The sequence below is a fragment of the Pinus tabuliformis genome, chromosome 3_1, assembly GCF_031772625.1.
Source record: "Pinus tabuliformis cultivar Carrire ecotype Pingquan chromosome 3_1, CPIR1, whole genome shotgun sequence".
NCBI lineage: Eukaryota > Viridiplantae > Streptophyta > Pinopsida > Pinales > Pinaceae > Pinus > Pinus tabuliformis.
Window position 1 is genome coordinate 149,656,163 of NC_142301.1, and position 72,089 is coordinate 149,728,251.

Consider the following 72,089-nt stretch of genomic DNA (forward strand, 5'->3'; position numbering starts at 1 on the left):
GCGATGGTAGCTTATCTCTACGAAGAGATGTGGCAGCTACATGCCTCTAAACTATTCTGAGCAGTGTTACAATGATGCTCGAAGGCCTATTTATTGTTGAGAAACAATGGAAAACCCTTCACATCCCGAAACCTAACCCTAGAAGATGAAATGCCAAATTGTGGGCCCCGTTTGGGTAAATTGGTACATCAATTTCCCGGGGTCGTAACTTTGGCATACGATCTTCGTTTGACGCGTACGATAGCTCGTTAGAAATATCTACCCGAGTACTACCACTTTGGGAGGCAACACCGATCCGTGGACCCAAGTTGCCCCAGATTCCCAAAAAAACGTCGTTTAGGGCCTCAAAACGGCTCCGGAAGTTCAGGACCTGAAAAACTGCTAAAAATAGTAAACTATGCTGCAATTTAGGAAACTGAAAAGACTGAAACAGACAGTTGTGGGGGTCCAAATGGGATAGGTGGGTGGCCACCAACATCCACTTGGATCATTCCTCCCCCCTTAGGAAGCAATGGTCCCCATTACGTTGAGTTCCTCCCTGAGATGAGGAAGCTTCTACTGAGCTAGGTCTCTGGTGAGCTGTTCTGCAATCTCTGATGTGTCCATAAATGGTGGAAAGCATGGTCGAAAATGGTCCACATTGAACACTCAGTGCAAGCGAAGGAATGGAGGAATGCTGTGCTTCAAAGCATTGTTTCCCGTAGCCTTGGTACTGGTGTAAGGACCATGTCAGAGTGGTCTGCGTTTCTGATGGGTTCTGGTAAGGTGCTCCCTCTGCAGATGTAACCAAACTTTGTCACCCACCTGAAACTTGTGTGGTACCCCTGTGGGTGAGGAGAAGTTGTTCCTGTGTCTTGTCATGACTGTATCCCTTTGCTGCTGCTGCTGCATGGAGGAACCCTTCGCGGGGGTCATGGAGAGAAGCAGAAACTGAATTGCAAAATGAAATTATAGCTGATTAAATTCAAACTGTGGATTGGGAGGAACAGGCACCAAAAGAACCCAAGAAGGAATTAGAAGCTATCTTAGATCAAAGAATGTTCAAGAAAACTCGTGGACAAGCATATTTCAAATATCTGGTCAAATGGAAAGAGCAACCGATGGAAGACTCCAGTTGGTTGATAGTGGCTGAATTACAGAGATATGGAATAAAACCAGAAAATTTGAAGGACAAATCTTTTCCTCCCCATGAGTCTGATGCAGGAGCATCGGCATTAGCCAGCAATGTGGAGAATTGTCTACATGTTGTGGCTAATCACACTAAAATTCATTGACTGTTTGGTCACATTTGAGAATACTGAGAAGGGTGAATTTTCAAATTGTTAGATATTGTAATAAATAAGATATTGTTTTATTTAGATTTGGGATAAGATTTGTTAAATAGGTGTAACCAAGAGTGCGAAGATAGGGGATTTTATTGTTAGGATATTTAGGGAAATTAGGGGATTCTGTTATCTATTATTAGAAGAGTTAGTAGAGAAAATTGTATAGGTGAGAGGGATTCTTTTAGATTGGGGAGAGTTAGTGTGTGGCTGGGTGTGGAGTGAAAAGCTCAGAGTGGAGTGTGAATGTAGTTTTTTTACGGTGATCTATTCTTATGTAATCAAGCTAAAAGTTGAGGCTCTGTTTATGTATGTTTCATGCACAATTCATAAAGATTTCATGAGGATTGATGCATGTTTTTTGTGTAATTAATGGAATTGGTTGCGATCTATGTGTAATTTTATTGTAAACTGTAGAATTTCTGTGTTATTTTGTAAGTCTATCACTGTTGACTATTGTGAACTGAAATAATTTTTAATGACAATAAAGGGGAAGAAAAGATCTCGCGGAATCCACTTAGTGGAATCTTTTGAATGGATTTAAAATAATCTCAGTTGTTTGTGTGGCGTATTGGGTCTGGCGAAACCATTGCATCGGATTGAAATGAAGTTCAGTAATCTCATTTCATGAAAATTGGATGTATTTCATATCACATCGCGCGGGAGAACAATTCCATATCGTTGCATATTTCAATGGAACAGATGCGAAAAGTTTATGGAAATGATTTGAATTGAGATCGGGTCCGAACAATATCGCATCACTGACGGGAATGCGACTTTCAGCCACAACGATTTGCAATTTCTGATTAATTGGATCGGAGCGTGGGAAAAGTGGACAGGTTTGTGTTTTTTTTAATCAATGCGATTTCCGACTGCCGATCCATCGCATCGGAACGGATCAATGAACTATTATTGCCGGCATTCAATTGTTGAGATTAATTGTGGTGACCGGCGATTGCGATAAGTGCAGTTGTATCGTGTCGAAACATATGTCAATCGATATATACATATATTGTAACCTGTATTAATTTTCCGATTGTGATTGTATCGCATTAGATTTAAATAAAACTGTAAATGGTTGGTATCATATTTTAATTGCAGCCAAATACAATATAGGTATGCCTGCAAATGTTTTTAAAAATCGTTTTGACACTGTTATATGTTGTTAAAGTATTGTATTGGCTGCGCTCTCTTTGAAGAAGCAAGGAATCCGGTTCTGGGAAAAAAAAGAAAAATGAGGTTTCTATTTGTATTATGAGTCTGCAATTGCTTGTAGCCTAATTGGAATGCGCTCATCTATTTGGGTGCGTCACACTTGGAGACTGATTATAGCAACTCCACCACTACTTCATTTTTTGGACAATGACTCAACTTTGGACCTGGCCGTTTCTCATATTCATCATCATACTTGAAGACGAATTAAAATTGAGCAGAATCTCAGTTTCTCCCTGGTTACAAGTTTTGTTAACATATCTGTAGGATTTTGGCTAGTGTGTATCTTTTCCAGCTTCAACTGTCGATCTTCCAACACTGATCTTATGAAATGGTACTTGAGCTATATATGTTTAGTCTTGGAATGAAATGCAGAGTTCTTTGCAAGATGTATGGCTCTGGCTGTCACTATATAACTTGCCAAACTCCTGCTTCTCACCCAATTCATCTAGAAACCTTTGTAACCAAATCATTTCTTTACTAGCCTCTGTAGCAGAAACATACTATGTTTCTGTCATTAAGAGTGCAACAACACTTTACAGTGTTGAGACCCAACTGACCGTTGTTCCACGTATAGTAAACACATACCTATTGGTGCTCCTCCTATTATCTCTATCAACTGCCATATTTGCATCAACGGATCCCTATAGAGAAATTTTTAAACCACCAAAGCATAATTCTTGATTTATGGTACCTCTCAAATACCTGAGGATCCACTTCACCACCATCCAATGTTCTTTTCCTGGATTATTCATGTACCTACTTACTACTCCCACTGCATGTGCAATACCAGGCCTTGTGCAAACCATTGCATACATTAAGCTTCAAACTGCTGATGCATATGGAACTTTAGACATATAATCCATTTCTTCTTGATTCTTGGGACACACCTCCTTACTTAGTTTGAAATGGCTAGCCAATGGTATACTAACTAGTTTCACATTCTACATATTAAACCTTTTCAACACCTTTTCTATGAACTCACTCTGGGACAATGTTATTTTGTGATTTTTCCTGTCTCTAGTTATTTTCATACCAAGGATTTGTTTTGCAACACCCAAATCCTTCATTGCAAATTAGTTGGCCAATTTTCTTCTGAGCACATTTATTTCCTACATGTTAGAACCTACAACAAGCATGTCATCTAAATACAATAACAATATAATATAGCTGACATCATTTCTACTTTTGACATAAACACAATGATCAGAGTGACGTCTAGTATAACCTTGTTCAGACATAAACTTGCCAAATTTTAGATACCACTATATTGGATCCTGTTTTAAGCCATACAAGCTCTTCTTCAACCTGCACACTAGTTTCTCCTTCCCTTTGACCTCATATCCTTGTGGTTGTTGCATATATATCTCTTCCTCCAAATCCCCATGGAGAAAGGTTGTATTTACATCTAACTGATCAAGATGCAAATATTCAACTGCTACTAGACTTAAAATAGTTCTTATTGAAGTCATTTTAACAACAATAGAAAATATCTCATCAAAGTCTATACCCTTTTTCTATGAAAACCCCTTCACCACAAGCCTAGCTTTATACCTTTTTCCACCTCCATCTTCTTCCTTCAACCTATAAACCCATTTATTTTGCAATGTTGTTTTACCTACAGGAAACCTGACTAAGTCCTAAGTCAAGTTATGTGCTAAGGAGTGCATCTCTTCTTTCATGGATTTCTCCCACTTCTTCCTGGTTTCTACCTGCATTGCTTCATCATAACATTCTGGTTCAGCAGAATCAATCAACAATACATAATATAATGAAGGAGAGTATCGTTTAGGGGATTTACTTATCCTGGTAGATCTCCTAACACCACTTTCAGGTGCTTGTTGTTGTTGTGGTTGTTGTTGTTGTATTTGTTCTTGCTATTGATCATTATGATTTTCAGGCACCTTCACTCTTTCTGTGATCTCATCAAGCACTGTGTATTCTCTATTTTCTTTTTCCTATTTCTTTTCCTGTAGCTGATCCTTATACAAAACTTTTTCATTGAATATGACACCTCTGCTCCTAATGATTTTGTGTTTTTCATAATCATAAAAGCGATAACCAAAATCATTAACACCATATCCAATAAAGGTAAATTTCGTTGATTTTGCCTCAAGCTTTGTTTTATTTTCTTTATTAATGTGGACAAAGACTTCACAACCAAAAGTATTTAAAAATGAGTAGTTTACCATTTTACCTGTCCATGCCTCCTCTGAATATCACCATCCAAGGAACTTGAAGGCCCTTTGTTTATTAGATAAACAATAGTATCTACAACATCTACCCAAAATTATAAAGGCAATCATGCATGCAATCTCATGCACCTTTGATGCAACCATATGGCTGCTACAATCTCTATACCTTATCAGGACTCTTAACCCTCATAAAAATTTTATTACTTTGGTTATACCCAGATGTTTATGCCTCGAAAATCATTGCATCAACATCGGGGAAAACCAGACGGTCTGGACCTTAAAATCAGCTCCTTTTCCGTTTTGTGTGGTGGCTCCAACTGGATATAATGGGATCAGTTTCCCAATGATTTATAAATGGGATGGATGAGTGATCAATTTTCTAATATCTAATGGTAATGATGGATGATTTATTCTAAAATATAATAACATAAATAACTTATCTATCCCGGGAAGTCTTTCTCTTAGTGCGACTTTTGATAGTTCTTATTAACAAGTAAGCATATAGATGACTCCACTTATAAACAAGAATATTCATTCAAATGATAATTACTTTGTTCAAATAGTTGAACAAAGTAATGATTAAAACATTATTACACTATTATTTATATATCTGTGTGGTTGTGTCTTCCGGATTCATCGCATCTGTTGTTTAAGTGCATTGACGTTTCGAACCAGCCTCTGTGGTTCATCATCAGGATGAGATTTATTGAAGAAGTCAGAGAAGGGATTATGTGAATAAATAGGGATTATTTAACAATTCTTTAAACATTCAATAGTGATAAGTAAAAGAATTGCTGTAAAAGCATATACATACATCAATAATAGTAAAATGAATAAATGTTGATTCACATAAAAGCATGAAGCAGGAACATAGATAATAGTACCATATGTGTTTGAATCTCCTTCGATATGAATTGCATTCAAATCCAGCCTTTTAACTTGGAAACACTTTCATAAGAAGCAATAGTGCATATCACATAAAAGTATTCTTCATCAAAACTTAGAATTCAGGTCCAGTTTTCATAAAAAAATATATATATCGGAAGTACAATAGTGCAACTTATAATCCAAGTCTTAATACAAAAATTTGAGGACCCTTTGTAAAAACATGAAAGGGTCTACAAATACTATCTAAACTAACAAACTATGAAATAAAAAATTCTATGTGTTGGTATTAACCAAATCACAGAAATTGTGATAATCTTCTCAAAATAGGCATGTTGTAGTTGTTCAAAGAGATTCATTGTTTTGGCTGATTGTCTTGTGTACTGAGCTGGAAAATGGCAAGCATCGGTTACAATTCTGGCGGATGACTCATTCGCAAATGTAACTGGGCAGTTTATGTGGCATCTGTAATTTTGGGAATCATACAACTGATTGCATCGGTGAGGCATTTCATCGTTGTTTGCTGTCTATGTGGTTTAACGAGGAAGAACCAAAAGATATCCCATGTCAAAGTTTAAATGCCTGCGATTAATATTTCCCTCTTTTCCAGCTCCTGCTTCCATGTTTGTTCCAATGCTTGCACTGATGGAATCTTCCCTGGAGAACATTCTATAACTAAATTTGACAAATAAAGAGTGTTATTAATCAATTCAATCAGTTTACTTGTTGTCGATCTGCATCTTGACGTTGCCCTTTCTACTTTCATCAGTTGAGATTACCATTCAAGGAATAGGATTTCCTTATGCGATTCGAGAATTTGGGGTAGATTTGCAGCTTTTCCATCTTTTGTTTCTTGCCAAGACAGAAACTCTGTTAGTTTTTCATCTGCTTGCTCCAATTTCTGTCTTGAATCAACTGACTTATCAATCATAGATGACGAAATTTCACATAAGGGAAGAATGAGAGAGATTGTGACATAATAGACTCAATTGATTAGACAATGTTTTTGTAATTTGGAGAGCCTCCCATTTGAATTCTCCGACTTGGGGATATCCTAGGAATCTCTCTATTTGCAGTGACAGTTGAGTGATTTGCTCTTCTTTTGATTTGCTCAACTGTTCATTTAATGATTTTAGCTTGCTCAATGCCTAAGATAGCTCTTGCTGCTTTTGAATTGCATTTTTATCAATTCTTTGTTTTTCTTTGAGCAATTGCTCATTTAATTGATCATTTGACTACCTCTGAGCTGCTAACTGCTGTTTTAACTGCTCTATCCTTTGCTGCTTCTCTTGTACCTATGTCTCTAGAAAAATAATTACCTAATCCTTTTCTTTAAGAAAATTGCTTACTTCTGATTCTTTCTCCATAGTAGTTGTTGTGTATGCTCCAGCATATTGAGAGAGTTTAGTCAGATCTTCAGAAGGGTTGAATTCTTCTCTCCATACCACATTTGTTATCTCCATTTGTGAAGGTAAAAGAGAAGATTGATCAAGTTTTCTCTTTTTCCTTTGCCTCTTGATTACAGCCCTATGCTTAGGGCTGTAGAAGACATCCAAGGGTGGTATTTCTTCTACATGTAGAACAATTTCATCGGATGGATTCTTGGGAATTATCTCTACATCTTTTTGAGTCATGGGTGGGCCACTAGTTCCTTCAATCGGAACTGTATTAGTTGTTGTCTTTTGACCAGTTGTCACCTCAAGAGTTCTGAATCCTTGTTGACTTTCAGTATTGCTGATGATAGAATCAAATTGCTGCCATTCTTTGAGTAGTTTGGGATCAACATAATCACTAGTATCCATGAGTTCACTACTCTTTTCTTGCTCCTACTCCTATTCTGGTAATTTTTATTTTTCAGGAACCTTTTCCACTGCAGGAGTCTTGTTGGCAGCTTTCTGTTCAGTTTGACTTGGTGGCTGAATTGTAGAAGTTGTGGCTAATAGGTCTAAAGGCAAAGTTTGAAACCTCTGGTCTCTAAGCTTGTTAAATGTCTCTAACCCTTCTTCTTCATATTTGATCCTAGCTAATGCTTTAACATGAAAGAATGTTTCAGCTGAAGCAAATAAATCATCAAAAACATCTCCTTCATGATCGAACTTGGCAAGTTTGGCTTGTTCAAGAATAGTATAGGCAACCTTATTTGGATCATATTGCCTATTAGGAATAGTGGCAAGATTCAACATCTGCATCTTTTCTACTTCTTTTTCTGCATGCTTGTAGTCATGTAAAGTGAAAATGCTGCATCGTAAAGGGAACATAGGCCACACCTGTTTCTTATAATTTCTAAGGGTTTTTGATGTCCCTTCAACAGTTATTTGATATGCTAATTCCCGTGCTAACAATTTATCAAACACATATAGGGGGAGGACATGGGGTTTAGTAAGGTTGCCAAAAAGCCTTATATAGGTAAATGTTTCCTCCCTAAACCAGCTACCTACTATTGTTAGGTCAATTTGTGCTTCCTGGGATATTTTAGGGGTATGCTTATTGGAAATATAATATGTAGGTAGAACAAAGCCATTGCAAATTTTGTACAGGTGATTTTTGTAGTGAGCTTTCCATAATTGCTGATGATAAATATGAATTGGGTTCGGATCTTGGGCAGTCCATTTCGATCCAAGTATCGGGTATTCGAAATTAAAACAAATAGTATCCATAACATATGCATTGTAGTAAAAGGGGGGAATGGTCCAGGAAGTTGTATGTGCATTTGACCTGTATTATAAAATTGTTGTGGCTAGTCTATCAAACAAAATATTTGCCCAATCCATAACATAACCATTAATTATTGCTTCCATTAGCGGGACCATATCTATAGTGAATTTGGCTGAATCATGTTGTCCCCATAATCTACATATCATAGCTCTAGCAGAGCAGTAAGGAGAAACTAATGAGTCGATAGAGTACTTACTCGATGTCTCGTGTTTGTGCTTCTCCGGAAAATGTCTCCATTGCTTGATCGGGTCCAACTCTATGTCATTTTCTTTTGCAAATGCTTCTAGGAATGCTTTTTTGTAGCATTTTTCAGGCTCCTGTAGATGGTACATTTGCCTGAGATCTTTAGGATTTAATGAGCCAAATATCCTCCCTTTGGTTGTGCAAAATGTTCTATCTAAAGTAGGGATTTTTCCCACTACCCATCTTACCACATCAGTATATGGAAAAACTTTGACTCGTGCCGCTATCCTGTGAAGATAAGAACAAGCCAATTCCTTGAGAGTTCCTTCTAGCTTATTGGTTGAATCGGTAGTGGATTTCTCTGATAATTCCTCAGGCTCCTTTGCTTCTATTAGATTATAGATGCTCTCCTAGCTAGTATTTCCCAGACCAAGGCATGTTGTATCTGATATTAACCCTTTCTTGCTCTATTCTGGTTGTTTAGCCGCAGGAGTTGTTGTGGACTTCTTTGATTTCTTCCCCATTTTCTATAGATTTTTGAATTCAGAGAGACTCTGCACAAATAGTTACAAACGGTAACACATAAATACTGTTGTCACAAGCCAATATGATAATGAGTATAATTGTGGTGATTGACATACGATAAATGAAATACAGTTAAGAATTACCATGGATGAAATCTTTTAAAGGATCTATCCCTAACTGTATATTAAATAGTTGTTCGAACCACCAATCGTGGTGAATTAATATCATAAATAACCATCTCGTCAATCGTATACCAAATGATTATTTCAAGCCTACTTTAGATTTGATTGATCGACGATTGGCGATAAATCGTAAATTGCAATCGGGAGTTTTAAAGGGGAGGGCTTTAGCATTTTGCAATGAATATTTCCAATTGCCGAAAGATAATATTTAAAATATAATGGAGCAGGGTATTTATGCATGCAAACCATTTTTCAACGTGTATTTACCTTTTGAGATGCGCGCCCAATTAATTGATCGTAGTCGGGATTTGGCTTAAGCTTTTATTCATTTGTCATATGACTCCACTAATTGCATATTTTCGATTCACTTTATCACATCGGGAGATTTGATGAGGCTTTTACTTATGGCCCTTTATCAATGAATATCTCTGATTACCGATTGCGATATCGAATCGGAAGATATGATGAGCCTTGTATGTGTTCCTTTGGCATTTGATTTCCCCGATTGCCGATTGCGATTTCCTTTTTGGATCAGAGAATTGGATGGGGGTTGTTTTGTGTTTGTCCCTTTTGTCATTGCGATATGCGATCTCTGATCGCTTTATCGCAATGTAGAATTGTTTTATAATTTTTAAAGGAACACTTTGTTTTTTATCAAAAGGCTTTACAAAATGATTTATTTATATCGGGCCTTTTAATAAAGATTTTCCTTATTATGGGGTTAATACCATTTTTTATTTGTGGACACACAAATCTAACTAAGTTGATTTAAAAAGGGACCCATTTCTTATTAAAAATTTTAATAAAGATTTTTTAAGAAATGGGGGGTTGTTATACAGCACAACACCAGACTTAACCCACAATTCTATATTATCGTGCTTTTTCTATTATAAACTTGGACCACACAACTTTACCGAAATTACATGGAAACCATAGAAAACCCCGCTCCGAATGCTTTATCTAGATCTCAAATATTATACACTCGCATCTATAAACTTCACTGGGTCCCCCCTTATTACTTTTCCACAGTGCGGTACTCTGATCTCTGAAACCTTCGATCACCGATCAAATCTTGACCATCGATTTTGTTCCCGATCCGACGACTGTACTTCTTCCTGATCAACAGAATTGCTCGATAGTCCTCCACCATAGATCTGCACTTAACAGATCCGAGGTCTACAACGATTTCAGGTGGAAAAGTAGTGCGGAGAATACCCGCCCGATAAGGCAGCTTTCTCACTCCTTCCGAGTGCTATGTGTCACTCAGTTAGTGGAATCGGGTGCTCACCCCAAATTACCACTTACCACTTCTACCTCGCCTGAAATACCACTTGTGTGTATAAATCCACCTTTCTTCATCAACGTTCGTCGATGTAATGGTTATCTTCTACTCCACAAAAATTCCATTCGAGCCGTTGATCTTCCAGATCTAACGGTTATTGAGTATTACTCCATAGGTTCTCCCTTTGACTTGGTTTCATTTTCCTTTTAATGGATTCTACATTAAAACTCGTTCCCCTTCCATACTTAGTTAAACACACACACTCTTTATACATAACAATCATACATTTACTCAATGGATTTCCATCGATCCTACAGTGATCAATGGTCGATCAACATGCCTACAAATGGAATTTTAGTCATCTACGCAAATAAATATAACATAACTCGAAAATGCACAATACACAGTTCCACACTCAAAATCAACTCTCTGTATATAAACATACAAACACGTAATTACATCTTGAGGCTCTCCATCCCTCTTTTGCCTGATTCTTCTAGTTAGAGCCTCTGCTTCTAATCTTCCCATGGGATTACAATTCCATCGTGAATCCCCTTAATTCCTCTCTCTCCCCCTCCACAGAAAAGAGAGGGAAATTCATATATGTCCTATCTAACAATTTCCTTCACAATTGAAGGGATAGACTACATATTTAGAAATCAAATCTTATCCAAATCTGAACAATTCTAACTACTTGGCTTGATTTCCACACAGGGAAGATCAACTTGCCACCTATTCTCTCTTTTCCTTAGTATTTGGCAACAAGATAACTACTTACATACTTTTCAATTTATAGAAATTAAGTAACCAATTCTTCTTCTAAACTCTCGTTAGCCACAACATGTGACCACACCATCACATTGCTGGCTAGGCCTAGATGCTCCTGCATCAGACTCCCAAGGTTAAAAATAATCATGATCTCCTGATCATGTGCTTCTAATTTGTTTCCTCCTGGATCCCATATTTAGTTTGGTAGTCTGTCCTTGGTTACTACTGTTGTTGGTTGTCATTCTCCAGGTCTCCATACTTTATGTTGTATTTCCCCATTAGCTATGCTCTCACTGTCCGCTGCTGTCCTTTTTCATATAACTTACTGCTTTTTGCTCATCATCACAATTTAGTCCAGGCTTCCACACCTTAATTTGCAATTTACCATTATCTTCACCTGTACCATTCTTTCCAGCCAATCTTCCTTTCTCCTTTTGTCCTCTATTTATTCTATTTGAATGTTGTTTTATGACTCTCCACAGCTCATCAATTTCTTTGTCCACTTCGCTTGTCAGATGATGAATATTATTCTCCTACAACTGGATGTGTTCTTGCATAAGAACATCATAATCCCTATGCCAATGCCTTCTCCATTGATCCCCTGCAATAATTCCAGTTCCTTCTTCTGGTTTCTCATTCATGGCTTCACCACTTCCTACTTCAATTTCCAGTATACCTGCAATTCCACAAATTTCCTGAAAACTAAGAATTCTTCTTGCTTTCTTAGGTACTTGGAATACCTCTTCTTCCAGTAACTTAATTTCTACACCCTTAAGGATCATGGCATCATATTTGTCTGCTTCTAAAATGTCATTTTCAGCCTCTTCTTCATCAATAACTCCCTGTAGTACAATAGTAATCCTGTTACTATTATCTCTTGAACTCATCTCTAGTTCAATAGTTCCATACTGTAATTTCAACATCATTCCATCTTTCTGAGACATTCTAATCTCATCCTTCCTTAATTCGATTTTATCTTTAGAATAAATTCCTTGTTTCGAATTGACTTCGCATTGCCTTGTTTCCACATATAAATCTTCACCAGAATCAATCAATTCGTTAAACACAAATGCTTTACCCTGTTTCCTCATTATGCCAACATTTCTGACAACTTCTTTTCCATATTTTTCATCCATGACAATTTCTTCATTCTTATTCAGTTCTGGTTGTGCAATCTAATCACTTACTCCATGGTTTCCTTGCCTCTTCTCCAAAAGACTCGACTCATGCCACAAATCTGCCATCTCATTTGGAATTTATCCCAAGAGCTCTTCATGATCTTCACTAACTTTATTCTCTGCAACATCTGTCTTTAGTCCTTCTCTACTCTGGCTTTCTTCAAGGTCAATAATCTTCAATAACTATTTAGCATCTACCAAGTCTTCTATATCAATCTTCAATAGCTGCTTTCCTTTGGCTTCAGTCCTCAATAGTTATCCAATATCTGCATAATTCACTACAGCTATGTTTAACAACTGCTCTTTCCTCTGCATTACAAGGTTATGTGAATTTCCTTCCTCTAACTTCTAAAAAATCATATCTTTGCTTTTCCTTTCACTTATGACAACATTAAACAATTGCCTTTCTTCAGTGTATCCTGCATTTACACACAAAATATTAGTTTCAAAACTATGAGACACCAAGGTCTCCTCAAATAATTTCATCATCAATTCTTCCAGTTGACTCCCACTTCCTGAATACACCATAATATTCTCCATTTGGTTTGTATTAGCTTCATCAGTTTTCCTGAGAAAACTCTTTGTTCCATATTCATATGAATGGATCTCTTCCTTTCCAAACACTTCTTTGATCTCAATAATTCCTTTTCCATCCTCCTTTTGGCTTATCCTTTGGATGTCATCTAACTGGACATCTTCCTTCACTTGACTGTAACTTCTCTCCTTATTCTTCATATGACTGTGGGTAGTCATCTTTCCACCTGTTGATATGACAGTTTCCAATAACTGCTTGTTTTCCCTCAAGTTTACATGACCTGCAAGCAAACAACAATTATCAGTTTTAAAAATGCAATACCTTTCATCCTCTTTTGATGCTTCAAGCACTAATCTTCCATCATAGGTCTTCTTGATTTCAGCAGATCCTTCTTGTTGTGACTCCATTCCTTTCAGTCTCTCCTTCTCTAACAAATCAATATGAATTTGTTCAAGTTCCTTGAACTCATTTATCAGCTTGTCATTCCACCTCTATTGTAATAGCTTCCACTTGACCCATTTCTTCATTCTCCATCTGTATATTCGGTCTTCATCTGTCTTCCTTTGTACTACCAAACTAATCTCTTGTTCTTCATTCTGTTTCCAGTTGATATACTTCTGCAATCTGATGCCTTTCTCAAATTCATTCTCATGTTGCTGATCATCTATTTTAAATTGTTGGTTCCTTTCATCTTTATCCTGCTGGATTAATACTTCTGTCTCCTTCATGTCTCTAAGGACATAACTTCCTTGTTGTTCCTGATCTTTCATCTCACTTTCACATAGTATCTACTCAATTTCTCTGACTTCAGCATCATATTTATTAATGTTGTCATCCATACATACAGTCACTTCATTAACTGAAGAGTCTAAACATTTACTTTACTCTATAAATGTTTGAGACATTTCATCCTTATCATGCATGGTAACCATAATCTCTTCTTTATCAGGTTCTAAAAGCTTCGTTTCTCCTTCACATTCCTTGAGAAATCTTTCCAAGAATTCTAATTCCATGTGAAATATTTCCAGCATTTCATCACAACTTCCACTCTCAGTTTCATTCCTTTTCTGGAAATCCTTCTGAGTTATCCTGTTTTTTTCACTATCATATTGCAAAGTTATTTCATCAATCCCATCAAACAAATTCATTTGTTTACCTTCTTGGAATATCACTATGGCATTTTCATTAGACTTCTGGTCCATATCAACTTCATCTGACTGTCTTACACCAAATAGAAATTCATCCATGAACTCTTTTTGTTGCAATAAATCAGCACCCTTTTCCTCTAAAAGGCATTCTCCATCATACTTCACCTCAAGAGTTTCATTCCTGTTTGTGACAGTTTCACCAAACTGTCCATCATCCTCTGCATATCCTGCAAACATACACAAACTATGAGAATTAAAAATGCATGTCTTCATAGCCTCATATGCTTCCCTTGTCATCATATATTCTAATTGTTCTGAACTATGCCAATAGTCCATGAGATCTTCAGCTGACCTCTCATTATCCTCTTCACCCAGAATTTCACCCTGTTCTAGTCTACAAATGAAAACTTTCATTTCTGCCTCTGCTTCTCTAAGGTTTTCCATCAACCACTTTACCTGTCTTTGTTGCATCCTTCTTTGCAACTTAGGCCACTTCACTGGCTTCTTCTTCAAGACCCAACCTTGTCTTTGGTTCTCCTCTAGCAGCATTACTAATGCATCAAGTTCTTCCCTTATCTCAGCCATTTCCTTGTCAAGCTCTGCTTGACTCATCCATTTCCTACGGATTGTTTGAGCACCCTTCTCCTTCATCTTGTAGCCTTCTTCTGAACCTTCCATATGAATTTCCATAGCCATATTCTCTTCTGTGTGAGCTCCTACACCTACAACCAATCAACTTCCTTCTAAGTTGATCTTCTCACCAAGGTTATCCTCTGCCTAGTCTCCAAGTCCTCTTTCCTTTGAACTTGCACTGAGCACTCTTGCTCTCTCTCTGGTTGCTACACTCACTAATCTTAAGGACTCCTTTGTCCCTATCTATTCCAAGCCTTAGCTGGAATGAGGTTCTGCTACAATCTCTAAGAACTTCCCAAAATTTCTTCCTACAGTCTTACTGCTGTAGTCTAGTGCCAAACTTTGTCATTCACTCAACTGCTACAACTTTCTTACCTTTGTAAATATAATATTCATAAGCAAGACAAACTTGCTCTGATACCAAATAATGCAACCATATGGTTGCTACAATATCTATACCTTGTCAGGACTCTTAACCCTCATAAAACGTTTATTACTTGGGCTATACCCAGACTTACCACAATTCCTTATTATCGCACTTTTTCTATTATAAACTTGGACCACACAACTTTACTGAAATTACACAGAAACCATAGAAAACCCTGCTCCGAATGCTTTATCTGGATCTCAAATATTATACACTCACATCTATAAACTTCATCGGGTCCGCCCTTATTACTTTTCCACAATGCGGCACTCCAATCTCTAAAACCTCTGATCTCTAATCAAATCTTAACCATCGATCTGGTTCCTAATCTGACGGTTGTACTTATTCCCAATCAAAAGACTTGCTCAATAGTCCTCCATTGTAGATCTTCACTTAACGGATCAGACGGTCTACAATGATTTCTGGTGGACAAGTAGCATAGAGAATACCCGCCTGATAAGGCAGTTTTCTCACTCCTTCCAAGTGCTACATGTCGCTCGGTTAGTGGAATTGGGTGCTCACCCCGAATTACCACTTACCACTTCTACCTCGCCCGAAATACCACTTTTGTGTATAAATCCACCTTTCTTCATCAAAGTTCGCCGATGCGATGGATATGTTCTCCTCCATAGTGATTCCATCTAGGCTGTTGATCTTCCAGATCTAATGGTTACTTGCGTATTACTCCGTCGGTTCTGCCTTTGACTTGGTTTTATTTTCCTTTTAATGGATTCCGCGTTAAAACACGTTCCCCTGCCATACTCAGTTAAACATGCACACTCCATATACATAACAATCATACATTTACTCAATGGATCGCCATCGGTCCTATAGTAATCGGTGGTCAATCAACATGCCTACAGATGGAATTTTAGTAATCTATGCAAATAAATATAACAGAACTCGAAAATGCATAATACACAGTTCCACACTGAGAATCAACTCTCTGTATATAAACATACAAACACGTAATTACATTTTGAGGCTCTCCATCCCTCTTTTGCCTGATTCTTCTAGTTAGAGCCTCTGCTTCTAATCTTCCCATGGGCTTACAATTCCATCGTGAATCCCCTTAATTCCTCTCTCTCCCCCTCCACAGAAAAGAGAGGGAAATTCATATATGTCCTATCTAACAATTTCCTTTACAATTGAAGGGATAGACTACATATTTAGAAATCAAATCTTATCCTAATCTGAACAATTCTAACTACTTGGCTTGATTTCCACGCAAGGAATATCAACTTGCCACCTATTCTCTCTTTTCCTTAGTATTTGGCAACAATATAACTACTTACATACTTTGCAATTTATAGAAATTAAGTAAGCATTTCTTCTTCCAAACTCTCGTTAGCCACAAAATGTGACCACACCATCACATTGCTGGCTAGGCCTAGATGCTCCTGCATCAACCTTGTACACTCCATGATTTTCATGTTCATCCTATTTATTAGATAAATAATAGTATCTATAGCATCTACCCAAAATTGTAAAGGAAATCCTGCATGCAATCTCATGCACCTTGCACACTCCATGATTGTCATGTTCATCCTTTCTGACACACCATTTTCTTGTGGTGTTCCTGGAACTGTCTTCTCTCTATGAATTCCATTCTCTGAATAGTACCTATCAAACTCTTTACTACAATATTCACCTCCATTGTTTGATCTGAGACACTTCAACCTTCTTCCTGTCTCATTTTCAACGAAATATTTCCATTTCTTGAAAGTATCGAATACATCATATTTATTTCGAATACAATAAATCCATGTTTTTCTAGTTGCATGATTAATAAAAGTAACATAATAGCGAGAGCCACTAAGAGATGATACCTAAGTAGGTCCCCATACATTTGTATGCACAAGTTCTAATTTTTCGCCCTTCTTTTCTTTCCCAGCTATGAGGAATCTGACTCTCTTCTGTTTTCCATAAACACAATTCTCACAGAATTTTAAATCAACATTCTTCAAACGTGGCAACAAATTTCTTGAGTGAAGAATCCGTATCCCCTTCTCACTCATGTTCCCAAGCCTATGATTCCACAATGTCGTATCTTCTCCTATAGAGGTTAAATCATTAACATAATTAGAAATACCATTGCATAAATACAATGTACCAACCTTTTCTCCTTTTGTTATTACCAGGGCTCCTTTAGTGACCCTCCCAGTTTTATCTGTAAAAGTTGTTACACAACCTTCACCTCCCAACTGCCCTGTTGAAATGATATTTTTCTTCAGATCTGGAACATGCCTTACCTCCTTCAATAGCCATTGATTTCCATTCTATTGTTTTATGAAAATTGTACCCATTCCAATGATTTTATAGGTTTTATCATCACCCAATCGAACTTGTCCAAATTCTCCTTGAAGATAATCATGAAAATGTTTCCTATTAGGTGTGGCATGGAATGAGGCCCCTGAATCTACCACCGAGGCATCAATAATATTTTCTAATGAAAGAATCAAATAATCTTGCAACACATCACCTGTCACATTCGCTTCATGATTGTTTTCTTGCTGCACATCTCCTTCTTTTCCCTTCCAAGACTTGCAGTCTTTCTTTAGGTGTCCTTTCTTCACACATTTCTAGCACACTAACCCCGATTTGGACTTGGATCTACCTTTCCTTGACTTAATGTGATATCCTGGGCTCTTTCCTCTTTCCATTTTTCTTCCCCTAGTATCTGCAGTCAAAGCATTACCTGATGTCTCACCAGAGCTTTTCTATCACATTTCCTTGCTAAGGATTACACCAAAAACATCATCAAACTTTAAAGCACTAGATACAGAGACAGAGTTACTAATGGCCATAACTAAACCATTCCAACTTTCTGGTAATGAGCATAGAAATAATCGAGCCCTAACTTGATCGTCAAAATTTACCCCTACAAAACTTAACTGACTGGTAACTGTATTAAATTCATTTAAATGATCAGCAACAGATCCACCTTCTAACATCTTCATGTTAAATAAACTCTTCATAAGAAATATCTTATTTGAGGCCGAGGGTTTTTCATATAGTTTGGCCAATGCCGGCATTAAACTCTCTATCGTCTTTTCCTTTGAGATATTAAAGGCTACCGGCACCGTTAGACATAGCCGTATTGTTCCAAGTGCCTTTCTATTGAGAATATCCCATTTTGTGTTTGTCATACTCGTCGACCTCTTTTTCTTTTTGCTCAATGGTAAGTACAAATCTTTCTGATATAGATAATGTTCCATCTGCATCTTCCATAGTTGGTAGTTTTGGTAGTTAAATGTTTTGACCCTAGACCTACCATCTTCCACCATTGCTCCCACTCGAACCAGGAACCCTTCTCTCCTGCGAGTTTATCATCCAAATAGACCTTCAGCTCTGAAACCAGTTGTTAGAAAATTATATATTATAGAGCAATGGAACACATAAAATATTGTAGAAATATAAACACATAAAACACATAAAGCAAGAGAGACACAGGTATACATGGTTCACCTAGTTTGGGCTATATCCATGGAGAAACAACTAGTCCTTCCTTTTATATTATCCAACAAAATGAAGAGATACAACCTACAGCAAATCCATTGTATTTCCCTCTTCGCTCTCACACAATCTACTCTCTCTTTCTCGCTCATAATACTAATCTACATAGATGCAATACAATTCCCTCATATATAGTGAGGGGTTTCCTTCTAGGAAAAAGACCCCTAAATTAAACGTAAATTCTACCGCCACATCTCTACCTAATGAATGCCCCCCGCTAGACCCCCCTTACAGCGCAAATATTACGAGTGGCATTGCCGCCACATTATGAACTGGGGTCCAATGTGGTGATACCTCTGTATAAAGAAGATAATCAATCTCCACACCCAACAAATAATGGATTCAAAATGTTTTCACTCACCTCCTCATAAGTTAGCCATGACCTCATTAATATATAATGTCTTTGTAGTACTTTCATTATCCTTTACGAGCTTGTTGCATGGATCTAGCAAGGAACACAAAAGAGTCATATAATGATTTTCCTCATCCTTCTTTGCTCCAATTGATATCAATTGTGTCACAATAGCATTAAATGCATTAATATTCTTGGCTACAAAATCACCATTATCTACTTTCAAGAAAAATATCCTTTACCATAGAAAAGTTGTATTGACAAAAGATTTATATTCATAAAAATCCTCCAACCTTTTCTAGATAGTTTCTATAGTTTATGTTCAAAAAAATTTATCAATGCCAAATCGTCCAACAAGAGTATAACAAGGCTCACTTTCTTTCTCTCCAGAAACAACAATGTTCATCTTTCATACAAATGGATTTTATTCTATATGGTTCGGCCCATAGATCTGAATATATCAGAATATGTTCCATCTTGATCTTTCACAATTAGAAGCTAGTTTTCTCAAGATTATCCATTTCTAATCTAGATGCGCTTTCTGCTTCCTTCCAACATGACTTCCTTCTATGTATGCTCCCACTCAAGTAGAGATTACATTGAAAAACCTTTTCCCTAACACCTCAAATTCAAGGTGATTAGGCTCTAATACAAAATGAAGTTAGATAGGGATGTGGAATACACTTTGTACACTAATAGGTGAGAAAGGAATATGCAAAAGCTAAAATATAATAATTGTAATAAAGGAAGTGAACATCAAACCATTGATGACATGATATTATAGAAAGCACTTCTATCAGGAAAACCCCATTTTCTAAAGCACACTTAATCTATTTTTCAACAAATAAATAGTTACAACAGAAAGTTTGTGCTCTCAACAAGAGTGTTTAGTAGTACGATAAATCTCGAGAAAATTTGATGCAATGACATCTCAATTTCCAAGTCATTTTTGAAAAATGAAGCTCTTATAAGACAAATCTTCAAAGGGGGTTTTGACATGGAGAAGGAATTTTAATTCCTTACTGTAAATAATTTTAGTTTCTTCAATTATCATGAATGAGATATTTAGGGTGATTTATGGAGTTATTTTAGGGATATCTTGAGTGATTTTAGGATCTAGAAACTGTCGTTTCTAAATTCTATCTATTTTAAGCGTACTCAAAATAAAAGGAGAGTAAGTGTGAGGAAAAGAGATACTAACCCAATGAATGTTAAATTAGGCTATAGAGAGGAAGGAGAGGTTGTTAGTAGATGTGTGTACAGATTATGTGATTGAAATCAATTTTTAACTATATGATTGTCTCTTTATGATTGTGTAGTTCAAATTTAAGTGTATGAATTTAGAATGAATTGTAGTTAGTGGAAATATATCATATGAAGGAGATAATTCCTATTATGGGATTTGAGGCATCTCAGTAACAGAAGAATTTGGTACATGCATATATATTTTGTGATTTTGTTTCACTATAGGATCAAAGAAATATATCAAGTGCTTGAACGTGTATGGGCACCTTGATGTTAGTAGTGTGGCATTGACATCCCATAAGTAGAGAATTTGAAGACACAATAAAAGTACCATTTTCCTATATTAAGTGACATCAAAGCATGTGTGCTCATTGGGAAAGGAAATTAGAAAAACGATATGCTCTTTGGATGAGATTCATAGCTTGCAACATCTTAGGTTTGGAGAATTCAATGAAGTATATTTGTTTCACTTTGCAATTTATATTGTGCCATAAGATTGGTGACTGCATGGAATAAGCTTTGAAAAGAATATTAATAACAAGCAATGATGTTATTTAAGGATATGGAAGGATTTTTATACTTTGGGAGTAGAAGCATGTTTTCTTTGTAGTTGAAGGATAATGAAATATGCAATAATAGATTTGCAGACAGAGAAAATAGCTCCAAAATGAGAACTTGGGAAGAATTGTGGTGAAGTTAACTAGTGCATATTAGATGCATTCTAAAAGCAAAGATCTTTATGGTTGATTAACAATATTAAATGTTAATTTGTAGATAGAAACAATTGTGAGAATAATTGTGGTAGAAGAAGTGAAGAGATAGAGCTTGTAGAATGTGCATGAGTTTAGGTTTGGTAAAATTTGATTGGTGAAATGCTATAATATGATTAATTTTATTTGAACAAGAAATTCATATTTGTAGGTTAAGATTTGGGAGAAAGAACATATTTTGCTTGAGATGAAAATCTAAAGGAGAGTCACATTCTTTGAATGAGGAGGGACAATGGGAGAATGAAACAACATAATCAACAGATGGATTGGAGAAAATTGTAGTAGAAGTATGCATGTTTGAAAGAGATTGGATAAGAGGTAATTTGGTCACTTTTTTTTTAGCTAATTTGTGAAAGAGATTGGTTGATTACAAGTAGCAGTGGTAGAAATTATTACAACAAGGGGATTGTAACAAAGAATAAGTGATGTTCTTGAATATATTGGCAAATAACATGTTCTAGTTGAAGGGAGGAAAGAAGGAGCACAAGTGAAGTTCTCAAAGAGGTGAGCTAGGTGAACGTGGAAGCTAGAGCAAGGAGTTCTCTAAAAAAGGTTCCAGAGGAGGGAATCGATAGAATTACTAGGCCATAGAGAAGCTTAGTATGGTATTTGCAGGTAATAGGATGATGGAGTCAACTTGTTATAGAGGCTTGACTGCAACTCACAATGAGAAATATGAAATTCATAGAGGAAGGAAGACTATGAATATTAATTCTCATAGTAAAGATTCATAGGTAAGCCATAGGAAGTTAAATGATGAGGAATTTGATAGGAAGCTAGCTACAATGCAAGTGCATCTTGATGGGATGATGGAATTGCTATGGGAAAGTGAAGAAGATCAAAGGTATATATGGACTCTACAAAATATATTTAAGTGGGATTTTTCACAAGTGAATCTAAGGGAAAGGATGAATACCCAGTTAGGTAATGAGAATCTCATGGGATTTCAACTTAAGCAGAGGTTCATGACAGGATGAGTTAACTTTTGTGTATGAGATTAAGGATAATTATTTGGAGAGAATGATGAGGATACTAAGAGGATATTTGTAAAGGATATTTTGAACTATTTGGAAAGTTCAAATCAACACGATAATTTGATGTCTAAGCCATCAAACAAGGCTAAAAATCCTTATGTTTTCATAGCTAATGATATGTGTATGTTTGTAGGTTTAATAGACAATGAATAAGATCAATCACCTGAAGTTGTCACAGAGATAAAGGATAATGCGACCATATTGTCTCATAAGGGAAAAACAAAATGTAGACACATACACAGTTATGTAATGCAATTACTGGTGGACGATTGGAAGAACTTTTTTATGAAGAGAACATGACAAAGTTGGCTAATGGAGATAGCCAAAGGGAGAACATAAATGAGGAGAAGAATTATGATAAAATTGTTAAGAAACATAATGAGGAGCTAAAGTTGTTGGAAAATTTTCCAAAAGGATCTAAGTCTGAATAGGAAATTACAGCCAAAGAGGAGGAATGTTCATGAATTCCTATCCATGGGTATGTGTTCACAACATTTGAGGAAGCCAAGGTAAATTGTAATTTACAATTTAACTATGAGAATATATGCATAGGAAGTGATGATAAGCATGAGACTATAATTAGATAAATAGAAGATAAATTATTTCTTAGAGATGGGATAAGAACTCAAGTTAAGAATTCAAATTTAATGTTTAAGAATTTTGATGAAGAAATGAGGTTTTAAGAGATATGGCTAGCAGGAGGTACAAGTAAAGAAAACCGACTCAGATGAAGAGGAGTAGATTAAAGTGCCATACAATAGTGGCATATATGAAGAGGAAATGAAACAAAAAGTGGACAACATCAACAACAGTTTTCAACGAAGGAAATGAAAACTCATGCAAAAAAGTATTGTTGAGATGAAAGATGAAATCAGAATGGAGAATTTTGAAGAAGAAAACAATAAATATGTTGTAGAGCAGTAGTGGAGAAAGCATATAAATTTCTTAAGCATATTTTGGAAGATGTAAGTCATAGTATATTGGGATAAGATTTATGATACTCTGATGGAAGAGAAGATCCAAACACACATGTGAAACATTTGTAAATAGAAGGATGAGTAGGATATCAATACAAATGCATTGTGGGAACTTATGAAGAACAATCCCAAAAGAAGATAGAATGAAAGGTAGCAGACAGTCGGAAATAACATCCAGTTGACTATGAAATATTTTGAAGGCAGATTGTATGGAAAACTATAGAACAATATCTGGGATCTAGGATGATAGGTTTGTCAAAGGATTATGATTAGGAGGTCATAAATTTTCTATCTTGGGAGTTTGATGCAGGAACATCTCAATTTTCAATTCATTTTCAAAAGATCAATATTTTAGAAGACAAAGGTCCAAATGGGGTTTTGACATGGAGAAGGAAATCTAATTCATTATTGTAAATAATTATAGTTTCTTTAATTATCATAGAAAACATGAGATATTTAAGGGTGATTTATGGTGTGATTTTAGGGATAGCATGAGTCATTTTTGGATTTAGAAAATCTGATTTATGGAGTGATTTATGGGTGATTTATGGAGTGATTTTAGGATCTAGAAAATATATGATGTTTCTAAATTCTATCTATTGTAAACCTACAAGAAATAAAAAGAGAGTATGTGCAAGGAAAAGAGAGAATGGTGAAATGAATGTGAAATCATACCATAGCGAGGAATGCTAGGTTTTGAGTAGATGCATGTATAGATTATGTTAATGAAATGAAGTTTTCAATATATAATTCTCTCTTCATGGTTGTGTAATTCAAATTTAAATGTATGAATTCTGAATGAATGTTAGATAATGGAAATCTATCGTATGAAAGAAGAAATTACCATTATGGGATTTGGGGCAATTGAGTAAGGGGAGAATTTGGTACATGCATAGATATTTTTTGTGTTTGTTTTATTACAAGATTAGAGAACCAAATCAAGAAGTGGTTAAAGGTGTATGGGCACCTTGATGTTAACAGTGCATTGACATCCCAAAAGATGATAACTTGAAGATGCAGGAAAAGTAGGATTTTTATGCATTAAAAGTCATCGAATAATAGAGAGATATACTTACTATCACACATATCATCTAGCCTTAACTCCCAATAAAGGGGTCTAGTAAAACTATAAGTCATTTATAGTTTACCATTTTTGCTTCTTCGAAACCACCAATAAGTTATTCCCTACAACTACTTTGAATTATTCTCTACTACACTACAACATTACAAGGTTCCTTACACTCCTACAACAATGCGATGTTCTTTGCTTAACTACAACATTGCAATATTCTCTACTCCACTATAGCACTACAAGGTTCTCTGCTCTGCACCATAGCACTACAACATATTTTTCTTCACTATAGCTCTGCAATGTGTATAACACACCCAACAATGGGTGATAAGGAGACCAAATTAGTCATTTCCTTTTCACTCATAGTTTTTTTCAATACATCTATCAAGGGAGTGTTTGTATGAAAAATAATAATAAATAAATAAATAACGCGAACCTTATGACATTTACTTTATTAATAAAAATATTAATGTTATAAAATATCAAACTATACACTTCCAAAAAATTCCTTCTATTATCTATGGTACTAAATTGTTTTATTTTATTAAAATAATTATACTATTTTTAGTATAATAATTATTCTATCATTTGAGCCCCAAGGGTTATCTCAACGGGTCGAGTCCCTGTTGTTAAGTACCTCGCCAATCAAGAGGTCACAAGTTCAATTCTCCTCGACGCCCTTGGGGTTAGGCCATGCTAGTCGGCCAAAGAACTTTAAAAGATTCCCTTCGAAGTTAATCTGCCCCATTTAATAATGATATAAATAAACCTATTGCCAATAAAAATATAAATGAATGATTACAATTTAACAAAAATAGATTGTATATCCATATTCACGCTATCCACATTCATTTTCACCCTATAACATGGCATTGAAAGCAAAAATTAAGCATCTTCTAGGATCAAGATGAACTTTGTAACTATTACACGTTCTTCGGTAGCTAAATTTTCCTCCAAAAGAAAAGAAACTACATACGAACATGGCAATTTATATTTTCTGGAAAACAGCAAAACTACATACGAACATGGAAATTCATATTTTCTACAAAACAACAGGGTTATTATTATTTTTAATAATATGAATTTCTAACCTATTGAAACAATTATTAAAAGTACATTTAACCATCGTTAAGTTAAATATACTAATAATAAAAAATGTATTTAGTAATTTACAAGTTATTAAATATGAAAATTTATAGGATAAAGAAAATAACATGATTGCTGTTATGAATGTGTAACAAGTTGAAGTAATCACCAAAAAGATGTCCAATAACTTTAGATATAACAAGGGCAAGTTACATGTACCAATAATTTATGATGAGATATTTTGTGGGTCAAGTTTCTTAGAGTTTTATAACAAAAGGTCAAATATGTCCCAAGTGAATGAAAAACAAATTGTGCTCTTAGTCATTTTGATGCACCAACATTAAAGGGAAAAAAGTGACATAACATAATTATTATTATTATAATTTTACTAAAAAAATCATTTGAATATATTTAATATTTTATAAATAATAATTACAAGTTAAATCTAATTTTTAAAAATTATTTTTAATATTATATAAATCTATTAATAATAATAACTTTTTTAATATTATATTATGTCATTTATTTGAGCATTGAAATTCACATAACTGTATATGTTCTACCCTAAATTTAAAACTATAAGAGAGAATATATATTTTTAATTATTAAATATAATATATAATAAATTCATTTTAAGTTCTCAGATAGAGGTGTCTGAACACTTGCAAAATGAGAGGAGGTAGGGTGGCACCACCCCACACACTCTCAATGCAATTAAGAGTGGGTTGGCATGGCATGCCCCCATGCATGAAGTGGGTGGTGGAGTATTTCAGTTGTTATGGCTAGTCGCATTCTGGAGCATCCATGTGTTGTTTCTATATGAATAGGCGAGATTTTGTGCACTGTGCGTAATCCGACTCCTGTAGCTGGTATTTTCCTTCTGCCATCATAATTTTTTTGGAAATATGTTTTTGTAGATTTTCTTCCGGATCCATCGCATTCAATTTCTTTTTAGATCGACGTTTCGAACCAGTTCGAAACGTCGATCTAAAAAGAAATTGAATGCGATGAATCTGGAAGAAAATCTACACAAACATGAGACTCGCAGAAACCTCAAAGACCAAATATGATTTTATTGATGTCAGCATGTGGCAACAAGATGCTCAGGTTTCAAAGAAATGCCCCAAGGAGCAGGTTCTAGGCACACAAGAAGGGAAAATGATCATAATAAGTGCAGTGGTTTTGGAGCCAATTTTGGAGCACCAGGCCATCTCATATGAATATGGAAGCCACTCAGATGGATAGAGCTTTGAAAGCGATTTCCAATGGTATGAGAAAGTTTGAAAATGGCCTCTTGGATCGTAAGATAAAGCTAGTCAAATCTCAGTGGCCCAAGAAAATATAACAGAGTTAGCAGAGGTTGGAGAACACTTAGTGCACAACCAAAGTTGGAAGAACATTCAAGACTGGTGGAGCCTTTAAGTGAGAGCTCGAAGAAAATATGGCAATAGCGGGTTGCCAGGAAAGTGGAACCCACTCGGTGGTAATACCCTAACGTTATTGTTTTGGTGCCCAAGTCTAAGTGACCGACATGAGTTGCCAAGACACGAGAATTGACCATTGTCCATTTGCGAGCGAGCAGCGAAGCCCACAATACGGACTAGCCTGGTGGAGGCAACGTAGAGGGTGAAGCCAAAAAGTTTATGTAGGGTGGACATGACAAAGCATTAGGATGTAACAAAGTGGGTGGGGCCCACCCGACTGTGATTTCCTAGAGGCATAACAAGGGGGAAACATAGAGAAGAGCCAACCCAAAGGTTTTTGTAGAAAAATAAAGAAAAGGTCGTTAAGTACAAAAATGAAATAACAAAGGAAATGGTGGCAAAACAAGGCCTCGGAGGACCTTTTCTCTCTCCTCTAGGAAGATAGGTGGCAAAGACAACGGAGGATAGATAATGTCAACACAACCAATAGGAGGTGGACATTTCGCAATCATTTTTTGGAGTTTTGGGCACCCAAAGGGTGCATTTTCAAGTGACACGTGTCACCACTCAGAGGTCAACAAGTGGTTGGCGTGACATCATTGTGATGTCATTCCAGAGGAATGGGTCTAACGGTATGATTAGAGTGCACAAAGTAGTGCGTTGGGTTACAAGGTGTCAGGACATGGTGGCAGTTGATGGAGCAACAACTAATAAAAAGGGTGTCAGGCGGATCCCATTGACAACTTATCTCGCTAGATGGATGTAACATCACTGGTTAAAAATTCATGTAAAAAATATAAGACTAAGGTCATGGCACACATATTCCAAGCTAAATGGTGGGAAAAAATCCTAGTGGGTGTTCATTTAGATTATTATGGCTAAGTATAAATTGGCAAAGGCAATGACAAAGGCTTTGGAAAGGCAAAGTGGCATTAATTGGCATTTCGTTTATGAAAATTAGGAGTAAAGGAAGGTGAAAGGTCACAGGTTGCATGTGAGGAGGAAAACGAAGAAAATAGAGGCCTCATTAATAAAAAATATTTTGAAGATCAGTTTGTAGATTTTCATCAGTTCAGTTCTGGAGCTCTCATTTTCTACTCTCTCTGTCCCTCGTACCCTTGGACATTTAGAGTTGTATTCGAGCACTCTTAGAGCAGTGTGGCATACTGGGGATTAGGAGAAAGAGAGAAAAGGAAGAGTAGGAAAGCATAAGAGGACATCGAGATCAGCAGTTACAACGGGGTTTCTTGCAGGTACTGAGTTGCATGTATGATTTTCTTGCTAGTTTTGACATGCATGGCACAGGCATGTGGTTTCTTGGTCATGATCTCTCATTAGCATGGAGGGTTTCCTAGATTGACTGTGGATTTTCCTAGCCCTTCCCATTCCTATATAGTTATGGTGTTGTGGATGTTCGTCCTTTTATTTTCTAGTTGGTTGTCATGTTCGTTTGGATGTGGGTTTAGTTACTATCTCCTTGAAGCCTTGGTTGGACAAATTCTCTAGAAACACTATAATTGGGTTGAGTTACTAGTCCTGGAAAATTAGGTTGGAAAACTCGCTGGAAGTGCCTAGTAGTTTGAGTTACTAGTCCTGGAAACCCTAGTTGGACTAATGCTCTGGAAGCCTAACAACAGTCGTGGGTTCAGTTACTAGTCCTAGAAGCCTTGCTTGGAAAAAATGCTCTAGAGCTCAGACAACTTGGGTAGAGACCAATCCGGTGATGGTTAGTAATGTCTGATTGTGAGTTGGAATCACTAGTTGAGGTTTGAGGTGGCTTAGCCTCTGGAAGCCCTAGTTTGGTTTTGTTTGATTTGTTCCATGAGATCCCACATTCATGCTTGGAAAATGGAAAAGGGATGATTGGTTGAAATAAATATTTTGTTGAAACAATCTATGGTCAGGCGGTACATGGAAGTCCCAGACCTTGTTGAATTTTTCATATGTTAATAAGAGCTCCTTTCATCTTGTATTTGATGGGTAAATATACTTATTCATATGTGGTTTTTATTGCTCTTATATCTATGTTAAACAAATTTCTATATGTTGGTTAAGCGGGTGTTTTATGACAATCTTGATGTATGGATCTCATCATATTTTAACTATCACATAAATTAACAATGAATATATGAACTAATAGATTATTATGTGTCTATTTTGATAAGGCATCAATGCTTCTTCACAAATCTCAAATAAGTATGAGACCCTTATGCTCAGATTTATTGTTATTACTTGTAGATTAGATGTTTAGGAAATGTCTGTCATGGCTAGTAGGAGTCAAATCAAGTTATTCTACTAATGATTTCATTAGTAGCCTTATTCCATTGTTATTTATCATTTCTGAAGGTTTCATGAAGTTCTAGGTAGTGACCCGAGCCCTGGCCCTAAAGCGTAGCAAACAATTTGGGGTCATTGGCTCAAAAATCACTGAAAAATTCCACAATCGTTGGCATGCCTTGTTTGGAAATGACTAGAAGGCCTCATTCACATGAATGGCTTGTCATGGGAGTGAATAAGGGTCTAGATCAATGAAATGTCAAGTTTCCTCAAGGGTTGGTCACCTGGAAGGGTTGGTTGGCTCCTGAAGGTTCTGTATCATGTGTGGAATATCATAATGGTTTTGTTTTGTCAGTTCCACTTCCTTAATTGTACGTGGGGAGTTGGATCACATCATAGTAGCCTCTCATCACATGTTTACCCCGACAGATCATTTAACTTAGGTAAATGTGGGGAGAGGGTGTTACAATGGAGCTCGAAAAATTAATATGGAGGCACATCAGAATGCGCCGAGATAGAAGGGAGCTACTGTCTACACACCCGCATAAGGTTCCTTGCAAGAGTTAGAGGACTAGAGGCATGACATAATAAAAGGAGTCAGGTTTGGGAACTCTAGGACCCAACCCTTGGGTCATTTTGCCTAGAAATGAATACAGGGCTTAGAGAATAGAGTCACATGTTCTCTTGGGAGGTGTTAGGCTAAGCACCTAGACCTGTCTCTTGGTTATTTTGTGTAGAAACATGAGCAAGGGTGCGGCGAAAATGGAATGTAGGGCCATCCTTGGATCCCGAAATCTCGTAACTTTTTAAGAATTCCAATTAATAAATAGTCGAGAACTTAGACCTTAACTCTAGGTGTGGTGAATTCACATAGAAGATTGTGTTGGGCATGGGATCCCCCACATCATGTTTTTGGGGCTCAGAGCCCAAGTTTTGGTCAATGTAATGTAAAGACTCTGTGAATTATGAGCACAGAGCGTGAAAGTCTAGGATGAGTCATAGGGTTGTCCACCCTAAGAATTGTAAAATAATGTAAATTTGTGTTGGCCTACACATGGTCTGCAGACCATGGGATTGTATACATAGAGTGAGGCTCTAAGTGTAAAGACAGCTAAGAAGTAAGGATAAATAGAAATGTGAAGGCATGGTTAGAGCATAGAGGTGGATCTGAGGTGTACCGGGTTATAATAGTAGTAGGAAGAGGCTCTGCAGCTGAGTGCGCAGAGGCCTAGTAGAGTCTGTAGCTGAGTGCGCATACCCCTGCAGTTGAGTGCGCAGGGCAGAGTTGGGTTTGTAGTTGGATTTTACTTGAAATGGAATACTAATAAATACAAGTTTGATTCCGAATATTGTGCATCTATGTTTCTGTTTATCTTTATACATTTATACTGTTTATGATTATGTGCACTTACTTGAATGTTGAACGAGTAACAAGAACAATGGGCCCACACAATTTAAGTTAAGCACTAATATAATAGTGCAGTAAGAATAGAGATCTAGATAGTACTTTATTCGCGCCCCTTACAAAGGTGTGCACAGGTTGCGAAGGATAGAAAGCTGCATGGAGCAGCACAAGTGCGAAGGTTCAGACCGAAAACCTCCAAAACCATCATCAAGACATTCCTAGGATGTGGAAACCTAGTTCGAGCACCCTCTCATACTACTTTAGGTGAGACTTGAGTCCACGGTCCACGGATTGTTGCTGAAAGGACCAGTAGTACCGGGATTTGCTTGGCTAAAATCACTTCTGAACTTGGGTCAGGCCCCAAGTAGCCAACAAATGGTTCCGTTGCTAGGACCGGGATCTGCATAACCGATGTCTGATGTCATGCCATTGGAACACAACAAAGAAGGAAATTGAAGAGTGTTTGTACAAGAATATTCACGAATTCGCGACAAAGGAAAACAGAACTCCGCAAGTATCTGAGGAAAAGTGGTTGGAACGCTACATGTATATGGAGATCCATGAGATTTTCTTTGCATCCTTTTCGTTTGAGTTGTATGAGTGGATCACAAAGTTAGCAGACAGCCAAGGCAGGTGTAGGCTCGACAAACCAATATTGTGGACTCCGAAAGTAGTGCATAGACTAGAAGCATTAGAGGACAAGATCGTGCAAGCTGTGGACCATTAGCTTGAATGGATAATAGGAGGGTTTATCACTGAATTTGTGGTAGACATAACCTTGAGCTACAGCGAGGCAGAATGACGCTTTCTGAAAGGAACATGAGGTAAGTACATTAGATCTTTGAATACTTGGATTAAGATGTTGTTGTGTGAAAAAAGGATCATGAGAATACATTAGTGTTTGGGACTATGTGGAGCGGAAAGATCTACAAAAGTAGCTAAGAATTAGAAAACAGTCCCTTAATTTCACCTTCATGAGAGAGCGAGGAAGATCTTGCTAAGGTCTCTCTAAGAAGCGTGGTCAATTTGATAAGGCAACGCATTCCATGGTTACAACCTCCACCCACACCACCGCCCGTTTCACCTCCCTCACCTCTATCTCCACCCGCTCCACCTCCACCACCTCCATAGTTCAATATGGCGAGCGCGATCAAGCTACCAATATTCAGAGGAGTAGAGAATGAAGACCTGGACCAATTCTGGTTTGTGGTAAGAGCAGTATGGGAAGCACAAGGTGTCACAGATGAAAAAATTAAGAAGGTTGTAGGATCATGCATTAATGTGGTATATCAAGCTCTCTAATGACCACCCAAATGCAGGGATAATAGACATCCAGACCACGCTGAACAGAGAATTTAGTAGGCCAAAGTCAAAAACACAATCAATCATCGGGTTTAAGGAAATTGCAATGCTCCCGGGTGAGACTCCCTAGGATCTGGATCAATGGCTGAAGAGTATGATCCGTGGAGCCAATATGATGTTGACAGATGGACAACATCACGCATGGTTTGTAGCATCTCTGACACCACACTTGAGGATGGTGCTATCACAACAGAAACTTTCCACCCAGACCGAACCATTGGAAATGGCGATGAGGTTACATGAGATCCCGATACAGGACCCTGGGTTGGGAGTTCAACAAATCCATGCGCAACTATAGAATCTATGCCTGGAAATGCAAAGTTTGAAGCAGGATAGGGCACCATGGCTAGAGGCATGCGAGGAAGTATGGTGCATAAAATGCAAAAGCCAGGGCCATGACAAGGATCACTGACTAGTGTTCATGAACTACTTGGGAGGAGGAGGGCCAATTCCATTGACACCAGAGGCACAGGCAGCGCCGAGAACAACACCTGTGTTATGGTGCACTATCTGTCAGATAGGAGGGAAACACATGGTGGATAATTGTTATTTGTTGCAGAAGTATACACAAACACCCCATCAATTATTTTGTAACTTTTGTAGGCAGGTAGGCCACGATGAGCGCACTTCACATAGCTATAAGCTAATGATGGATCAGACCCTGGCCTAAAGGATGCAGACAGAAATGTGAGCCCTCAACCCAACTGTGGGGATGGCACACGCTAGATTTCAGAGGTGAGGTCGAGGATGAGGAGGAATGGGACCAGGAAGGGGCCATAGACAATTAATTTGTTATAATTGTGGAGGACCAAGGCACTATGCACATGATTGTACCAACCCGACGAAGATATCCTATTCGTATTATGCTCAATTTGATCATGAAACAATAGTTTGTCCTACGTTGATCACACAGATGCACGAAAAAGGGGTGTTCCAACCTCCTTTGACTCAGAATATACAAATGATGAGGTTTGAGCAGCGCGAAGAAGACCTGAATATGAACATGATGCTCAGAAGTGGTGTGACCATGGGAGAGGACAAGGGGAAGTAGCCAGAGGAAGACACATGGGATTGCAAGGCTCCTGCAAAGGAACCTGAGTTTGACTTAGAAAGCGGAAAGGAGACATTCATGGAAGCTAAGAAGAGCTTCACGGAGGCCTCCACTTCAGGTAGTAAGGATCAACCAGAGCCAAGAATGGATCCTTTAATGCTCACTACCTTTCTGGAGACATTTATGAAACTGTTGCTCAACAACGAGGTAGTTAAAGGACTACAGGAACTGATCAGCAGGTGCGCGAAGTCAGGAGAACTGCACATAGCCTGGAAATTAGGGAAGCATGCATTGCGAATAGGAAGGGAAATGAGGTTGACTGCGCAGATTGGTGAGTATGAAATGGATCAGGTAATCCTATATCTGGGTTCAGACATGAATGTGTTACCGAAGTAAACATGGGAACACATGGGCAAGCCCTATCCCGCATTGTTAGGAATAGACTGGGCCACCGATATGAACGGAGTCATCAACTTGAAGAAGTGCAAAATGATCTTCGAGAAAAAGTTGCTACGCATAGTAGTCCCACTGGACCCAGCCGAAGGAGCATGCTACACTGAACCAGTGCACAATGATGATAGCGGCGATAAGCTAGATTGTATTTACAAGATAACTGCGTGAAACCAGGATTCGGTGAATCCGACTACGGATGGGAGAATCTCGTCGGAGCATAAAATCTCTAGCACTTCGGATTCAGATGAAGAAGTAGAGCGATGACAGAATTGATTTCATTAAGTGACAACATTGAACTACAACATGATGGTTAGATCACTGCATTGCGTGGCAACGGCGGCAAGAGAATTGCCAACGTATGATGGATTGATGGCGGTCGATGAATTCCTGAGCAAATTTGAAAGCGCAGTACTAGAACAACAACGATTTGATGCCTTGAAATGGGCACTGCACCCAACACCCACACAATGGTGGGGTACACATCAAGGAAATTTTAAGGGTTGGCGTGGATGTAGAAGGATGATGTACCTACAATTTGAGAAACTGTAGCTATGGTTCGAAGAAAAATATGATGGATGAGATGATCCACACATGCAACTCGCAAAATGGACCAAGGCCTATGGGGAAGAACCACAGCCTGAATGGATGCATTTATTCTACCATACCATGGATGTCATACCCATGAACTGGTATACTGTTGAGCCTCAACCTTGCACTCATTTACCTGTCCTCCCAATAGCTTTTCCCTATTCACTTCTCTCTTCTGACATCATTTCCTCCATCAACTTGTTCAATTCATTGGATTATATGTCTTTTAACATGATTTGTTGACTGTGCTAATGATTGACTGTTTGTTTAGAATTTTGGTACATGTTCAGCAATTCCGCAGCTGTTCTGCAATTCCGCAGCTACTCAGCAATTCTGCAGCTGTTCAGAGATTCCGCAGCCTTTTTGTTGTTTGCTATACTCCACGTGTCTTCTCCAGGAATGGGCCACATGGGCACATTGGTATGAATGTATACATGGTTCGTATGCTATTGGTTGGGCCAAATCAGTCACGTATGCCCCCGGTCAATGCAGGAGTACCCACGGTCAAACAATTAAGTTCCAGACGGTGGCACGGCTCTGCGTGAGCAACTGAGACACGGAACCACAGCTGGCACTTCCTCCACGCCACGAAGACATCAAGGGACAGGATCTAACCATAGATTTACTCCCCATGATGATCGTTTCCTCCAAACGTGCACGAAGTTGCCTGCGTGTTGCTGCGTAGTTAATTAGTTAACACTGTAGTTGCTTAGTTTACGCAGAGGATAGTTTGTCCCTGTGCCTATAAATAAAGCATTTTCCAACGCTTAGAGATTAGCTTTTTGATATTGTAATTGCTGTAATTGTTCTGGTTATCAAACTCTGTTTTAAAGACTGTTTCTACAGCACTTTTTGACTGTATTTTGACATGCTGATTTAATATAAGAAGACTGTTTCTGCTCATCTCTGTGTAGCTGATCTTTAGCTGGTTGAGTGGATGGAGGGCCCCCATCTACCACAACCTATGTACAGTAGCATTTAACTTTATTTTCCTGCCTTTCTTTATTTTCATTTTCACATGTACAGTAATGTATAGTTTGATTTCTGCAGTTTTTCATTTCTTTGAACATGTATAATAATGTACAGTTTGATTTCATGCCTTTACATTTCCAGCACTTTTCAGAACTAATCAGTTTGTTTATGCAGGTGTGTTAGGAGCCCGGGATAGTGTTTTTTTATTTCTTTTTATCACTGATGGTATTTGAGGTTGTCTTGTCTTAGCTGCTGGATTTTACCTTGCTTACGCAGTTTCATTGCTAGTTTACTTTATCAAGTTTTTGACAAGTTGCTTACTAACCTTTTGATGGTCTTCTCATCATAATTGTCTAACCTTTATTGGACCAAAATATCATTGAGTGGAAGCTTGGTTTGATTAGCTTTTTGACTCATATTATTGATTCCTTCTTAATTGTTTTCACATGAACAATTGCAGCTAGAGGCAGAGTGTTAAGAAAGAATGAAGTGTTATGATTTGTCATTTAAGTTTTGCAGTTAAAGTAGTGTTTTTCACTTTCCATTGAGTTAACATAGATGCTATTTTTGTTCTTATCAGTAGCATAGATAGTGGACTAGTGCCGTTAGTCACTTTGTTTAATACTTTGCTTTCATTCGAAGTTTCAATTCCATTGCAAGTCATTTTTCAAGCTTTCTCTTTAAAAAGTTCTAGAAGCATTTAGAAACTACCATATGCTCACACACGCACTCATTTGTTTATAAATCCATCACTCCATCTTAAGAAGTTAAATCAACCACAAAAACGACAAAAAGAACTAGGAAAGGTTACTTAAGTACATACTGTACATCTCACTTCATCAGCTTACGAGCCCCGGGTTGACAATTAATGATACCAATTTAGACAACACTAAATTGACCAAACATTTTGGCGCCATTGCCGGGGAAGTGAAATTAGGTAGCCAATTCAAAAAAAAAAAAAAAATTAAGAAAATTTCAAGAAAGGGAAATTGATAACCTCTCAAAGTATGCTCTCCTCTTGCACCTAGAGTGATCTGGAGGATCAGAAAAGAGAAAGTTATTGGTTTAATAGTTTCTTAAGTATGCTCTCTTCTTGCACCTAGAGTGACCTGGAAGATCAGAAAAAGAATTATTAACCTGACTTGAAGGAAAAAATAAAAAAAATGACATGCATAGAGCTAGAGATTCTAGGGGAAGGTTTTTAGCTAGAGCCAAGAGTTCGATTTTTACAAGTCCATCTACTTCAAGGGATAGACAAGAGACACCTCCCTTATCTCCAACTGACACTCCTAGCCCTAGGGTTCCCGGAATTCAAGAAGCAGGAGTCGACTCTCCCATACCTTCCATCGAGTCTGAAAGAGATCCTTTCCTTCTTTCTCCAGAGAGGCAAATTATAATTGAAGAAGTAGAAACACCTGAAGAAGAAGGAGGGAATCCTTCTCATACACCCTTAGTAGAAGAACCAGAAGACTCTAAAGTCTCTGGGGAAACTACCATGGCAGAGGAAGAAGCACCTGGATTTGGTAGAGGTAGAGGTAGAGGAGGAGGAGGAGGAAACAATGGAGGTAGAGGTAATATTGGAGGAAATAGGGATGGGGATAACTCATTAGGATTCCCCATAGTTGATGAGGATTCCCGAGCCACCATGAAGAAAATCTCACCATCTGTCCTCCCAAACTTTCATGGATCAAGGAATGAGGACCCTGAAACATTCTTATTTGAGTTTGAAGTCATATGTAGAACTTATGACTATTTGGATGACACTCAAAAACTCAAATTGTTCCCTTCCACATTGAAAGGACAAGCTTTGAAATGGTTCATGGGGTTAGTCACTCAATCCATTAGGTCTTGGAATGATATGAAACAGACATTTTTGGATAGGTACCTGGACTATTGTATGCCCACCAACCACAAGGATGAGGTATTTAAAATGGTACAAAGAGAAGATGAGAATTTGGAGGAATTGATTGAAAGATTTTAGTATAATTTGAAAAGAGCAAAAATGAGTAACTTGGATGAAGAGACCTTGAAATCCCTATTACTAAAAGCCATTAGAGATGAATGGATAGATCTTTTGAATATGATGGGGAAGGGAGATATATCTCAGCTTCCACTTTCTGATATAGCAGAATTATGTGTCCATCTCTCAAGGGGCAAATCAAAAACTCAAAAAGGGCCTAGAGATCCTTCTCTCCTCAGAGCAAATAAATCTGCAACTGGATCAGTAAGTAGGGCTGAGATCGGTAATATGCTTGATGAATTCAAAACTGACATCTTAGGGAGTCTGAGTGAACAATTAGACACCCTTAAGATCCACAATAAACAGAAAGCAGAAGCCGAGGCCTTGGCCATCTTTTGCCCGAAATGTAGGAAGAAACATGCTTTAAGGGAATGTCCCTTGGAAGCACAAGTTGTGGAAACATGTGTAATTTGCTCAGAAAACCATGAGACCAAGGTTTGTCCTTCAATCCCTGGGCTCAAAGCAGTCTTTCAAGAAGATCCAAATACACTTGAATCTCTCTATTTTGTTGCAAGGAGACCTTGGCAGGGGCAACAAAATCAAGGTTTTAACAACTCTATGAATTTTCAACCCCAACCAAATTGGAATCCTTGGCAACAACCTTGGCCTCAACCTCAAAATCCTTTTCAAGCATGGATGCAAAGCATACAAAATCCTTATGGGAGATTTGCTCAATTCTATCAATATTCTCCATCTTTTCAGAATCAGCAAGCTCCACAACTTCCAAATCAAAGTCAACAACTATCATTACCATTCCCTCAACAATAACAACCTTCTCCACAAAATCAAAATTCTCAACTCTTGCTCCAATCCCAACAAAAGTCAAATCAACTTCCTTCTCAGCCATTGCCAAACCCCAATAATAGGAACCCTCAAAATTCTTACATGATGGAAGGTCAACCATTCCCTACCTATATGATTGTTCCTCTCAATGAAGTACAACTCAGAAAAGGTAGAATCTTAGATCAACCTTCTATAAATGTTCAACAACCAAGCATTTCTGAGGAAGAATCTCTTAGAGCTAATAAGGGTTCTGAAGCATCCCTTCAACACCCAAACACTCAAAAAGAAAAAGAAAAAGAAAAAGAATCAACCCCCACAACTCCCATAGTTGAGCAACCTACATCTTCATCCACACCTCCTTTTCCTGAAAGGTTACAAATCGACAAAGGAGTGGAAAAGCAAATTTGGTTGCCTGACTATAATTTTCTAGATGAATTGAAGAATGTCTGTATCAAGATTCCCTTGTTACAAGCCATTAAAGAGATTCCTATTCTAGCAAAAACAATAAAGGAGTTGAGCCTTAAAAGACCAGGAAGGAAACCAAGAGATACCAGAAGGATCCACCTGGTAGGAAAAATTGCAGACATTATGATGGGAAAGATTACCATGCAGAAATATGTAGACCCCGGTAGTCCAATTGTCAAAACACATATCAATGGGGTAGAAATACCAAATACTTTGATTGATTTAGGGGTTGCTATCAACATTATGAGTAGACAGACCATGGACCAGTTAAAACTTCCTAACCTTCTCTTTACACCTACTCTACTGCAGCTTGCTGATAGATCAATCATTAAACCTGATGGTGTATTGGAAGACATTCCAGTCTCCCTAGACTCTTGGGAATATCCAGTTGATTTTATGATTTTAACTCCCAAGAACAATCTAGGAGGACATCCTCTTATTTTAGGAAGACCTTGGCTGGCCACAGCTGATGCTTTCATAAGTTGTAGGTCTGGGGATATGTATATTTCTGATGGCAATTCAACAAAGAAGTTCAATCTGTATCCTCCAGCGAAAGCAATTACAGAAATAGGAGATAATGAGTGGGTTGATGATGAAGATACTATACAACCTGTCTTTACCATTTCTGAGATTAGTGAAGATAGTCAAATTCTGAATACATTAGAAAATTTTGAACCATCTTCAGAATATGACTCTACACAATTTTAGTTGGATTCTGACATAGAGTGTCTATCATCTAGACAAATGTCTCTTTTCTCTACGGAAGAATTTTTTAGTTCTGCCATTGAGATATTTCCAGGAAAGACATTAAACATTAACAAAAACTTGGAAAAATCCCAACAGGAAGAGCTAACCAAAGTTTTGCAAAGACATTCTACTGCTTTTGCATGGGAGTATACCGACATGAAAGGTATTGACCCTAAGACTTGCATTCATCACATCTACATTGAGGAAAACAGTAGACCAATCAGACAACCTCAAAGAAGGATGAATCCAAAACTTAGGGAGATAGTGAAAGAAGAGCTCCAGAAGTTACTCAATGTAAACTTCATTTACCCTATTTCAGATAGCCAATGGGTTTCTCCCTTGGTTATAGTACCTAAAAAGAATGGTAAATGGAGGGTTTGCATTGATTACAGAGAATTAAACAAAGTAACATTGAAGGATCACTTTCCTTTGCCCTTTATTGATCAAGTATTAGATACTTTAGCAGGTAAAAAGTTTTTCTCATTTTTGGATGGTTTTAGTGGTTACAATCAAATTCAGGTATCACCTGAAGATCAAGACAAAACCACATTTACTTTTCCTTGGGGAACTTTTGCTTACCGAGTACTTCCTTTTGGATTATGCAATGCACCCGCTACATTTCAAAGGGCTGTACTAGGAATTTTTTTAGATCTAATTCATGATTGTGTAGAGGTCTACATGGATGATTTCACAGTTTATGGTAACACATTTGAAGAAGCATTAGAAAATTTGGAAAAAGTTCTAATTAGATGTAAAGAAACAAATCTTTCATTAAGTCATGAAAAGTGTTTTATGATGTTTACTGAAGGAATTGTTTTAGGACATCATATTTCAGGAGATGGAATTAAAGTTGATAGATCCAAAGTGGAAGTCATCTCCAAGTTACCTATTCCAAATTTCCAGAAAGATGTTAGACGTTTTCTTGGGTTTACTGGATATTATAGAAGATTTATTGAAAACTTCACTAAGATAGCATCTCCTCTTTTCAAATTACTTACCAAAGACTGTGAGTTCAAATGGGATCCTGAATGTCAGTTTGCCTTTGAAACTTTAAAGACTAGAATATCTGAAGCACCCATTTTGAGAGGGCCAAATTGGAAACTCCCTTTCCACATTTCTACTGATGCTTCAGATACAGCTCTAGGAGCTGTTTTGGGACAAAAGGATTTGGTCCCTTATGCCATTTATTACACCAGTAAAAATTTGACTCCCACCGAGTTAAATTACACTGTGACTGAAAAAGAATTCTTAGTCGTTGTTCATGCAATCCACAAGTTTAGACACTACATAACTAGCTATGAAACTTTTGTCCATACTGATCACTCTGCAATTAGATATCTCATGAACAAACCTATTACTAATGGCAGAGTTACAAGATGGCTTTTACTTTTACAAGAATTCAACATTACTGTGTTAGATAGACCAGGAAAACAAAACACAGTAGCTGATTTCTTTTCTAGAATCGAAAACACTAACGAAGATTCTCCTGTAGAGGATAAGTTTCCAGATGAATACTTGTTTGCAGTAACTACCAAGACTCCTTGGTATGCAGATATTGCTAATTATCTAGTTACAGGGAAGCTACCTCCACATTTATTTCCTAATGAGAAAAGGAAAATCATTCAGGAGAGTTCACATTATTCTTGGATTTCTAATGAATTGTTCAAAACAGGGCCAGATTGTATGATTAGAAGATGTGTTCGGGAAGATGAAATGCCTGACATACTTAAGGCATGTCATGATGAACCATGCGGTGGACACTTTGCTGACAAGAGGACAGCCTATAAAATCCTTTCTTTAGGATATTATTGGCCTTCTCTCTTTAAAGATGCAAAGCAGTATGTTAGAAGGTGTGACAGCTGCCAAAGAGTTGGGAGACCAACTCCTTCAAATGAAATGCCACTACAGCCACAGGTATGCATCGAACCCTTTGAGAAATGGGCTCTAGATTTCGTTGGACCTATTAATCCACCATCTAAGCAAAAGAAGTACATATTGGTTTGCACTGATTATGTTACTAAGTGGGTAGAAGCCAAGGCATTTCCTTCTGCCACTGAAAATTCAATTGTTCAATTTCTTTTTGAGGATATTTTTACTCGTTTTGGTGTCCCAAGAGAAATTGTGACAGATCAGGGAAGCCAATTTACATCTAAATTGATGGAGAAGCTGATGGAGGAATACAAAATCAAGCACAGAACATCTACTCCATACCATCCGCAATCAAATGGTCAAGTGGAATCTACAAATAAAGTCCTTGAAGGCATTATCACCAAGACTGTTCATCTTCATAGAAGAGATTGGGTAGAAAGGCTTCCTGAAGCCTTATGGGCCTATAGAACTACATGGAGGAACACAACAGGATATTTTCCCTATGAACTTGTTTATGGGAAAGAAGTCCTGCTCCCCATTGAGTTCCAAATCAAGACCTTTAAAATGGCAGTACAATTGGGGATGAGCCTATCAGAAGCTCAAAAACACAGAATGGACCAGCTAAATGAGCTAGATGAAATAAGACAAGATGCAATTCTAAGGACCGATCTAGTTCAGCACCAAAGAACTAAATGGCATGATCGACACATCAAAGAAAGAAAGTTTCAGAAGGGAGATTGGGCACTATTGTTTGATTCCAAGTTTAAGGACTTCAAGGGAAAATTTCAAACTCATTGCCTTGGGCCATATGAGATTGATGAAGTCTTTAAAAATGGAGCAGTTCGAGTGAAGACCATTGATGAGCTTCAGACTCCTCTCATTGTGAATGGCCATAGATTGAAAGTCTACCACAAGCCACTCTCAAGGGAGGAATTTGTTAAAATGTTCCAAGAAGATTCTGCAATGAGGCTAGTGGAGAAGAATTCTTCTCCTCCATCAGCCTGATCTTTGTTTCTTTCAGTTGAAAAAAAAAAAAAGGAAAAAAATCTCTTGTATAAGCCTGAAAACCAATCTTGGATTGGCAGTCTTATGCAGAAAATATGAAGTGAAAATCAGGGTTACCTGACACTTTATATTTTCCAAAAAAAAAAAATAATCTCTCTCTTTTTCTGTCCATCTCATCCATCTCATCCATCTCATCATTTTCATTCCACTTCATTTTTTTCCAGTCCATTCATTCCATCTCATTTTCACCAATAAAGTCCCTCTCAGGACTATTCCATTCAGTCAAGTTGTTTTAATCCTCTTTGTGCAGGCAGAAAAGTGTTGCTGCAATTTTCACAGCTAGGAGCCAATTCCGCAGCTGATATCAAGATTCCGCAGCTAATACACTCTGTTCCTGCAACAAAAACAAACTCTGTTTCAAAAAGAAAAAAAATCTGTAGTCAAAAGCACCAGCATCATTAAAGAGCAAGGACACATGGCATATACAAAGGCACCAATAAATCAAAGGTTAGGGATCAAAATGCAAATACACGAAGGTATGTTCTAAATTTCTAACTAACAGTTATATCACTTATGTATGGTTTTCAGATTATGGTAGGAGGCACGTAATGTAATGATTGACAAGATCCCCGTCCACTCCTCATAATCCTCATCCATTATGCTACGTAATCCACCTCACCACCTTCCTAACGGTTCCCTAATTGCTGTTGATTTGAACTTAACACGGCCTGCTCTCTCTCATTAATTCTTCGTACCAGAGTGACGTGTACTATTGTACCACGGCTCTCCAATTGATCATTCCGCAGCCAAGTGTACGTAGCCACCCGACATTCAGGGATTCGGCCGTTGTATCCTCTACCCATAACTCCGCTTCTCGCATGCATAACCTCATCTTCGCATTGTTATCTACGCCCTCACCGTTTTCACTCTCGGTTTCATTCACTACTCTGTTTCACCGTGAACATACTCTGTTCTATTTTCCTCATCTCTCCGCTCAAAACCCTGACCACCAGTCTCGTAATTGCATCACGGCCATTCTGTTGTAGCCGTAATACCCACTGCTGAGCGTTCTGTTGTAGCCGTAATACCCACTGCTGAGCACTGTTTTTCCCGTATAGCTCTCTCTCCAGTATTCAAACAACGCTGTCAGAGCAGCAAGAGAGCTGGTAACCGAAATGGGCAAGTTATTAAGAGCAGAGCCGGAAGGTTCTAAGTTTTTAGACGGTTACCCACAAACGAAGAATGCCCTGCAGAAGGCCAAGTGGTTAAAATTTATTCATAAGTTCAAAGGATATCACAAGGAAGTTACCAAGGCCTTTGCTCGGTCGTTTGATGGAAAAACAAATACTGTGGAGATTGGAGACCTACAATTCACTGTCACAGAGAGCAGCTTGGCTCAAGCAACTGCTTTGCCTCGTACTGGGGAACGTTGGTTCAAAAATCGAACTGTTGAAGGCCAAGAGTGGAAGAACATGTTGAAAAATCTAGGTATGGGTACCACTATCTTCACCAAAGGAATACCTGTAAGTGTCATTAAAAAGGAATGGACTGCCTTACTTTTGCTAGTTCAGAAATTTTTAACATGTGAAGGCAGATTTGGTATAATGTATGTTTATCATACAAAGATAATGATGCATTTTATGGGTGAACATACCATCAATCTTCCTTATTTCTTGCTAGCTAGTCTAAAAAAAATGAGTGCCACTGTTCAGAAAAACGTGGGAAACATTGAGCCCCACCTATACCACCATGGACTCATTAAAATCTTGATTGAGGAGTAGTTAAAAATTAGAAAGGATACATGGGAGAAATTCCTTGTTAGAAACCATTTTCAAGAGGCAGCAGAAGCCTCTAGTAGCTCTCCTAGGGTGCCAAAAAGAAGTAGAAGAAAAGGGAAAGAAATGGTTACCCAAGAAGAGACTGCTGCCCAAGACACTGCTGTAGAAGTTGAAGAAACTGCCCAAGAAATTGTTACAAAAACTCTTCAAGAAATTGCCCAAGAAACTGTTCAACAAACTATTCAAAAGGAAAAGAAAAAGGGAAGCAGAACAAAAAGACAAAAGAGGGATAAAGGGAAAGCTATTTTGCAAGAGTCATACCCTTCACCTGAAACCTCAAGTGAAGAAGATACCCAAACATTAGCTCATAGGCTTGCTCAGCTTCATGAAACTGCCAGCTCCAAAAAGAAACAAAAGCAAAAACAGCAAGAACCAAAAAGTACTAGCCTGCAAGTAAGAAGAAGCAGTAGACTTATAGAGAAGAAGAGTGTGACTAAAGAGAAACAGTCCCATTTCATTGATTTGGGCACACCTGAGAAGACTCCAATACGACTAGCTATTGAGCTAAGTCCTCCAAGAGAAGAAAGTCCTTTCCAGCAAGAGAGAGAAAGCAGTTTTCAAGGATTTGAGTTTAGGCCAAGACAAACACCTGACATTGACCCTGTCCAGCAGGAGGCATATGATTATTTGGAAACATTAGAGCAATCTGTTGTTGGTCCTAGTACTGTCTTGCCCCTTGAACAACAGGTTCAATCTTTGAAGCAAGAAGTATTTGAACTAGAGGTCCTAAACCGCCACATCAAACAGGAAAACGAAGCATTGAAAGAACAGAGAAACGTGGACAAGATGATCCACGATAACACAATGCTTCATTTGGGTCTTTGGCAAAGAAAGAACAGGAAATTGAAGAGGAAATGCAAGAAATTGAGCAGAGCCTTGGTCAACTTGAAATTCAGGTGCTTGGTTAGGAAACCAAGAACAAATTTGGCAACAGGAAGGAAAAGGAGAAGGTTGGATGTCTTGGCAGAGGCATCTGAACATGTAAACTGAAAGATTATTACAAAATTTTGGTTGCATGAGGACATACAACACCCTCGCAGTGGGGGTATGTTGAGCCTCGACCTTGCACTCATTTACCTGTCCTCCCAACAGCTTTTCCCTATTCACTTCTCTCTTCTGACATCATTTCCTCCATCAACTTGTTCAATTCATTGCATTATATGTCTTTTAACATGATTTGTTGACTGTGCTAATGATTGACTGTTTGTTTAGAATTTTGGTACATGTTCAGCAATTCCGCAGCTGTTCTGCAATTCCGCAGCTACTCAGCAATTCCGCAGCTGTTCAGAGATTCCGCAGCCTTTTTGTTGTTTGCTATACTCCACGTGTCTTCTCCAGGAATGGGCCACATGGGCACGTTGGTATGAATGTATACATGGTTCGTATGCTATTGGTTGGGCCAAATCAGTCACGTATGCCCCCGGTCAACGCAAGAGTACCCACGGTCAAACAGTTAAGTTCCAGACGGTGGCACGGCTCTGCGTGAGCAACTGAGACACGGAACCACAGCTGGCACTTCCTCCACGCCACGAAGACAGCAAGGGACAGGATCTAACCATAGATTTACTCCCCATGATGACCGTTTCCTCCAAACGTGCACGGAGTTGCCTGCGTGTTGCTGCGTAGTTAATTAGTTAAGACTGTAGTTGCTTAGTTTACGCAGAGGACAGTTTGTCCCTCTGCCTATAAATAAAGCGTTTGCCAACACTTAGAGATTAGCTTTTTGATATTGTAATTGCTGTAATTGTTCTGGTTATCAAACTCTGTTTTAAAGACTGTTTCTACAGCACTTTTTGACTATATTTTGACATGCTGATTTAATATAAGAAGATTGTTTTTGCTCATCTCTGCGTAGCTGATCTTTAGCTGGTTGAGTGGATGGAGGGCCCCCATCTACCACAACCTATGTACAGTAGCATTTAACTTTATTTTCTTGCCTTTCTTTATTTTCATTTTCACATGTACAAAAATGTATAGTTTGATTTCTGCAGTTTTTCATTTCTTTGAACATGTATAATAATGTACAGTTTGATTTCATGCCTTTACATTTCCAGCACTTTTCAGAACTAATCAGTTTGTTTATGCAGGTGTGTTAGGAGCCCGGGATAGTGTGTTTTTATTTCTTTTTATCACTGATGGTATTTGAAGTTGTCTTGTCTTAGCTGCTGGTTTTTACCTTGCTTACGCAGTTTCATTGCTAGTTTACTTTATCAAGTTTTTGACAAGTTGCTTACTAACCTTTTGATGGTCTTCTCATCATAACTGTCTAACCTTTATTGGACCAAAATATCATTGAGTGGCAGCTTGGTTTGATTAGCTTTTTGACTCATATTACTGATTCCTTCTTAACTGTTTTCACATGAACAATTGCAGCTAGAGGCAGAGTGTTAAGAAAGAATGAAGTGTTATGATTTGTCATTTAAGTTTTGCAGTTAAAGTAGTGTTTTTCACTTTCCATTGAGTTAACATAGATGCTATTTTTGTTCTTATCAGCAGCATAGATAGTGGACTAGTGCCATTAGTCACTTTGTTTAATACTTTGCTTTCATTCGAAGTTTCAATTCCATTGCAAGTCATTTTTCAAGCTTTCTCTTTAAAAAGTTCTAGAAGCATTTAGAAACTACCATATGCACACACACGCACTCATTTGTTTATAAATCCATCACTCCATCTTAAGAAGTTAAATCAACCACAAAAACGACAAAAATAACTAGGAAAGGTTACTTAAGTACATACTATACATCTCACTTCATCAGCTTACGAGCCCGGGTTGACAATTAATGATACCAATTTAGACAACACTAAATTGACAAAACATATACTGAGACAGAACTCCGACATGGTACAGGTGAATGCGATGTCTTGAATGAGGGATTTTTGTTAACATTCACATTTGAAGACCGGTGGTCAGATACTGTTGATGACGCGCTACAAGTAGTAAAAGTCGCCATCTTCAAAATACCACAGGAGCCACTGGAAATGATTTGAAACCAGTATGGGTGACCCAGTTAAGAAGTGCTCTAGATTGTTATAATGTGCAGGTAGAGGAAGATGATGACAACCCCCGAAATATTAATATTCCAGAAACCGAAGGTTGTCATGAGGTTCACGGACCATCCATTGAGGATCTCAACATCACCGTGCTGTTAAAAAACAGAGAAGGTATACATTGGCACATAAGCGAAGCCGAAGTACGTGACGCTTGGGGACTACTGGGACGATGTTATGGTAGATAAGGTTACTGACTTACTATGTGAATACCAAGACTTGTTCGCGACCAAAATCACAGACTTAAAAGGGATCATTGGCAACTTAGGGATGATGAAGATCACTCTGAAACCAGACGCGAAACCAGTTAAGCAGTGGCCTTACGGCTTGAATCCAAAGTATAAAGAAAAGATCTGATACGAATTAGACAAAATGCTCACAGCTGGAATTATTGAACCAGTGGAAGAATCCGACTGGGTGAGTCCTATGGTAGCGTAGGAGAAAAAACAGAAGGGTGAAATAAGAATATGCGTGGACATTAGGAAGCTTAACAATGCCTGTGTTCATGATCCATTCCTAACACCATTCACAAATGAAGTATTGGAGAATGTTGGCAGTCAAGAAGCTTACTCATTTACAGATGGCTTCTCAGGGTACCATCAGATCAAGATCACACCGAAAGATAGGAGCAAAACAACTTTCACAACAGAATGGGGTGCTTCCAATACACCATTATGCCCTTTGGACTGAAGATGTGCCAACGATATTTTCGCGCATAGTGGTGGCCATGTTCAAGGAATACATCTAGAGATTCTTGGAGGTCTATTTGGATGATTGGACTGTTTTGGGCTAGTTAAACACCATGTAGCAACCTTACGTTTGATGCTAGATACTTGCCGCCGACACTAGATTGCGCTAAACCTTAAAAATTGCACCTTCCTCGTTCCCTTTGGAAACCTACCGGGCCATGTGGTCTGCAAACAAGGCTTGATTGTGGACCCTGTGAAGATTGTTGTTATTCTGAATTTGGAAGTGCTGCGAAGTGTCAAATAACTACGTTCTACTTTGGGGCACACTGGTTACTATAGAAAGTTTATCAAGAGCTATGCTCAAATAATAGCGCCAATGGAAAAACTATTGAAAAAGGACGCGAATTATTGCTGGAATGATGATTGTAGGAAAATTTTGGATGTTCTCAAGGAGAAACTGGCATCTGCTCCCATCCTGGTCTTCCCAAAATGGGACGTGGAATTTCATGTACATGTTGATGCGTCGTGTATTGTGCTGGGAGCTGTATTCACACATGAAGGTGCGAAAGCCGTGGATGACCCGATCATGTTCGCGAGTCAGTGGTTGTGCAAAGTCGAAAAGAAATACTCTACTACTGAGCGTGAAGGACTGGCAATGGTGTACGTGCTCCAAAAATACCGAAACTATTTACTTAGCTTGCATTTCAATATGTATACCGATCATTCCGCATTGAAATACCTAGTGAACAAGCTTGTGTTGGGGGGGCACATATGCAGATGGATTTTACTATTTCAAGAATATGACTTTGAGGTCATCGTCAAGCTGGGACGTCTAAATGTAGGACCAGATCACTTATCACGAATTGAGACAGGCGAGGAGCCAACAAATTTGGAGGAGGGACTACCTGATGCACAACTCTTCACAGTGCGCATCACGGATGGCCATTTCAAAGATATAATCCATTTTTTAACCATAAGGACTATGTCAAAGGAATACTCTATCCAACAAAAGAAGGAATTGGTGGTGCACGCAGCGGACTTTTCTATCATTGCAGGGCACCTCTACAAAATGGGAAACGATGAGATATTGTGAAGATAGGTACCTAAATTCGAACGAGATGAGATACTCATGGAAGCACATGGCGGTGCTGCAAGAGGACACTATACAGGACGCGTGACTACACAAAATATTCTTTGCCCTAGGCTATGGTGGCCAACCCTCCAACAAGATTCAAAAGCACACTGTCTGGCCTGCGACATATGTCAAAGGACTGGAAAACCATCACGAAGGGACAAGATGCCACTCAATCCACAAATGACACTGTAGCCATTCGAAAAATGGGAAATCTACTTTGTGGGACCGATCAAACCTTAGGGAAAGACTGGTGCACGCTACATCAATACCACGATGGAGTACTTGACATGATGGGAAGAAGCGCAGCCGGTTAAGGACTAAATGGCCGCTACGGCCACGAAGTTTTTGTTCAACATTGTATTGACATCATTTGGTTGCCCAAAAATCTTAATGAGTGACTGTGGAATGCACTTCCGGAATGAAACCATTAGCGCACTCACCGAGGAGTTCCAGGTGAATCATCAGCAAAGTACACCGTACCACCCACAAGCTAATGAGACAATAGAGGAATTCAACAAAATACTATTGACTGCGCTGAACAAAGTATGTAATGCGCAACAAAATGACTGGGACCTGCACATACCTATCATATTATGGGCATATAGAACCATGTGCAAAAATTTGATGGGTCAGACACCTTTCAGGTTAGTCTATGGCGCAAAATTTGTCATGCTGATGGAATACATCATCCCTAGTTTGCGAATAGCAACACTTATAGGCATGTCAAACTGTGAAGCCTTGGAAGAGAGGCCCGTGCAATTAGAAGAACTCGAGGAAGAACGATTTCTGGCGGGATTTCATCACCAAGTACAAAAACATCGTGAAAAGGCCTGGCACGATCATCATATCAAGCTGCACACCTTCAAGGTCAACAACTTAGTACTGTTGTATGATAGTAAATTTGACAAATTCCTGGGAAAGTTCAGAATGAACTAGATAGGACCTTACGTGGTTAAGGAGGTTACAGATGGAGGCGTCGTCCAATTAGGTAACCTTAGCTGCAAACCATTCCCCGGCAAGGTAAACGGTAGTCGCTTGAAGCTCTATACGGGTGTGCCGACTATCTGACTAACTGACTGCGGCACAATCTTCATGACCCGAGGGGCCGGACTAGGGCACTGAACTATAAACATGTGCAGCAGATGCCAGTACAACTGTAAGGGGATAATTCAGACATGGCAGGCTCAGAACATCAGATGTCGTAGGTTCAGCCAGTAGTAGATCGATGTGCTGCGAACCTCCACACAGCACGGGCACAGTTGGAGGGGCTCCGTGCAAAGATTGTCACACCAATGGAGTGACTCAGGATGAGTCACGATGATTGTATTGGAGGCCGGTTGGGCATGGGATCCCCTGTAGCATGTTTTTAGGGCTCAAAGCCCAAGTTTTGGTCAATTTAATCTAAAGACTCTGCAAAGTACAGGCATGGAGCGTGAAAGTCTAGGGTGAGTCATAGGGTTGTCCGCTGTAAGAATTGTAAAATAATGTAAGGTTGTGTTAGCCTACCCATGGTCTGCGGACCACGGGATTGTGTAAATAGAGCGAGGCTCTAAGTGTAAATATAGCTAAGTAAGGATAGATAGAAATGCGAAGGCATGGTTAGCGCATAGAGGTGGATCTGAGGTGTACTGGGTTATAGTAGTAGTAGGAAGAGGCTCTGTAGCTGAGTGCACAGAGGCCTAGTAGAGTCCGCAACTGAGTGTGTGGACACCTGCAACTGAGTGCGCAGGGTGGAGTCGAGTCTGTAATTGGATTGTACTTGAAAAGGAATACTAATAAAGACAAGTTTGACTGAGAATATTGCACATCTATTTTTTTATTTATCTTTATGCATTTATATTGTTTATGATTACGCGCACTTACCTGAATGTTGAATGAGTAATAAGAACAATGGGCCTGAACAATTTAAGTTAAGAACTAATATAATAGCGCAGTAAGAACAGAGATCAGGATAGTACTTTATTCACACCCCTTACAGAGGTCCACACAGGTTGCAAAGGATAGAAAGTTGCCTGGAGCAGCGCAAGTGTGTAGGTTTGGACCGCAAACCTCCAGAACCATCATCAAGACATCCCTAAGGTGTGGAAACCTGGTTCCAGCACCCTCCCACACTAGTTCGGGTGAGACCTCAGTCCACGCTCCACGCCCTGTTGCCGAAAGGGCCAGTAGTACCGGTATTTGCTAGGCTAAAATCACTTATGAACCTGCGTCAAGCCCCACGTAGCCAACAGAGCGACCAATGACACGAAGCCGTTAACATGAGAAAATTACCCCTCGTAGGAATAAAAAAACTCTTAACACCCGATAAGTTAGCCAAAGGTCATGGAGGCTAGTTTTATGGGCTAAAAAACAAGTAAAGGGCCGAGTGAAAAGGGGCTAAAAGCTAAAGATAGAGGAACTAACATTTTGGTAGTGAAATTTGGTGAAAGTCAAATTAACTACAGATAAAACTAGCAGGCACACTAGTAAATACTGTAAAAAGGCTAGAATGCCAAAAAACACAGTTTAAGTGGAAAAAAAGACAGTTAAAGTTGGTTTAACTTTGATATTAAGCCCAAAACGTTAGAGAAATTGTAGAGAAAATTCAAAGGACATAAGAGAATATGAAAAAGGCAAACAAAATAAGGCTTCACACACAAATTTAAAAATAAACAAAGCCAAACTTAGCAAAAAGAAAAATATACAAAAGTAAGCCTAGTCAAGCTAAATAAACACAGGTTTTTGAGAGAAAGATTTTAGTGCAGTGAGGTGTTGGTATGGTGATGGTTGTAGGTGTTTATGAGATCTGACTGAGATAAATTATTTGTTTTGAAAGTAGAGAAGGAATCCATTGATCCTAGTGTGAGCATGCATGAAAGATGGAATAGTGAGTGTCAAAGAAACTTGTAACTTTTTGATCAAGATTTGGTGTTCCTTCCAGTGGGTGTTGAAGAATGGTTGGTTTTGTAGCTCCATTCAATTGTATTTGGTAAACTAGGAAGTTGTAGCTTCCTATTGGTTGTAGCCAAAACATTGTATTTGCAAGTTGTAGCTTGCAATATGAATAAAATGGAGAAGTAGTTTCTAAAGTTACTTGTTCCTTGAATGTTCCATTGATTTTTTAAGTAGTTGTTTATCATACTTATTATTGAAAGTTATGTTTACTGTCTTATTTTTCTCACACAAATTAAAAATAAATTTTTGAATTGGTAAAATTTTTACAATACTAATTCTCCCCACACTCTTAGTATTTTCTTGTTTTCCAACAATTGGTATCAGAGAAAGTTACTTCTAATCAGTCTAAGAGTTGTAAGAAAGATCAAGGACCATGGAAAACCAGGAAGGAGGTTTTGTCAATAAGGCACCTATGTTCAAGGGAACAAACTATGCATTTTGAAAAGTGAGGATGAAGATCTACATTCAATCACTTGCAGCTGATGTGTGGGATATTATGGAAGAATAATATCAAACATATCAAAAATTGGTTACCAGAGATCAAAAGTTTGAGTTCACATGTAATGCTAACGAAATGCATGCCACAGTTGCTAGCCTAGTTGAATTAGAACTTGTCAAGGTGATGGATCGTAAATCTAGCATAGAAATCTAGGAAGAGATGAGAAACTGCTATAAAGGAGACAACAAGGTAAATAAATCTAAACTCCAAGGTTTTACTATCCAATTTGAACCATTGAACATGTATGATCATGAACCTATCACAAGGTATTTCCAAAGAGTTGATGAAGTTGGGAACACCATAAGAGTGTTGGGTGTGGAGCCTGATTATCTTCTGTATTCAAAGGTTTTAGCTGGATGTATACCCCAGGAAGACTGTACACCCCTCCACAAGGGGGCGGGGGAACGTTTCCCCCCCGTGGGAGTAAATCCCCCCCGGCTGGGGGGTCCGGGGGCTAGCGGTCCCCCGGCGGGGGTTGAGGGGCAGCGCCCCTGAAGCTAAAAATAGATGTAAAATTGCCTTGTAAAAGTCTAGTAATTTCTAGTCAATCTGGGCTGTTCATTAGGCGGATGATCTGATGGTAGAAGTAATGTTTAATTTAGGGTTTTTTGCCCTAGAAGGCAACCCCTCACTATATATGAGGGAATTTTATTGTTTCTATGGATATCTGGATTCTAAGTGAGGAAGAGAAGGGAGATTGAGAGCGAATAGGGTGTTACAGCGGATTTGATGTAGGTTGTATCTCTTCAGTTTGCTGGATAATATAAAAGGAAGGACTAGTTGTTTCTCCATGGACGTAGCCCAAACTGGGTGAACCACGTATATCTGTGTCTCTCTTGTTTTATGCATTTTCTGTGTTTATATTTCTGCAATATTTTATGTGTTCCATTGCTCTGCAATATATAATTTTCTAACAAAGAGGGCTTGAAGAGAAGCTATATGAAGATGTCATAGTTCAAAAAGTCTTGAGATCTCTTCTTGATACATTTAATCCCAAGGTGTCATCCATTAAAGAAATGGAAAATTTGATCACTCTCACTCTAGATTAACTCTTTGGAATACTGACTACCTAGGAGTTCTAAAATAAAGGTTGCAACCAAAGAACCAACATTCAAATCATTGAAGAAGTACATTGATGACCATAATGACTCATGTTGTGAATCAGATGAGGAAGAAGCCAACTTTATGAAGAAGCTCAAGTGAGGATCAAGAAAGTATAAAGGTAACATTTCCTATAAATATTTTAACTATGGTCAAGTTGGTCATTATACATCAAAGTGTCCTCAAAATAAGAAAAAGGACTATGATCCTAAAGAAAAAATTAAGAAGGTTTAAAAGGACATAAAGAAGGCCAATAAGAAATGTTTCTATGCTCAAGAAGAGAGCTACTCTGAAAGTAAGCCCAACCAATCCTCAAATGAGGACAAAGATTATGAGAGGCCTAAGGAATTCATGTTCATGGCCATAGAAAACTTGAAAGTCAAGGTTATTTTCGATGAAGATGAAGGAGAAGTTGATATTGAGGAAGTTGATCTTGAAGGAGAAATGGTAAGTGCAATTGAGGAGATATATAGGTTGAGAAAGAAAAACAAAACTTAGAAATAATCTTTAATAAAGGAAAAGGTTGAGGTTGTTGAACCATTAGTTCTACAGTTAGAAGAAGGTAAGAAGTTCCAAGAAAACTTGAACTAGTAGTTGATTGAAAAGGATAAAATATGTCAGAATTTGGAAGGTGAAATTGTGTTGTTAAGGAAGGAGCTTGAAAAGGCTAAAATGTGGCTCAACTTCAATCAGAAATTCAGCGAAGGGACAAAAAATGTAAATCAAATTTTGGAGGTTGAACGCATCTCTAAAGATCGAATTGGTATTGGTTTTGATGTTGAATCCAGCATAGTAGCTGAATTGAAAAGTAAAAAGGAAATCAACTTTGTTCCCCTAGCAAAAGAAGGGTCCACACAACATCTAGAATATAGTAAGCAATCTGAGAAAAATCAACAACAAAAACAAAAGGATAATGTTGTCCTTTCTATTTGAACTGCCCAAAATTATGATCATCCAATCATCAAGGAACAAGGATATATTCCTGGGGTACTATTTTACATGCACAAATTATGGCCATAAATATGAAAACTTTAGAGTTAATCTATGATATAGATAGCTTATAGCCAATAGAAGATTTCAGCAGAGAAGAAGAAAACCCATGTATACTAATTCTTTGCTCCCCTCAATTATCAAGTGAAATGTATTAAGTGCTAAAATTTTTGGTATATATTAGTTAATTGGAGGCTTAAAGAAAAGAATACAAAGCCAATTATTGAGAAAATTGAACAAAAGTCCAAAGCTTGGAAGGAGAAATATAAATTAGAGAAATGTGACATTTCCTTGTATGCTCATAATTATGGGAACCATTGGTATGTGGGAAGTGGTTGTTCTAGGCACATGAAAGGAGATAGAAGAAAGTTTCTCACTTCAAATCTTGTTGACAAATGTAATGTGACCTTTGGTAACAATTCCCAGGAAAAATAATTGCGAAAGGAGTTGTTAGTCTCTCTAATGGAAAAGGTAAAGCTAAGAACGTTTTGTATCCTGATGGGTTTAAACATAATATACTGAGTGTGTCTCTGATGTGTGATCAAGGCTATGATGTGTTTTTTAAAGCCAAAAATTGTCAAACCAATTCCACATGCACACGTGAAATAGTTCTTGTGGCTATAAGAATAAACACTAATGTCTATGTGCTCAAAGAAAAGATAGAAACGTGTTTCTTATCAAAGACAAATGGAAGTTGGTTATGGCACAAAAGACTTGGACATCTCAGCTTTGAGAAGATTTTCAAGCTTAGGAAGAAACATGCATTCAAGGACCTACCCAAACTTTCAAAACCAGAGAAAAATATTTGTGAATTTTGTCAACTAGGAAAGCAAGTTCAAGTACCTTCCAAGGAAAAGAAAAACTCTTCAGCAAAGACATTGCAGCTAGTGCACATGGATTTGTGTGGACCATCCAAAACGTAGTCACCCACAAGTAATCTATACTTCATGCAAATAATCAATGATTTCATAATAATGATATGGGTTTCCTTCCTTAATGAAAAATATGAAGCTTTTGAGAAGTTCAGAGAGCTCAAAGCCATGGCTAAGAATGAAACAGTTTGCAAAATAAAAAACATAATGTATGAAACTGGAGGTGATTTCACTTCAAAGGAATTTGATGAATTCTATAAATTGAATGGAATCAAAAGGAAGTTTACCATAGTAGAGACTCCCCAACAAAATGTTTTTGTAGAGAGATTAAACAGGCAAGTGCAGCAGTTAGATAGAGCAATGATGACAGAAAGAATGTTCAATAGAGTTTTTGGGAAGAGGTTATTCAAAGAGTAGTTTCCATCCTAAACAAATCTCGTTTTTGACCCAACAGTCACAAAACTCTGTATGAGTTATGGTGTGGAAGACCTGCAACAGTAAAACACCTCAAAAAATTTGGTAGCAGATGCTACATTAAGAAAAGTGATAAAAGAAACTTGGCAAATTCGATGCTAGAGAAGACGAAGGAATTTTTCTAGGTTATTCACATAGAAACAAAGGGTACAAATGCTACAACGAAGTTAGAAAGATGACCATTGACTACATCAATGTGAAGGTGGATGAGCATGATGATCAAGAAGTGAAGTAACTTTAAAAAGCCAGCGTTGATGAACTAATAAGCATTGCTGATGTGAATGACAAAGCAGCTACAAAAGAAAGTGAGGAAGATTCCTCTAGTCCTCAAAGCAGAGTTCCCCAAGGTATGTAAAAAAACATCACCTAGGTGATAATATCATTGGTGAATTAAATTATTGAGTGCAGACAAGAAGGAAGTTTTTCAATGCCTCTATGCAAGCACATGTTGCCCTTATCTCCATGGAGGATCCAAAGGTTATTTTTCAAGCCAGTAAATAACAGCATTGGCTAAAATCCGTGAATGAATAATTGGATCACATAGAGAAAAATATGACTTGGGAACTTGTTCCAAGACCTGCCAATAAGAATGTCATTGGAAAAAGTGGGTTTTTAGGAATAAATTAAATGACCATGGAAAGGTGGTAAGAAACAAGGCCAGGTTGGTATGCAAAGGCTATGCTCAAATAGAAGGTTTGGATTTTGATGAAACTTTTTCTCTTGTTGCTAGATTAGAAGCAATAATAATTTTTGGGCATTTGCTTGCTTTAAGAAATTTAAAATCTATCAGATGGATGTCAAATATTCTTTTCTTTATGGAGAGCTATAGGAAAATTTTTATATAGAGAAGCCTGAAGGATTTTAGATGAAAGAGCAACCAAATTATGTTTTCTGACTGAAGAAGGCTTTATATGTTCTCAAGCAAGCCCCTAGAGCTTGGTATTCCAAGCTAGAATCTACCTTCTCAAGTGTGGATTCGAAAGAGCTGCAGCTGAAAACAACCCATATGTCAAAGAAAAGGATGGAAGACTCATTATGGTAGTTGTATATGTTGATGATATCAACTTTTCTACTAATTCAGATTTTTTGAACAATGAATTTTCAGTTGATATGAAGGCCAAATTCATGATGTTCATGCTTGGAGAGTTGTCATATTTCCTTGGATTGCAAATAAAACTGACCCCTAAGGGTATTTTTATTTCTCAAGACAAGTATCTCAAGGAAATATTAAAGAAATTTGGCATGGAATAATTCTCTTTAGTGAGAACTCCAATGGTGACATGTTGCAAGATTAGTAAGATGGTTGAATCTCCAGAAGTAAGCCAAACCTTATATAGATCCATCAATGGTATCCTTTTATGTCTGACATCTTGAAGACCAGACATCATGTATTTTGTTGCTATAGTTGGAGGACTTCAAGCAACTCCAAGACACATCCATCTATTAGAAGCCAAAATAATTCTTAGATATCTCAAAGAAAAATGGACTATGGACTATGTTACCCAAGAGGTGAATATTTTTCATTTACTATTTATATTGATGTTGATTGGGCAAGTGATATACATTACCGAAATATTACAAGTGGTGGTGCTTTCTTTCTTGGAGAATGTCTAGTTTCATGGTTGAGCGCGAAGAAATCTTCCATTTCCTTATCTACAACTAAAGCCGAATATATTGTAGCAACTTCTTGTTGCACTCAACTACTTTGGATGAAGAAAACCTTGTAAGATGTACAAGTGTTCTATGATGAGCATGTTCCCATTATCTGTGACAACATAAGTTAAATCATCATGTCAAAGAATCCAGTTTTCCAATCCAAAACAAAACATATTCCCATCAAGTATCATTTCTTGAGAGAGGAGGTTGCAGCCCAGATTGTAAAGCTAGAGTATGTACCTACCAAAGAGAAAGTTGATGATATCTTCACCAAGCCACTTCCTAAAGAACAGTTTGACTATTTTATGCAAATATTAGGAGTTATTCCTCTTTCCTCCCTCCACTATTTCTTCCTTTAAGAGGAAGAAAGGTAGTTGTTTCTTTATCAACATATCAAGGTGAAGCTTCCAGGTCCATAGGATGAACGTGACAAAGAAATAATGTTGAAATATGGAGTATGGTGACAAGGGGACCATGATGGTGTCTTTGACATTGATGTCAAAGGGGGAGTGATCTATAGTTCTCAAACAAAAAGGGTGTGAAAGATGGTAATCAAACTAGATCTAGCATAGCAAAGCACATCAACAACACCAACAACAATATCACAACAACATAAGGATAGTAGGAGTTCCATCGTAGGGGGTGCAATACTAAAGGTTTTTCCTAGGGTGTGTTTAGGAGAGCCAAAGGTGTTTTATTTGATTTTGGTGTTTCCATCAGTACCAAAGGGGGATAATGTTAGGAATATGTTCTCATTGATGTCAATAGGTGGTAGAAAGAGGCTCATGTGTCAAATAATTGCCTCAAGGAGCAGGTTCCATGCACACAAGAAGGGAAAATGATCAGAACCAGTGCAGTGGATTTAGAGCTAGTTTTGGAGCACCAGACCATCGCAAATGAAGATGGAAACTACTCAGATGGATAGAGATATGAATGAATTTTCTAGTAGTATGTGGAAGTTTGAAGATATCCTCCTGGATCGTAAGATAGAGCTAGTAAAATCTCAATGAACCCAAGTCAAATATAACAGAGTTAGTAGAGGTTGGAGAACCCTTAGCGTGCAACGAAAGTTGGTAGAACAACCAAGACTCACAGAGCCTCTATGCAAGACATTCGGGAAAGTGTGGCAGCAATAGGTGGACAGTTAGGTGGAACCCATCTAGTGGTAATACACCGACGGTATCATTTTGGTGCCCAAGTCTAAGTGACCAGGAAAGAGTTGTTGGGACACGAAATCTAAGCATGTTCAAATGGCAAGAGAGCAAGGGAGCCAACAATAGAGGTCGGCCCAACAGAGGCAACCCAGAGGGTGAAGCCTGGAAGTTTATGTAGGGCAATTATACAAAATTTATACCTACGGATAAGTATATCTTCCCTAAGTGGGTAGTTAAACTTAGAACAACTGAAGTAAATATGTTTAAACTTTTCGTACAATAAACAGATAAGATAAAAGAACCTACTTGTGATCCTTCACTTCCTTTCATCTCCTTTGAGCTTCTCTCATAGCTCCCACTCAAACTGAATTCGCTCAATTGGTACCTACCAACATAAATAGAAGACGACAAAAATCAAATCATGTGATCTATTTATTGTAAACAAATGGAATCAACAAAAATTGAACATACATTCATCATAGATATAGACAAAAGTATTGGAAAAGGAACAAACAACTTTATTGATTGATAGAAGGAGAAGTTACGCCCAATGTGGTTCGATCTCGTGTCACTCATCCAGCTTAGTCCAAGCACTCATCACACCAATAGAAACATCAGTCCAGCAACATAACATTGCTTTGACAATGATTTCAAGTCTCTAAAGCAACAATATTTCTCTATAATATGCAAGCTCTCTGGCTCTATGATGGGAGGCCAATTTATAGAAGAATTAAAGTGGTTTTGTCATTAATATGGCATTGAATGGTTTTCCATAATTGGATGATTAGTTTCCATGTTGAAAGGGATGAGAGGATATAAGATTAGATGATCCAAGGCTATCCTAAGTCGATCTCATATTGATAGGATAAGAGTTGGGTTCCTTCTAGAAGGCTCTAGAAAGGAGGAATATACTTAGGATCCAATGAACATTTCGAGAATTCTTGCCTAGCACAGGCTTGAGTGGGCTTAGGTGCTCTACAACGTAACCTTGAATTGGGCTACCTTCTCTCCAGAGCACTTACCCTTGACCAGGGGTGCGCTGGTGACCCAAGGAAGCACTTTAATAGAGTTTGAAGTCAGGAAACTCTCATGGATGAAAGCACTCAATGAGGTAGCATGTCTAGGGCATGTAGCAACTGAATTAGAGTTTGATAGACCTTGTTTACATTTATTTAATTGTCGGGAGTGATGTCCCCAATAGACTTGTAACAACTACCCCCTAAAGCATGAAGTCAAAAATGATAATGTTGAGTGATATGCTTTATGATGTGATGAGGAGGATTTGAAGTAGACGGTGACCTGCTGTTAGGTAGCGGAGGTACCACATAATAGTTTTGGGGTTAGAGCCTATAAGTTAGGATGAAAATATTGTAAAACTCTGAAATATGTAGAGTGCGAAATGGAATAGGTCAAGTCAAAGGGTTATCCGCCCAAGAAATAGTATAGAAGAATAGGAAGTAAGTCGGCCTGCCTATGGTCCAAAGACCATAGGAATGTATAAATAGAGCGAGGCTCTAAGGGTAGAAAGTAGCTTTTGGGTTGAATGAATCTTAGTGCTATGGGTCTATGAAGATAGGATATTCTATGTCTGTAAGTTTGATTCAAGGGTGTTGTTGGGTAGATAGAGGCTCTGCAGCTATGTCCGCAGAGGCCTGGTAGAGTCCGCAGCTTTGTGCATGGAGCCCTACAGCTGAGTGCGTAGGGCAGATCTAGATGTATGGGCGAAAGAATTGAATAAAGATAAGTTGGTTATGAAATACTGTGTTGAATCTGAAATATTGTAGATCTAGTTAATTTATGGTTGATATATCTATTTGATCTGTGCGCTTGTGCTATGAGTTTATGCACATCTATAACTTTTCTGGGTGTGCGAACTGGTTATCTCTATTAAATTTTTGCTTAAAGACCGTAAAAAGTAGATCTAATCTATAACAGCTCATTAATAATAAAGTATTAAGGAATTGCATTGGTTCAAATCTACGTGGAAGCCGAGTAGCACGAGGCCATAGAATGGCGTGCGACTCCTCCAAACCACATCACGACATCCCAAGGGTGTGGAAACCGGGTTCCATCACCCTCCCTTGCTACCTCGAGTGAGACCTCAGTCTGTGCTCCATGGGCTATTGCCGAAAGGGCCGGTAGCTGCAGGATTTGTTTGGCTAAATAACTCTTCCGAACTTGGGTCAGGGCCCAGTAAGCCAACAAATGGTTCCATTGCGGACCGGGATCTACCTAAGGGATGTCTGATGTTAGAATGTTGGAACCCTATGGAGAAAGAGTTTGAGGATTGATTGGATCAGGAGCAGTACGAGTTCATAGTACACCGACGCACAAACTAAAGGTTAAAAATGACGAGTGTGATCCAGTTACCAGTATTCAAAGGAGCAGGAAGCGAAGATCCAGAACAATTTTGGTTCATGGTAATGGTGGTATGGGAAGTGCACGGAGTTATAGATGATAACATCAAAAAGGCTACCTTAGTTAGTGTGCTGCAGGACTGAGCGCTGACATGGTATATAAAATACTCAAGCGATCACCTGAATGTGGGAACAACAGAGATCCGGGCCGAATTGAAAAAAGAATTTAGCCAGCCGAAATCTGAAACATAGTTGATCATAAGGTTGAAGGAGATCGAAACGATGCCTAGTGAAACTTCGTGGGATCTAGATCAAAGATTGAAAAGTACAATCTGTGAGGCAAACATGACGTTGTTGGATGCGCAACACTGCGCATGGTTTGTGGCGTCACTGACACCACATCTGAGGATGGCTCTGTCACAGCAAAAGATCTCAACCCAGGTTGAAGCATTAGAGATAGCGATGAGGTTGCACGAAACTCTGATATAGGATCTGGGGTTGGGAGTTCAGCAAATCCACGCACAAATACAAAACCTGTGTTTAGAAATGCAGAAGTTAAAACAAGAACAGACACCCTGCCCAGGAGCCCGGGAGGAAGTATGGTGTATAAAGTGTAGAATTCAGGGTCATGATAAAGATCACTGTCCAGTCTTTGCGAACTATGTCACAACAGGGGGACCAACACCATTGCAACTAGAGGCACAAGTAGGGCCAAGCGCAACACCCTCACTCTAGTATGCATTCTGTCAGGTGGGAGGAAAGCACAACACGGACAACTGTCATCTACTACCAAAATTTAACTAGACCCCCCAGCAACTATTTTGTAACTTTTGCAGATCAGTGGGCCACGAGGAATGAGACTATCATAGTTATCAATTATTGATGGACTAGTCCCCTGCCTACAGAATGCAAAATGAAGAGTGAGGTCAGGATCCAGCCGTGGCGATAGCACGTGGTGGGTTCCAAGGACGTGGACGAGGACGGGGAGGAATGGGGCCAGGAAGGGGTCGCAGGCAGCTAATCTGTTACAAATACAGAGGACCAGGACACTACACGCGGGACTGTACCAACCCGACCAGAATATTGTGCCCTTACTATGAGTAGTTCGATCATGAACTGATAGATTGCCCCACACTGATAGCGCAGATCCATGAGAAAAGGGTAGCACAACCTATGGCGACATAGAACGTCTATATGATGAGGTCCAAACTGCATGAAGAAGACCCCAACGTAAACATGGTGCTCAGAATTGGCACGGTCACAGGGGAGGATAAGGGGAAACTAACCAAGGAACACACAGGGGTTCACAAGGAGACATGTCTAGAAGCTAAGGAGAGCTTCACGGAGGTCTCTACCCCAGGTAGTAGGGATCAACCTGAGCCAGAAAGGGATCCCTCAATGCTGACTACCTTTTTAGAGACATGCATGAAATTTCTTCATGACAATAGGGCGGTTAAGGGCTTGCAAGAATTGATAAATAGGTGCACAGGGTTGAGTGAACCTTGCATGGTCCAAAAATTGGGAAAACATGCATCGTGGACTGAGCGGGAAATGTTATTAACGGCACATATTGGTGACTATGAGATGGATCAGATCATTTTGGACTTGGGCTCAGATGCAAATGTACTACCTAAACACACTCGGGAGCACATGGGCAAGCCCATACTATAATGGTCTCCTATTCAATTGCGGATGGAAAATCAATAGAAGATTTTTCCCATGGGAATACTGCAAGGAATTACGATAGATATAGAAGGTGCGAGCACCTGAATGGACTTTGAGGTAATCGAAATCATGGATGAGAGTAGCCCTTACCCTACATTATTAGGAATATACTGGACCATCGATATGAATGGTGTTATTAATTTAAAGAAGTGGAAAATGATATTTGAAAAGAAGTCACTCCGTGTAGTCATTACGCTAGACCCAACTGAAGGACCGCGTTACACTGAACCCGTGCGCGATGAAGGAAGTGATGATGAATTAGATTGTATCTACAAAATTACTGCATGAAATCAAGAGTGGGACAATCTGACGGTGGAAGGGAGAATATCATGGGGGCATGCAGAGTCCTACACCAAAGATTCAAATGAAGAAGATGAGCGGTGGCATAACTGGTTGAATGGAGTAACCACGTTAAACTGCAATATGGTGACTAAATCATTGTATTGCATTAGAGCTCAGGATCGTGAACTACCGATGTATGATGGGCTGTCAGTAGTAGATGAATTATTGACCAAGTTTGAAAGCATGGTACCAGAGCACCAATGGTTTGATGTGTTGAAATGGGCATCGCACGCGACGCCTGTGCGTTGGTGGGGAAGACATGAAGGAACCTTTGAAAATTGGCAGGGTTGTAGGCGCATGATGAAACTAAGATTTGGGAGGCCGGAACTACGAATAATAGAGAAATATGATGAACGTGATGACCTGTGCATGCACCTTACCAGATGGGTCCAAGCCTATGGAGAAGAGCCTCAACCGGAGTGGGTACACTTATTTTCTCATACCCTAGACATCAGTCCAAGGAACTATTATATTGAAACAGAGCTCCAACCTGGCACAAGGGAATGGGATATCTTGCGCGAAGGGTTTCTGTCAACATTCCTCTTTGAAGATCAATGGATGGATACTATGGATGACGCATTGCAGGTGGTGAAGGCCACTATTTTCAAAATACCATTGGAACCAGAAGAAATCGTGCAGCCAGACTGGTCATGACAGTTGAGCCAGGCCCTGGAATGTTACAATGTGCAGGTAGAAGATGATGAGGATGACCCTAGAAACATCAATATTCTGGAAACAGAGGGGATTCACGAGGTGCACGGACCAGCAATCAAGGATCTAGACATCATCGCACCGCTAAAAATGAAACAAGTAAACATTGGTACAGAGGAAGTGTCGAAGTATGCAATGTTGCGGGACTATTGGGACGATGCCACGGTGGAAAAGGTAGTCGAGTTGATTCGAGAATGTCAAGCTTTATTCCCAACAAAAATCACATAGTTAAAAGGGATCCTCAGTGACCTGGGAATGATGAAGATAACCCTGAAGCTAGATGCAAAGCTAGTTAAGCAGCGGCCTTACCGGTTGAATCCAAAATATAAAGCGAACGTCTGCGAAGAATTGGACAAGATGCTTGCAGAAGGAATAATTGAACCAGTAGAGGAGTCCGACTGGGTAAGTCCTATGGTTATGTAGGAGAAGAAAAAAAGGGTGAAATTCGCATCTGCGTGGATCTCAGGAAGCTCAATGATGCATGTGTCAACGATCCATTTCCGACGCCATTTACAGATGAGGTACTAGAAAATGTGGGAGGACAGGAAGCCTACTCCTTCATGGATGGTTTGTTAGGGTACCACCAAATCAAGATCACGCCATAGGACAGGAGTAAAACAACTTTTGCCACTGAATGGGGTTGTTTTCAGTATACAGTGATGTCCCTTCGACTGAAGAATGTGCCAGCGATATTCTCCCGTGTTCTGGTAACTACATTCAAGGAATTTATACACAAGTTCTTGGATGTATATCTTGATTATTGGACCGTCTTTGGGCTAGTTAAGAAACACACGCAAGCTTACGGTTAAGGCTGGATACTTACAGATGGCACCAAAATGTGCTAAACCTGAAGAAGTGTTCTTTCCTCGTCCCCTAAAGCAAGGTCTGATGGTGGATCCGATGAAGATCGCTATCATACTCAATCTGCAAGCACCGTGAAGTGTCAAACAACTGTGCACTACACTGGGACACACTAGTTACTATCGGAAGTTCATAAAAAGTTACGTGCAAATCATGACACCAATGGAACAGTTGCTGAAGAAGGATGCTACTTATTGCTGGAATGAGGAATGCAACAAAAGTCTGGAAATGCTTAAGGAAAAGATGGCATCAACCCCTATATTGATATTTCCGAAATGGGTCATCGAATTTCATGTGCACATTGATGCATCGTGTGTCGCGTTGGGCGCGGTACTCACTCAAGAAGGGGCAGAGGGAATTGATCATCCGATCTCATTCGCAAGTCAACGATTATGAAAAGCTGAGAAGAACTACTCCACTACTGAGTGAGAAGGATTGGCGATGGTATACGCGTTGTAGAAATACCGCCACTATTTTCTCGGAGGACACTTTAAGATGTGTACTAACCACTCTGCGCTAAAATACCTAGTGAATAAGCCTATGTTGGGGGGTGCATTTGTAGGTGGCTGCTATTATTTCAAGAATATGACTTTGAAGTCATCATAAAGCCAAGACATCCAAATGCAGGCCCAGACCACCTGTCTCAAATTGAGAACGGTGAAGAGCCCACAAACTTAGAGGAAGGACTACTGGATGCACAATTATATGCAGTGCGCATCGCTGATGGCCATTTTGAGGATATAATCCACTTCTTCACCATAGGAATCACGTTGCAAGGATATTCCATTTACCAAAAGAAAGAATTGGTGATACGTGCAACCGACTTTACTGTTATTGCAGGACACCTCTATAAAATGGGCAACGATGAAATATTACGTAGATATGTATCTGAATTCAAGTGAGGACAGATCCTGGCCAAAGCACATGGGGGGGTTGTTGGAGGACATTATGCGGGTCGCGCCACAGCACAAAATATTCTTCACACAAGACTATGGTGGCCAACTCTACATCAAGACTCGCAAGCGTACTGTCGGGCCTGCGACGTATGTCAACGGATTGGGAAACCATCGCGGAGGGATGAAATGCTGCTCAATCCATAGATGATGTTGCAACCATTCAAGAAGTGGCCAATCAACTTCATGGCACCTATCATACCTCAAGGGAAGACGGGCACGCGCTATATCATCACTGCGACAGAATATTTGACCTGGTGGGTAGAAGCACAGCTGGTTAAGGATTGCAAGGCTGCTATAACTATGAAATTTTTGCTCAAAAACGTGTTGACATGGTTTGGATGTCCCAAAATTCTCATGAGCGACTGGGGAATGCACTTTTTGAATGAAACAATTAGTGTGCTCACTGAGGAATTCCAGATCTATCATCAACAAAGCAAGCCATACCATCTGCAAGTGAATGGGACCATCAAAGCTTTCAACAAAATTTTGGAGATTGCGTTGAATAAGGTCTGTAATGTGCAATGAAATGATTGGGACTTGTGCATCCCTGCTATGTTATGGGCCTACCGAACCACGTGCAAGAAGTTGACGAGATAGACACCTTTTCGGTTAGTCTATGGCAAGGAAGCCGTCATGCCCATGGAATACATTGTACCTAGTCTACGAATCGCAGCAATAACAGGCATGGCAAACCACGGGGCTTTGGAGGAATGGCTTGTGCAGCTGGAGGAACTTGAGGAGGAATAGTTTTTGGCCAAATTCCATTAGCAAGTACAGAAACAGCGCGAGAAAGCATGGCATGATCGCTATATCAAGGTGTGCACTTTAAAGGAGAATGATCTAGTATTACTATATGACAACAAGTTTGAGAAATTCCCTGGCAAGCTCCTAATGCATTGGTTAGATCCCTATGTAGTCAAAGAAGTTACAGATGGAGGCACGGTCCAACTTGCCAAGCTCAATGGAGACCCCTTCCTGGGAAGAGTAAATGGCAGTCACCTGAAGCTCTACACAGGTGGGCCGACCGCCTGACTAACTAACCGAAGGATAGTCTCACCGCTCCAGCCAGTTGAAAGAGAGCACGAGATGATAAAGCAGTCTAGGGGGCAACTGCACAACCACTGGGGTGCGCATAGATTTTGTCTATCACTAGGGTCGTGGTTGCATGGAAAGGGATGTGTTGCTACATTGACAAGCAGAGAGGTGATCGTTGCTGTCACTATTCATGACAAGATCTCTGAGTTATGGCAAAAGAGAGTGGGAAATGGGCCATTAAGAGACGGGGTATGAGCCAGATCGGGAACGATCTACTGTAGGCCTAACATAAGGGCGCCAGAAAATTTGAGAGCCAATGAATTTGAATTTTGAAACACTTATAAATCACAAGGGGGCTTCCACCAAACAAGCTGCACTTCTAAGAAGCGTAAGCTGTTGTACCTTCCCACTACTATGGAACTCTTCATTATCTATGCTCAAGGAGTAAGCCCAAGGGTTGTGATATGGCCAATGATGCAGGGCTTTCTGAAGAACACATTGTTGACAGCTGCGGGCACCACGCAAAGTTTAGCATCGACAGGAGGGGATGTGCCAGAAATTTGTAGACACGAAGCAAAACTGGTCCAGATGCCGTGGCCTCACCCATGGGCTGGTTGGTGAACCATAAAGGATAAAGGAAAGGCTGTAAATATGGAGACAAATGGTGGAATTGTAGTTAGCAAGTCGTCTCTGATATATCTTGAATATTGGGATTTCGCGAACAACAGCAATGGTCATGCAAAATTACAACACAAGCTGTAGCAGACAGTGTGAAGAGAAGATATAAAATTGGAAATTGGCTGCTTTGGTACGAGGAGGTCCCGTATGCGGCACCCCAACTAGAGCTAAAATCCTATGAGGGGGTGTTTTGTGTTAACAGAGTAGAGTAGAAGGAGCATTAGCGTTACGAGAATTGGTAGAAACAATGAAGCAGGAGCTGGAAGAAGCGTTTCAAGAGACAACGAAGGAGCAGCAGAACAAAGGGCGTCACTGACATGGAGATGAACTGTGCATCCTAGGTAGCGCATCTCGCTATACCAACGAGTGACTCAGGATGAGTCATGATGATTGTGTTAGGGACCTGTTGGGTAGGAGAGGTCCCGCGTAACAGTTTTAGGGCTTAAAACCTATAAGTTAGGATGAAAATATTGTAAAACTCTGAAATATGCAGAGCACGAAATGGAATAGGTCGAGTCAAAGGGTTTTCCACCCAAGAAATAGTATAGAATAATAGGACGTAAGTCAGCTTGCCCATGGTCCGCAAACCATAGGAATGTATAAATAGAGAAAGGCTCTAAGGGTATAAAATAGTTTTTGGGTTGAATGAATCTTAGTGCTATGGGTCTGTGAAGATATGATATTCTGCGTCTGTAAGTTCAAGTCAAGGGTGTTGTTGGGTAGATAGAGGCTCTAGAGCTATGTGCACAGAGGCCTAGTAGAGTCCGTAGCCATGTGTGCGGACCCCTGCAAGTGAGTGCGCAGGGCAGATTTGGATGTATGGGTGAAAGAATTGAATAAAGATAAGTTGGTTCTGAAATATTCTGTTGAATATGAAATAATGTGGATCTAGTTAATTTATGGTTGATATATTTGTTTGATCCGTGCACTTATGCTATGAGTTTATGCACATCTATAACTTTTCTGTGTGCGCGAACTGCTTATCTCTATTAAATGTTTACTTAAAGATCATAAAAATTAGATTTGATCTATAACAGCTCATTAATAATAAAGTAGTAACGAATTGCATTGGTTCGGATCTACACGGAAGTCGAGTAGCACGAGGCTATAGAACGAGATGCGACTCCTCCAGACCACATCACAACATCCCAAGGGTGCGGAAACCTAGTTCTAGCACCCTCCCCTGCTACCTCCGGTGAGACCTCAGTCTATGCTCCGCAAGCTGTTGCTGAAAGGGTTGGTAGCTGTGGGATTTGTTTGGCTAAATAACTCTTCCAAACCTGGGTTAGGGACCAATAAGCCAACACCTGCATTAATTACAATACATAATATCATGATATCTTTGAATTTTTCATGAATTGCTGAGGGAAGGCATACCCATGCTCAGTGTATAAACTTTTCATTACATGTACATAAATCAGATAGTCGTCTACGGATATAGATCCATGATAAGATGACTATCTGTGTAAAGCCATCATACAGATGATTTAGTACTCTCTTGAAATCGCAACCCAGATTGATGAAACTAGATCCGGGGTCCTCTGTCTTGTCCAATCGTTTGCTCAAGTACGAGTCTAACCATGAGAAAATGTGATCTGAATTCGAACATGGGAAGGCACCGCCTGATTACCAACCATTGATGTAAGTTATTAACAGACGCGAGAAAAATCACCAATAATGATAATGATTCTCAATGTACTACAGTACATTCTGCATGGTGTGAATAGATGTTTTGATGTCGAACACCATACAGAGTATTTCAGTCAAAGGCCTGTGATGTCAACCTATCACTGGAAGCGAGAAACTTGCCACTAATGTATGCAAGCCTCAAGGTACTGGAAGGGTGTTTCTAAGTCAACTTCTTGGATAATGTGTTGATGTTGGCAAGAAGTCACTCATTGCAGGAGGGCCTTGATGTATCCCCCATCAATGACACGAAATGAGTGTAATGATTTTGAAGACAAAATGTGACTGATGACACAATGTTCAGGAATGATGGTTATGAAAATGAAGGTTTATGAGTATTGGAAAGGATGAAGTTTACTCAGTGACTTCTCTTGAACATGTCAGTGACACTAAATGAATTGGCGGCATTGGCCCAAAACCAAAGTGATGGATGGTGTAATATACCATCGGTATGATAATCATCAAGTAGATAACCCAACCCAAATAGTCACAGAGATGAAGTGAAAGTGTCATGTTGGCTTGATGGGGCCTAACACAAGTTCAAAGTTATTTAGCCAAACAAATACCTATCCTATTGGCCCTTTCAGCAACAGTCCGTGGAGCGTGGACTGAGGTCTCACCCAAAGTGGTATGGGGGGGATGTTGGAACCAAGTTTCCACACCCTTGAGATGTGTGAGGGGTCGATTTAGTCCAATAGTGACTACCTTTGCGCAGGTTACATCGCGCACTTTCTTGACCTGCGAGGCCTTTGTGACCTATTATATTCACCTTAATATAGCCCTAACCAGGGGTCGTGAAGCTTTCACGCTATTAGAGGAGTGATCTGTGTTGTTTCCCTCAGTTACACTATGGATCTTACTTATCTTCTTATAACAGTTAGTTATCTTCGCGTGAATAGATACTTTATCTTATATTCACTTATTCAACATATCCATATAATTTCACACAACAAATAAATAGTAAACTTGCAATTCACACCCAATATACTTTAATACATAAAACATGAAATGATACACAAAAATAATGTAAACTTCTCTTTTTTAATGCTTTAATCGGTTACAGACTCAACCTACCCTGCGCACTCAGTTGCAGGGGTCTGCGCACTCAGTTGTGGAATACTAGGCCTCTACGCACTCAGCTGCAGAGCCTTTTCCTACTCTACAACCCAAAGACATGACTTTACACTTTAGACTCAATGCTTCCTCATTAGATCTTCTTCTATTCCTTCTATCTCTTCGTTATCTTTACACTTAGAGCCTCACTCTATTTATACAATCCCATGATCCGCAGACCATGGGTAGAACTCTCAAGCTGACAGTACATTTACAAAAGTAATGGCGGACAACCCTATGAGTCAATTACAACTTTGCAGTCCACATGCACAAATTGAGGAGTCTTTACATCAGACTTAGTCAAAACTTGGGCTTTAAGCCCCAAAACACTCATTGAGGGGATCCTATGCACAACAGGCCCCCAACACAAACATCGTGACTCGCCCTTGAATCACTCTGTTGGTGCGAAGATCTTCGCGTGGAGACCTCCCAACTATGTTCGTACTGTTGCAAGGTTGGAAATGCATTGAGAAGCTTCCTTTTGTATCTCTTGTATGCGTTGTTTAGAGACCGCGGTGTCGGAACTGCTCCCTTGTATCTGTTCCATCGTCCCGTACATCTGTTTATAATCTCATGCCTTCTTTCAACTACCTGGAGCATGAGGACTATGCTTCTGTCAACTTGTTAGATAGCCGGGCCACCTCTGTAAATCGATAGCCATTCACTTTGCCTAGGAAAGGTTATCCATTTAGCTTTACCAGCTGGAACGCGCCTCCTTTTGTGACCTCCTTAATAAAATACAGTCCCAGCCAATGCATTCTAAACTTTCCCGGGAATTTATAAAACTTAATATCATATAGTAACACCAAATCATTTACTTTGAAGGTGCACAACTTAATATGTTGATCGTGCCAGGCCTTTTTGCTTTGCTTTTGTACCTGCTGATGGAATCCAACCAAAAACCGTTCCTCTTCAAGTTCCTCCAACTGCATGAGCCTCTCCTCCAGGGCTCCGCGGTCCATCATACCTGTGATCGCTACTATACATAGACTAGGCATGATATACTCCATTGGAATTACGGCTTCCACTCCATAGACCAACCAAAAAGGTGTCTGTCCCATCAGTTTCTTGCACGTTGTCCTATAAGCCCATAATACTGCAGGTACACGTAGGTCCCAATCACTTCATTGCGTGTTGCATACTTTGGTCAGTGCAGTCTTCAGTATTTTGTTAAATGCTTCTATTGTCCCGTTGGCTTGTGGGTGATACGGTATGCTTTTCTAATGATACACCTGAAACTCTTCTATCAGCGCACTGATTGTTTCATTTAGTAAATGTGTACGTGATCACTCATTAAGATATTCAGACATCCAAATCGTGTCTATACGTGTTCAAATAGAAGATTCGTGGTCGTGGCAGCCATGCAATCTTCTATCAGTTGCACTTCTGCCCAATGAGTCAGGTACTTCGTTGCAGTGATAATGTATATTGCCCCTATTTTTCCTTGAGGTTTGATAGGCCCTACGAAGTCGATCACCCATTTTTCAAAGGGCTGCAGCATCATTTGCAGGTTCAAAGGCATCTCGTCCCTCCATGATGGTTTACCTATTCTTTGACATACATCACAGGCCTTGCAATGTGCTTTTGAATCCTGATGAAGGGTCGGCCACCACAATCCTATGCAGAGAATCTTTTGCATGGTTTCTCTCCCTACATAGTTTCCTCCTGCACTGCCCCCATGCGCATCCGCAAGGATATGGCTTCGTTCAAATTTAGGTACATACCTTCATAGTATCTCATCATTTCCCATCTTTTATAGGTGCCCCGCAATGACAAAAAAATCTGTCGCGTGCACCACCAGTTCCTTCTTCTATTAGATGGAGTAATCTTTCAATGCAATTCCTGTCGTGAGAAAGTGGATTATATCTTCAAAGTGTCCATCCGCTAGGTGCACAACTAAGAGATGTGCGTAAGGTAATCCTTCCTCCAAACTAGTAGGTTCCTCTCCTAACTCAATGCGCGATAGGTGATCCGGTCTCATGTTCAAGCGCCTAGGATTCACAGTGACCTCAAAATCATATTCTTGGAACAATAAAAGCCACCTGCATATCTGCCCCCCCAACACAGGCTTATTGACCAATTATTTCAACATGGAATGATTTGTATACATCTTGAAGTGTCCCCCTAGCAAAGAGTGTTGATATTTCTAGAGCCCGTACACCATAGCCAATCCCTCACGTTCAGTGGTGGAATATTTCTTTTCTTCTCTAGACAATCTATGATTTGTGAATGCGATCAGGTGATCCAAACCCTCTCCACCATCCTATGTTAGTACCACTCCCAACACTATACATGATGAGTCAACATGGACATGAAACTTCTCGTCCCATTTTGGGAAGACTAGGATCAATGTAGAGGCCATCTTTTCTTTTAGTACATCAAGGATTTTATTGTAGTCATCGTTCCAACATAACATGACATCTTTTTCAACAACTTCTCCATCGGCGCGGTAATTTGGGCATAGCTTTTGATGAACTTCTTGTAGTACCTCGCATGTCCCAGGGTAGCATGCAGCTATTTCACACTTCGTAGTGCTTCCAAATTCAGAATCGCCGCAATATTCATGGGGTCT